This window comes from Quercus lobata, chromosome 8 (genome assembly GCF_001633185.2).
Source record: "Quercus lobata isolate SW786 chromosome 8, ValleyOak3.0 Primary Assembly, whole genome shotgun sequence".
In the NCBI taxonomy this organism is placed as follows: Eukaryota; Viridiplantae; Streptophyta; class Magnoliopsida; order Fagales; family Fagaceae; genus Quercus; species Quercus lobata.
In genome coordinates, this window is record NC_044911.1 from 17204132 (window position 1) to 17276220 (window position 72089).

At 35.2% G+C, this 72089-nt stretch overlaps 4 protein-coding genes across 4 annotated transcripts; 1 reads left to right on the top strand and 3 right to left on the bottom strand.

Moving 5' to 3' along the window:
- Nucleotides 1-2970: 2970 nt before the first annotated feature.
- Nucleotides 2971-24943, top strand: LOC115955789 (ubiquitin carboxyl-terminal hydrolase 14). Its single transcript, XM_031074127.1, has 20 exons — nucleotides 2971-3229; nucleotides 4163-4334; nucleotides 4688-4800; nucleotides 4897-5233; nucleotides 8641-8735; nucleotides 9144-9277; nucleotides 9352-9408; nucleotides 9530-9607; nucleotides 10031-10085; nucleotides 10174-10212; nucleotides 10639-10719; nucleotides 14181-14379; nucleotides 14461-14518; nucleotides 14592-14714; nucleotides 15121-15209; nucleotides 15305-15394; nucleotides 22651-22821; nucleotides 22969-23099; nucleotides 23219-23351; nucleotides 24419-24943. Exons 1-20 carry the CDS (start codon nucleotides 3122-3124, stop codon nucleotides 24595-24597), a joined length of 2442 nt encoding a protein of 813 aa, XP_030929987.1. The 5' UTR covers nucleotides 2971-3121; the 3' UTR covers nucleotides 24598-24943.
- A 12690-nt stretch (nucleotides 24944-37633) lies between these two features.
- On the bottom strand, nucleotides 37634-47346 carry LOC115955790 (uncharacterized aarF domain-containing protein kinase 2-like). The gene is made up of 5 exons (XM_031074128.1): nucleotides 47034-47346; nucleotides 44625-45963; nucleotides 43789-44058; nucleotides 43195-43347; nucleotides 37634-38033 (listed from the first exon to the last, which is right to left on the bottom strand). Exons 1-5 carry the CDS (start codon nucleotides 47039-47041, stop codon nucleotides 37914-37916), a joined length of 1890 nt encoding a protein of 629 aa, XP_030929988.1. The 5' UTR covers nucleotides 47042-47346; the 3' UTR covers nucleotides 37634-37913.
- An 8831-nt stretch (nucleotides 47347-56177) lies between these two features.
- On the bottom strand, nucleotides 56178-57386 carry LOC115956513. The gene is made up of 2 exons (XM_031074866.1): nucleotides 56997-57386; nucleotides 56178-56912 (listed from the first exon to the last, which is right to left on the bottom strand). The coding sequence occupies exons 1-2, from the start codon at nucleotides 57384-57386 to the stop codon at nucleotides 56178-56180; spliced, it is 1125 nt and encodes a 374-aa protein (XP_030930726.1).
- A 5128-nt stretch (nucleotides 57387-62514) lies between these two features.
- Nucleotides 62515-64430, bottom strand: LOC115957440 (transcription factor MYB41-like). Its single transcript, XM_031075677.1, has 3 exons — nucleotides 64166-64430; nucleotides 63850-63979; nucleotides 62515-63478 (listed from the first exon to the last, which is right to left on the bottom strand). Exons 1-3 carry the CDS (start codon nucleotides 64296-64298, stop codon nucleotides 62617-62619), a joined length of 1125 nt encoding a protein of 374 aa, XP_030931537.1. The 5' UTR covers nucleotides 64299-64430; the 3' UTR covers nucleotides 62515-62616.
- Nucleotides 64431-72089: the final 7659 nt, after the last annotated feature.

The following is a 72089-nucleotide window of genomic DNA, read 5'->3' on the forward strand; positions in this document are numbered from 1 at the left end:
GGTGAAGGAGACATTAAGTTCAATGTGTTTTTAGCCAAATCTATTAAAAAAATCACTTTCATTAATTCAACTAATCTACTATTCACAAACAATTATATCAGTCTCAATACTCTATCACTATTTATTTCAAATATTATTTTATCTCTTCCCAAATATCTTTCTTTTCTCACCCCATCCTTCTCGAGTTTCACATTTTCTCTCTACCCACCAATTCACCACCACTAGAGATCCATAAACACCCAACATAGCCACATTAAAACCAAAACAACCCAATTATATCTAACATCAAACCCAACCACCTAATCATGGTGAAGTTGATCCACCATCAAAACCCAACAGATATGACCTTAGATTTTGGACCTTATGGTGATTTCAAAGAGAGAGGTCACCACCTAAATAGCAACCCACTGTCTTCCACCCAAATTGCGACCTACCGTACTTCTCCTTATCATCACCGTTGTGTACCACCTATTGCAACTTAACCATCATCCTTTGCCTAAATGCCTTGAGTCAATACGTCCATGGTTTACTAATAATATCATCATCATTAAAAAATAATAATACTAAATGTCATGGACCATAATTTTGTTTTGGGACAGTATATCATCACCATAAATACTAAATGCACACGTGAAATTTTGAAGAATAAATATAATGTGCTTTCCCATATGAATCTGATATGTGAAGAAGAAAAAAAAAAAAAAAACCCACTTTAAAATGGGTTGAGTTCGAATGAGGTATAAGTTGACCTGACCTAACCTGACCTAGAGTTTCATACAAGTCCACACATTTGTTTACTTTAGGTACGTCTTGGGTTGGGTTGAGTTATCGGGTCCGATTCCAATTTTGCCAAGTCAACACATTTTTAGTCTTCTTTTAAGTTTTAACAAGCACAATTACTTCTTCTTTTTTCAATTTACCCTACTCACTTTTAAATGCATCAGACATTCGATTTTTTTTTTCTCAATTCTATTGAAGAATTATTTCCTTAGGACACATTTGGTACATTATAATGATGATTATAATGTAATAGTAATATTTTTCTCATTTCCATTTTATTTCTCATCCTGGTTTTAAAAATCGGAATGGTTAAAAAATTGGAAAAGAGACCAGTTCTTGGTGTTTTCCAATTTTGACTAATTTTCTCAGATTTAACTGGACTTGATTCATGGTTGAACCGACTGATTCGGTTTTTAAAACATTGCTCTCCACCTTCATTGCCACACACATGCTACAACTCACATTATTTTAATTATTTTGTTGTTTTCTTTTCTATTAATTTTATTATTTTACAAACTCCAAAATAGAGTGCAGATTGTTGATTTTCATGTTTTGAAAATGGTTCACTATTACCCTGAAATCAATTAAAAAGTAGAGCACAATACAAGTAACTCTCACACTCAAATGTATATGAGATTTGAGGAACCGAATGGAACATGAGGAAGCGCAATTAAATGTAATATCAACCATTAAAGCTCTGTAACAAAGAATATCAAAACATATTCTTTTATTAAACAAAAAGTCCCTAAAGACAAAGAGAAAGTCATATGGGCGAAGCCTTATAAATTATAATGAGGTTGTGAAGTTAAATGTTGATACTGCCTTGTTGAAAGACTCAATATATAGATGCTACTCACATTCAAGAAAAACAAATTCCATGATTATTTTAAGTAACATCTACCTCATCATTCATATTATTATTATTATTATTATTATTATTTTTAATGAATTATCCACCCAACACAACCTCACATACTGACAATTGCAAGTTCACCCTACTATTTTAGGAGTGAAGAGATGAAAAAAAAAAGGAACAAATTTTTTTTTACTAACCGTTAAGGTTTACAACTTTGTTTGGTTGTGTTGAGATGAGATTTGTTTTGTTAATAACAAATAAACAATGGGGCTGGCAGCAACATTGAGGAGAAAAAGCAAAAGACAAGACACGTAGCTTGAGAATGAGAATAAAGAGAAAACTGTATGGTCGACATCTGTACCATTTAAAGAGAATGGATCATCGTCCATTGGATTAAATACAAGCCTTTGGACAATTGAAGGGATCAATTATTATTTTATTTGTGAAGAAGCCTTGCCTGAAATATTGTAAAGGATTCTGGTAGAAGGGGATGTAAAAATCTGTGTGAATGCTTTATATGAGAATCCAGATAATGAGCCGTGGAACATAAACGCCCTTTGTAACAAAGAAAATTGCTTAGTCACTATTTTGATAATTGTTTTTAATTTTTTTTTTTGATAATTGTTTTTTAAATTTGGGTCAAAAAGGAAGCAAACTCGGTGGTCCACGCTCACCAAAATTTTTCCTTTTGTTGTAATAGTTCTTCTCTCCCTCCTTCTGTGAAAGAGGCTTGGTTGAGAGATGTTCTTGCTTTTTATGTTTAATGAAATATTTCCATATAGTAAAAAAAAAAAAAATTTTTTTTTAAGGGGAAAAAAAACACCTTGTCATTGAAGAGAACCATACAAATCATTCAAATTATGCATAATTTGAAACAAACTCTTGTCTTGTATGAATAAAAATCAAAGTTCTCTCTCACACACCATGTATATATGATTTCTAAAAAGAAAGTAAAAGAGTAATTCCCAACTTTTTAAAACTTTAAAAAATTGCCACCTGAAAAATAAGATAATGGGTTAAGTTAAAAATAGAAAATACTTAATAAGAAAGTGAGTTAAAATGGTAGGTCAATGCGTCAATTGGAATGACATAATTTGTGGTGTATCATGTATATGAGTGCGTCGCTGTCCATCTCCTTTAATGATACCATGTTCACATAGGATTTTTCTTATGTTTGTTTTACAAAAAAAAAAGACAAATCAAATTATAACACATTATCCACACAAAAAAAAAAAAAGAAAACTACAAAACATATTAATTTAAGAACCAATTAAATTTTGTTTGCATTTTTGGTAGCTATTTTGCTTTCAATTTTTACTTAAAAAGACAGCGCAAAGAAAACGTGCCAACTCCAGTCCCTTTTACAAAGACAATTGCAGTGGCCTTACGGCAGAACACATATTCTCTCCTCTCTCTCTCTAAAACCCCTTTCTCTCTCTTTTCTCTCTCTGTTCAAAACCCATTTGATTTTCTTTGCAGACAAACATGTCAGACCCGATGGACTTAATCCGATCCAATCTCTCCCGGGTTCGGATCCCGGAGCCCACCAATCGCATCTACAAGCAAGAATGCTGCCTCTCTTTCGACACTCCGGTAATCTTTTCTCTTCCCTTAGTTTTCCGTTTGGTTCCCGAGAAAAAAAAAAAGACAAAGAGGAAAGTGTAGTCCGAGAAAGAAAGCTTATCTTTCTGGCTTTATGTTATAGTTTCGTTTCATTTCTGTTCATGTTTTCGTTTTCCCTAAGTTTTACTGCACTGAAGCTCATGTGTTTGTTGAAATGTCTTTTCGATGATTTTTCTCTTTTCATTTCCGTTGGTTGCTGAGAAAATGAAAGCGTAGTCGGAAAAGAAAGCTTATCCTTTTGCACCATTCAAATTTCTTCTTTGAATTTTCTTGGATCACCTTTTTTCTGATTTTGAGGAAATATACAAACTAAAATTCGGAATACTTTTTTTTTTTTGCCAAACAAACTTTGCATTCTCTCCTGTCCAACTTGTTTGTTTGTTTGGTTGTTGTTGTTGTTGTTTTTTTTTTTTTTTCCTGTTGTCATTGTTGGATTCTGGGAAATTATATGAAAATAAAATTTATACAAATTATCAAAGCTTTGTTAAGGTACTTTGTGTTTCTAAAAAATGAGGACATTATAAATATGTAAATAAAGAAATGAATTTTGAAATTGTGTGTGTGTGTGTGTGTGTGTTTTTTTTTTTTTATTTTTTTTTATAATTTCTTTTTGTGGTTTCTGTTATTTAGTTATTTTTTTGGGGTCAGAAACTGATAAGGGTTCGTATACATTTTAAAAATCTGATTTTGGAGGTTTTATGTTTTAATGGCGTATTTGATGATTGTACTAATTTCAATTATATTGAAGAGCATGTGTAATTTAGAAAATCTAAGTTTCGGGGATTTTTTTTTTATTCGGTTTCTTTTCTCCTGTTTGTTGCAACTAAAGTGGATGATTGTACTAATTTCAATTATATTGATTTTGACATTCATGCATGCATTGTGGTGTTGTTTTGATGTCAGAGATCAGAAGGTGGGTTGTTTATCGACATGAATACATTTCTAGCTTTTGGAAAGGACTGCGTGGCTTGGAACTATGAGAAGACTGGGAATAAAGTTTACTTGCATATAAAGCAAACAAAAAAAGTGGTTGCTGAAGATAGGCCTTTGAAGAAACCAACACTTTTGGGTATAGGTACTTGATTCGTGATGACCCTCCTCTCCTTCCCCTGCAACCCCACACCCACACGAACCCCCCCCCCCCCCAAAACAAAAAAAAAAGAAAAAAGGAAAAAGAAAAATTAGTGAGATTAAGGGAAAACAATTTAGAATGAATGTACTTTCAATAATCAGTTGATCTCTCTACTAGCCACAGAGAAACTTTTATTGGTCCCTTTTAGCCAAAAATTTGTTATTGTAGTTTATGGAGGGATGTTCTGGCTCTTCTCTTACAAATGCTGAATCTTGTTATAACAAGTACTAATAATTTTCTGTGCTATAGTGGAGATATGTTTTATTAATATTTATGGTATATGATTTCATTTGCAGGTATTGATGGGGGATTTGACAACAGTGAACTTGAATATGAAGAAACTTACACTATAGTTATATTGCCTGACCATGTTACTCTTCCATTTCCTTCGGTGGAGTTGCCGGAGAAGGTGCCTGTTACTCCCCAAACCCCCTAATTATTTGGTAAAAAGATTTCCATTTTAAACAGCATTTGATTTATTTACCAGTACTGTAAAATACTGCAGGTCAGGTTGGCCGTCGATGCTATTTTGATGGCTGAGGGTGCTGAGCGGAAAGAGCAAGTTGCAGCTTGGATAGCCGATAAGAAACAAACAAGTGCATATGCAATGGATTTGCAACAGATTGAAAATGGTGTTATTGTCCCTCCATCTGGGTGGAAATGTATTAAGTGTGATAAAACGGACAATCTTTGGCTAAATCTTACTGATGGCATGATCCTTTGTGGGAGGAAAAATTGGGATGGAACTGGTGGCAACAACCATGCTATTGATCACTACAATGAGACACACTACCCTCTTGCTGTAAAGCTTGGGACCATTACAGCTGATCTGGAAGCAGCAGGTAATGTCCCCCTGGCATCATTAATGGGAATGGTTTTTAATATTTTTTTTCCTTTCTGTAATTTTCTCTCATGAAGCAAAATGTCACTAGTTTGAATCTCCCTTTCCCCTTCCCCTTGGGGCCAAAACTTACTTATCAAAAGAAGATTTGTTCAGTCACATTTTTATTACTGTTATGACTGATATAGGAGCAGCAGATAGTGGTATGGCGAAATGAACATAATATGTGATTCTGTATACTTATGATCTTAACAATCTCATGCATTTTGCATTTACATACTCAACATCATATGTGAAAGGGTTCACTCTCTCTCTCAGGCTAAGGACAGAGAAAATATTCATTCTTTGTTCCTGGTAAGTTGTTAGTTCTGAGGTGCTGTCCATGTGGTCATCATTAGTGGCAAAGGTAGTCAAGTATGCTAGATGGTATTGTCAATTTGATTTTATCAGGGTACGATTACTTTTCTTGAATGTAATGAGTTGATTGCTCATTAATGATTTTTTTGACCATGATGTTGAATATGTATTTGTTTTCTTTTTTCCTCTTTTGTCTTTTGGCTGGAAAGATTAAATTCGCTTACCAAAAAATGGGCTAGATTCAAATTGAATACCTACCCTAATTTATCCCTTACTCTCGTCTCCACCCTAAAACTACTCATCCAATCAAGATTCAGAACAGCAGGGTTGGCAATTTAGTTGGCTAAAAAGTTAAAAAGGAAAAAAAAAAAAAAAGAACTTAGTTTGAAGCTATTGATTGGAAAAAAAAAAAACTATATCTATATTCTTCAGAAAAGTTCGTTCATCTTTCAAAATGCTGATGGTTTTCTCAAGTACTTGTGATTACTAATAATATGCAAACACCATAGATGCTCCTTCATGGGCTCTTAAAAATTATTCTATCGGGAAAGAAGAGATATTTAAGCAAATGCCATTTGATTATTATTATTATTCATTTATTTTTGACATGTCAAATGCCATTTGCTTATGCTTTTAAATCAATCAATGTTGTTCTTAACTTCTTATTGTGAAGTGTAGATATTCTAATAAATGTTTGATCATCCGAAAGGGTTTGGTTGCATTTAAATTAGCAAGTTCTTTTGTTTCTTTCTTCCTCTTTTATTTCTGTTCAACCTCCCTCCCTTTTTTCCCTTCCACAAAACTTGATCTTTGAGAAGCAGAAATTTAATGCAAGAAACAACAATTAGCTTCTTGTATACAGGTTTCACACTCCAAGTCATTTAATGTTTTCTTTATATGATGTATATGGCTGTTTTATTTAAATTATCAGAAAAGGGAGAGAGAGTGCCAATTTCAGAATATTGAAGGTTATATACTTATAGAACTGATGAAATTAAGCAAGAGTCAGAGAGTGTGACCTTGTCCAGTCTCTGAAGACTTTGGATGGGACTGAATGAAATGTGGGAATTATGAATATGCTGAGTTCTCTGGGATTACTTATGTGGGAATAAGGATGAGGAGATGTGGAACTTTGATCTTTCTCCATAATTAAAGATGCTTGTGTGGATTTTGTGGTGGTGTAAATCAGGGGCAGCTTGATACATTTGGGGGCCTAAGGCAAAAAATGAAATTGAATCCTTTTATATATTTAAATATGATTTAAAAAAAATTAAATATTATTTAAACTCTATTATCTTGTTTTAGATACAAAATTATTACTAATTAACATGAACCATGTAGAATTTTTATTTTATTTTATTTTTTATATAGAAAGTTTATAGACACAAAAAATTTAACTAAGTTTTTCACACCTGTTGATGTGATAGAATGGTAGTGGTAAGTAAAAGAGTGATGTTAGTGGTGGACCTAGGTGAGAACTAGTAAAAATTTGCCAACTCAACTATTGTGAAAAATGTTGTGAATTTTTTTTTTTTTTTTTTGATAAGTGCTACATTCACTATAGAACTAATTGCTGAAATTATTTTTTCGCCATCAATAACAGCTTGTAAGAACCTGCTACTTAGGATTTGTTGTAGAAGTATTGTGAAAATTTTTGTGAAAGTAGCATTTTTATCTCTTTTTTTTTTTTTTTTAATTTTCATTTGATAAAAAAATATTATTTTATTTAATGGCTAATATTCGGGCTTAATTAAATTAAAATTTGGGGCCTTTTTTATACTTGGGGCCTTAGGCGATTGTGTCAATTGCATTTAGTGTTAAGTTGGCACTGGTGTAAATTTAGGGAAACAAAAGATGATTTTCATGATAGCATACATGTGCTAGGCTAAAAAGTGTTAAGTCGGCACTGGTGTAAATTTAGGGAAACAAAAGATGATTTTCATGATAGCATACATGTGCTAGGCTAAAAAAGGACTGCATCTATTTGGGATGTCAGATCAAACTTCTGCGGTAATATATGGACAACTGTATTGTTTTTGGAAGAATAGTTTGATTGGGCATAACAGGGGGTCAGGAGTGGGGTTTGATACAGTTGCAAAGGTAGGGAAGATTTTGGATTACACTTGGTGTAGTTATGAGTCACCACTTTCATAGGAGTAGGGATGCATTAATTTGGCCCAAGTATTTGATTAGTGTAGGAGCAAGAGTGATGGAAGGTTTTTGGTGCATAAGCTATTGGGAAGACATGATTTGATGTTCTATAGCATTGTATATGCTGTATTGATCTTAAGACTTTGAAGTAAAATGGAATTCTCCCTTTCTGAGCTTCTGCATAATATTCGGGTTGAGGTAGTATGATGGTTTAGGGATTTTCTGTTTGGATGAGGTATTGTTGTAATTTTTTTGGTTCATCTGTGGCCAAGTAGTAGTTGAAGACTTCACTGTTATGTAGACTCCAGTGGATTTAGTGACATGTTAGAGGGCTTCATGTAAGATTTTGGTGCTTGATAATCTTTTTAGTGGATGCAGGCTATAATTAATTTAGACATTGTTGATTTCAGATTGGACATTGTCCTTATTTGATGCGGTGTTTAGCTACTAGAGAATCAAGGATTTGATTCCGTGGCTTGATGTTCATGAAAGCTGTACCCTCTGAGAGTTGGGTCTGAGTTTTAAGCAGAGTGGAGTCAAAAGAATATGAAATGCTAAATAATACTGTTGCAAGAATATTAGTTTCCAGTTGAGCTGTTCTTCTTTTATATGTGGGGATTCTTTTGAATTTTTATGAACATTGTTTGTTGACCTTTTCTATATAAGTTGGTTTCTGTTCTTTACATCACAAAATATGCTATTAAATGTTACTAACCTAGCATATTCATGATTTAAAAAATGTTCTGATTGGCTTTGAAAAGTTCTTTCACAACCTGAACTGATCCAGGCAAACCTGCCATGGCAGTATAATCGTCAATCTGATAGTAAGTATTTTTCTGAGGATTCATTCTTAAATGTATTGGGTGCTAATGATGTGTAACACTTATTGTGGCAGCTCAGATGTTTTCTCTTATCCGGAGGATGAAAGTGTTCTGGACCCGCTATTAGCACAGCATCTGGCACATTTTGGCATTGATTTTTCATCATTACAGAAGGTTCTTTTTTTTTTTTTTTTAAAGAAAATTTTTATGGCTCTTAGTATCCAATAACACAGCATTTCTGATCTCAACATGTGTCAGATTTAGTGTTCAGTAATATAATGTGGTGTAATAATTGGGTTGGGGTTTTGGTTGGCAAGGACAAGATTAGTTCCTTCTTGTGCCTTTGATAATTCAAATTTACTTGGATCTCATCCCTCTTATATTATCTAGAGGATTCTTTTAATGTGTTTATTAAATTATTTATATTTATAGTATAGCCAGACTTCAATTGACTTACTACAACTATGCAGGTTTTTAGTCATTGACTCATTTTTCTACAAATGGGGTTGGGATATTTACCTCCAGTATATTTTGTATTATTACATTAATTTAAAGTTTGATATTTTCACTTTCTTATTTCAGACTGAAATGACAACTGCTGAGAGAGAACTTGACCAGAATACGAACTTTGATTGGAACCGTATCCAAGAAAGTGGACAGGATGTGGAACCAATTTGTGGACCAGGTTATACTGGACTTGTCAATCTTGGAAACAGGTAATGTTGATCCTCATTCAGGGCTGCTTGGGAATTTTTTTCTTATTTAATATTTTCTTATTTCATTCTTGCAGCTGCTATTTGGCAGCAACCATGCAAGTTGTGTTTTCAACACATTCCTTCTATTCACGGTGAGTATAATTTTTTCTCTTACACCCCCCTACCCCCTGGGGCATGAATTTTAATCACCCTTTAAAATTTCTGAAATTGATTACACTTATTTCTTTATTTTTGGTGCAATTATATTATCAGATACCATAGAAACCAAAGTTTGAAAGTGGCTTTTGAGATGGCTCCTGCTGATCCAACTGTAGACCTCAATATGCAGTTGTAAGTAACTAGTACGTCAGTGTTGTTAGTTCTTTTTGTGCAATCTGTTATCTGATTTATTTCCATCATGTTGCTAATCATAAGTCATTATAGCTGTCATCCTGGTGATAATTGGGTCTCCATTTCTGTGTGTGCATGGAACACATTCATTTTTTATGTGTTTATCATTCAAACATGTCTATAAATATGTTTTGGGAAAATTTTAGGTACAGTACCTTTTCTCCAATTAAATTCAAACACATAGCTGCATTGAATTCAATTGGAGAACCTAATGTACTGCATAAGGTGCTATACCTAAGTTTTACTCGTTGTTTTCTGTGTTATACTTCTGTGGGCAGTTATTCTGTTCTTCCCCTTTCTCCATCCCCCTCCTTTTATGTTGCAGATTTGCATATTTTCTAATGCTTTCTTGTTCAATGGCAGGACTAAGTTGGCCCATGGTTTGCTATCTGGAAAATACTCTATTCCAGATCTGGAGGTTTGTTAACTCTAACAGAATGAGCTCCTTTAGACTATAGTTTCTAGCTCTGCTACTCTTTGGTTTACATTTCTTATTTGTTATCCAGAAAGATGATAATGCAAATGCTACCTCAACTGCAAGAGCTGTAAGCTTTCTGGCTCATTTTGCCTGCATTCCGAGTCTCTGTTTTGTGCTTGGAAATGGTTAAATTATACAATGGTATTATTGTTGGATAGTATGACGAAATTCCTTAACCTTGAAATTTTCAAACAGGCTTTGAATTTTTAAGAACTTATCAATGTTTGTCTGTTCTTTCTCAAACTTTGATGCCCATATTTAAAAATTTTATTTATTGTTTCAACCTTCTTGTTTTTTTCGTGCCGTATTGTTTAGTTCTCCACTCTTTTTCCGTTTTAATGAGACTTGTATTCATATATCAATATTCTTTTTTTGATTTTTTTTTTTTTTTATATTATGGTTTCACTTTTTTTATTTTATTTAATTTCTTTTATAGATTGTCCTTTGACCTGTACTATATCTGTTTCCTTTTACCTTCTTCTATAAATATTAGAAACAGCAAGGGATACCCCCTCGAATGTTCAAAGCAGTTATTGCCGCCAGCCATCCTGAGTTCTCTACAATGAGACAACAGGTATATTTTCCTTCTTTTCGCTTAATTAGCATAAGAATATAGTATGACGGAGAGATGTAAGGTGCTATTTTCATCCTTAATATATTTGAACTGTTCTTTTTCTTACATTTTTGTTTTGACTTTTTGGTACACCAAAAATAATTTTCTAGCTCTAGCTCTAGCTCATACAAAAGAGAATTATGTCGATTAGCATAAAGACATTTAGGAATTGAAAGGTCAATCAAATGAAATTTGGATTTATGCTTTCTTGCATGCCATTTGTTGTATTTTTCATAATCACATGGCCTTGTAACGTGGAAGATGGTCATTAACAAACATTTGGAGTTTAGACATATAGAAAGATTGAGTATAGCCATTAGAGTGGATGGTACCATATTAGTGATTTGGTGGCTGTAAAGTAGGAATTAGATGGGTAGATACTTTTGTATGGATAACATAATAATATATTAAGGGCACGTTTGATTTGTTGTATTCGACACAATAATGTAATAGCTATTCAATTGTTTGGTTGTGTTTTCTTTAAAAGGAATAACTTTTCCTTATGAATGACTATTCTTTAAAATAAGGAGTAACCATTCCTTATTAAAATCACCGTACTCTCTATTCCTCAACTAATGAAATAACTTTTAAAGCTAAAATTCCTAGAAACCCCCTCTGGTCTGGTTGTTGCTTTCCAGGAAAAAAGGTGTCGAATCTCTCTCTCCACTGTTTTCTGCTATGTTAGACCCAAAATTAATAGTCTTTCCCCCTATTTTTTTTTGGCTAGATCTTCAGGTTCTCTCTCGCTCTCTCTACGAGCATTCTCATCTGTGTCTGCCCTTTAGACCCATGGATGGTGTGATCCATGTAATATGGTTTTGAAGGCCAAGCTTTGAGATGATTCGGATGATAACATGAAAGCATATAAATCCATGGTCTATTTCTTTTTTGATAAAAAAAAAAAGATAAGCAAAAAAGATGAGGATTATATCTACGTTTCATGACTCTTTTGGCTATATTTTTTCTTATTATATCTGATTTTATTTATAGAGTTATTACTTTTGAATAAGGGCATAAATATTTATTATAAAACTGTTCAATCTGTATATCATAAGATGTTAATTAACATGTAAATATAATTTTATAAATAAGGGCATTTTAAATTTTTTGATTTAAATATGATTTGATTCCACTGTCTTATCATTTTCTGTTCCTATGTTATCACCAAACAAATGAACAGTAATACTTATTCCATTCTAGCTTCTCGTATTACTTGTAATAGTGATTCTTATGCCCATGTAAATGATGTAATCGCCATAACAGTACACCAAACGTGCCCTAAGTAGCCGTTTGTTTAAGCTTAAAGCTGGCATATTAGGTACAGCTTTTTAAAGGGCACATTTTTTTCCTCCTTATATAGGTACAGCTTGTTCAAACCTCACTTATTAAAACAGACCCTGCTTTAAATAAGCCACAAAATTTAAGCCACACCAAATGGACACTTGAATGTCCTTAAAGCAATAAATGGCACATGTTTTAAGATATCCTGGGAGACGAGTATGTTCATGTTTCCTTGCAAAATCTTTTACAATACAAATCTACTTTTTTTTTTGATAGGTGCAAATCTACTTACCCTTGCCGGAGTATGAAGCTGACAGATCAATTTAAGTTATGCAATGGAGTGCTTGTATTGCATCTTTAACTTTCTTTTACCTGCCATGGGCAAATGAATTGAGCCATGGTACCAAAGAAAAGTTGATGTAGGGTAGGACAAATTTGAGAATTTCTCTGTGTGCTTGTGCTAGGTTAAGGTCTAGGGAAATTTGTGGATCTAGGGTTTAGAACTTTTAGAAAGTGCGGTTAGGGTTCAAAATTGGCTAGGGCTTGATGAGTTTGTTATGGCTATTTGATAGAGAAAGTAAGTTTGGTTTTAGGGTTCCAATAGGTAAGAGGAAGTACTTGATTTGGGGTTGTACCTTGTAAGAAGAAGGAAAATAGAGTTTTATAGTTTTCAGGGGTTTAATGAGCACACTTGTGAATAATAGCACAAAAAAAGAAGGGAAAGTTACACTTTACCTCCCTAAACTAAACCCTTGTTTACACTTACCCCCTTGAACTACAAGAATGCACGATTACCCCCTTAAACTAATGCCCGTGTAACACTTTGCACCATACCGTCTATTTGGTAGTTAAGTTGGATGGAAGAACAAGTCACACGTCTCAGGTGACATTTTTTGTCCAACTTAATTGCCAAATAGATAGTAGGGTGCAAAGTATTACACGAGTATTAGTTTTGGGGAGCGATCTTGCATTCGAGGTAAGTGTAAATGAGGGTATAGTTTAGGGGGTAAAGTGTAATTTCTTTATATTTTTAAATTTTATTTATTGTAAGTTACACGCAATTATCCATTTATTTTGAAATGAGAAGATTAGATTTTATTGTAAGTTACACAACACTGAAAACTATCACAATAAATACGTGGGTATTAATTTGGGTAAAGTGTAATAGATTTTATTGTAAGATTAGATTTTCCACAACACTGAAAACTGAACAACAATACTTAAACACTGTTAAAAAACGGGCACTTAATGTTTCCTAATAGAACTAGAACTCCTACTTTAACTTGTAAACTGAACCCTAATTGAATTGAACCAAAGCCAACACATAAATACCCATAAATAAGATAACGTTAATGAAATAAAACCCAAGGCCCACAACCAACAATTACAATATTACAAAAAATACCCTTGACTCAAGGATAAGCAAATAAAACATAAATTAAAATACTAACAACCTAGTATCAAAAACAACACTAATTGTTTTGTTTTTCTGTTCTCTTTAACCACGCTATGGTTGTGCTATCAAAAGTACATACGAAACATTTTTTCCCCCTTGAAAGAATCTGAAGGCAAGTAGTTCAGAGCTTTGCAGTTGGCAGTTTTGGAAATTTTAGGCCTTAACAGTTAAAGAGTAGATTTTAATTCCTCCAATTAACTAATTTTCAGATGGTCTGAATTATTAATTATTCCATATGGCAAACAAAGTAGATGTTGCAAACTAATCTGATTATAGTGCATTCTTTATGAGCTCAAACTCAATTGGAGAAACGTCTCCAAGAACAGGTTTATGAGTTAAGTATATTACACAACCTTGCCTTTTGTTATGATGCTACACTGCTTGCAGTCATTCAGTGTGCAATATGTCTGAGTGCTAAGTTTCAATGTGGCAACTAGGTGACTGCTTATTTTTTAGTTGTTGTGGTCTTGTGCATTACCTATCCGTGACCCAATGTTAGGCAGTATAAGTTAGTTAGTTGATTGCCTATCTTCTGCTACCTGCCTCAGGCTTAGTACTAGGTTACAGGTGGTTTTCCTAACCGAGGTCAACTCTCTTTACTGGGAGACATTAGTTTACCCCTTACAATGTTATTGTTATTGTAGTAGTTAATATTTTATCTGAATACTTGTTACATTATGTCTAGGATGCCCTGGAATTCTTCCTACATTTTCTTGACCAAGTTGAACGAGCTAATGCGGGCAAACCTGAATTGGATCCTGCAAAGAGTTTCAAGTTTGGTGTTGAAGATCGAATCTTATGTTCATCTGGAAAAGTTACTTACAATAGTAGGCTTGACTACATTCTTTCTTTAAATATCCCACTGCATGAGGCAACTAATAAACGTAAATTCCTTTAATCATTACTCATTCAGATCACCCTTTCTGAAAATTATATCCTAATGATTTTATTGTTTGAGAATTCAGAAGAACTAGAAGAATTTCACAAATTCAAAGCAGAAAAAATTTCAGAAGGGAAGGAAGTGTAAGTTCACACGTGTTCAGCATCCTGTTTTTGCCCCTTTAGACTTCTTGCTTAGAATATCTAGTTCCTGCAGATCCAGTGATGAAATTGTACGTCCACGGGTGCCATTAGAAGCATGCCTTGCAAACTTTTCTGCTCCAGAGGAGATACATGACTTTTACAGCACTGCTTTGAAGGCTAAGACAACAGCAATCAAGTGAGCTTTGTTATCTTTTGCTGGTTTCAATTTTTCTTATTCTGAAAATATGTTATTTTTGGGTGCCATTCTCTCTCACCTTTCTTAAGATAATTTTGAGGAGATGAGGGGAGAATGAGGCTCATAAGTGTTGCTACTCGCTGTAGAAAGTGTGTATTATATAAAAAAAGTCAAGTGGGCTAGGTTTTCTTGCTTGCCCACATGGGCAAGTTGGAAGGTGACTTGTTATCTATGTCATGGTCTTTTTAGGAAATAGTAGCCACTCTTGATTTTTTATGGTGTTAAGGAAGTGTTGTTAATAATAACCATATCCTGAGTATTAAAAGCTGGTTGATGCCATTAGATTGCTCAGAGTTTTATTTATATCTGGTTGTTGCTGTTCATTCCCCTCATTTTTATCCTGCAGGACTACAGGCCTAACTTCATTCCCTGATTACCTGGTGTTGCACATGCGTAAATTTGTCATGGAAGCAGGCTGGGTACCAAAAAAGCTTGGTATCTTTCTGTTCCCTACTTTTCTTACGCAAGCTTTTTGGTTTTCTTAAAGCTTTCTAAACTAATATTATTGTTAATGCAATCCGTCCATTCAGATGTCTATATAGATGTTCCTGACATCATAGATATTAGTCACATACGCAGCAATGGTCTTCAACCTGGGGAGGAGCTATTACCAGAGGGTGGTATGAGATTTTTCTGGCATTTCCAAGTTTCTTTTAAATTTTGTCACTAAAATTATTTATTTATTTAAATTATACCTACATGTTTAAATTTGTTCATATGTATCCTCTCTACTTCATACTTATGTTTGTTCTGACACACACACTCACACTCACACAATGTCATGGCCTCTGCATATTTATGTATTTTTGTGAAACAAGCATTTATTTTATTGTTTCTGATGGGGGAGACGCAAGAAAATTATTACTTAGTATTATTTATGTTTGCAAGTGAATTGTATTTTTATGTTTTAGGTCCTAGTAGTTTATTAGGCTATTAGTATTTTAATTTGGAAGCAAGGATATTTTTGTAATAAGGCAATTAGGGTTTCCTAGCCAATTAGAATTAGGGTTTAGCAATCCTTTATAAGCAATCTATTGTACTGCTTGAGGGATAGTTGATATTTTGATGAATGAAAAAATGGCCGTTTGGTCTCTTTTGGTCTGGTGTTAATTCCAGGTCTATCCTAGGTGTTGACTCTAAGCAAGGCCTAGGTGCTGACTCCTAGGTCATATTCCTTTATTTTATTGTTGTTTCAGTTTTGTTCTGGTTGTCCTGCGTCAGTTTTGGCATCAGAGCAAACACCGATCTGTTGAAGCATTACTGCAGGAAAGAGCCAAAAAATATCACCCAAAAAAAAAAAAAAAAAAATCCCATTACGGTCGTGTTTTCCACCACTAGAAAGTTGTCTTTGTCATTTTTCTACTTAGTACCAAAAAGCTGTCCTATAGTTGTGTAACCGAACAGAAAGCCAAATATTCAAGCCAACCAGAAACCTCCATCCTAAACCCACAATCAAGTCCCCAAATTCCTGCAACTACATAGACAGAAAGAAAGAGAGATAAGAGCCCATTGCTGCCGTCGCACCACACCACCACCAAAAAAACACCCAGAGTCAGATCTAGTCAAATTCTTTCATGAAGTTTGCTTCGCACACCACCACCATCCCTTTCTAGATGTTGCGCCAACATCACCCTCACTTTCTCAGTGCTACTGCTGCTGACGCAATTCCAACAACTGCCTCATAAGGTAATCGTAACCAAGCTTTTTGTTTAAAAAAACCCAGCGCATTTGTCTCTTAAAATTCTACCTGACCCATTAGCCACTCAAACACAAATTTACCCCCCAAATAAAGAACCCAACACAGCCCATTATAAATTTAGCTCAATCCAATAGACCAGCACCCAAGCCCGATCCTTTTAACAAGCCCCAAGCCCAGCTTATACAACACCGGTGTTCTTTTAAAAGTAGAAGACCCGGCCTCTACACACAAAAAAAAAAAAAAAAAAAATCAGAACATCAGTTTCAACTTTCAATCTCTGTGTTTTGTGCCCCTAAGTCTGAGCTTAAAAAAAAAATGACTTCCTTTCATAGTGAACTTGAGAAGTGGCTTAAGGAGGCTGGGAATAGACTCCTTAGCCCTCCTTCCTCCATTGATGACCTCCTTACTCTTCTTGATGAAGTTGAAAATTTGTTAGCATACGTGGAGCAAGTACCATCGAAATTAGTGCGAGGTGCACTTTTTCCCTCAATAAAGGCTCTGATCAATAATAAACTTTTGAGACATTCTGAAATGGATGTGAAGGTATCAATTGTATCTTGCATTATTGAGATCACAAGAATAACAGCACTAGATGCCCCTATATAAGGATGAGCAAATGAAGGAAATATTTCAGTTGATTGTAGCATTTGAAAATATGGCTCATGTGTCTACTCCCTCTTATAAGGTGACTTCAATTCTTGATACCATTGCAAAGGTCAAGTTATGGTTGGTGATGTTGGATCTTGAGTGTGATGAATTGGTTGTTGAGATGTTTCAAAGTTTCTTGAAAAAATTTCCTTGGATCTTCTCAGTTCACTTTTTGCTATTGTAAGAAAGGCAAATCAGAATGTTTCACCTATTTCGTGGACATTGGGGGAGCAAATAATCACTAGGATTAATGCCCAGCTAGAAAAGATAATGGCACCCACTCAAAAATTACCCAGCAAGCTTGAGGGTGCACATGATGTGAAAGTTGAAGTTGTTGAACGTGCTTCTAATCAACCCTCCACGGTCCTTGAAGATCTACATCTTGGTGAAGTCGAAGAGGTTAAAACCATAGTGCCTCCTATGGTTCATAAGGTTCAAGATGAGATTATGCTAATTCCCCACATTGATTTTATAATTCCAAATGAGTCTGATGTGGTGGAATTCAAGGTTTTTCTTTTCCTTGTGCTCCCTAAGGTGATTCCAGACGTGAAGCAAGTGTTACTTGTAAGCAGCTTAATCCTTCAATGTTTTAAAACTCGAGGTTGAGTTTTCTCCAGCTAAAGGAGAATGATGCGGGAGACGCAAGAAAATTATTATTTAATATTATTTATGTTTGCAAGTCAATTGTATTTTTATGTTTTAGGTCCTAGTAGTTTATTAGGCTATTAGTATTAAGCTGACCATCTTTTTTTTTTTTTGATAGGTAATAGAAAGTTTTATTAAAAAAAAGTACATCTTGTTCGCGATGATGAACAAACTATACTTAAAACAATTACAAACAAATCAAAAAGAAATGAGCTGATTGAAGGAAATAAAAAATGGAAACACATTGCGTAAAACCCCAAATATGAGACCACTCAAACAAAGTCCCAATTAGCAAAGACTTCAAAAGATCAACAGATCTCTCAACATCCTCAAAATTGCAGGAATTTCGTTCCCTCCAAATTAGCCACATCAAACAGGCTGGTACCATATTCCAAGTAGTAGAAGGGTGTACCCCCAAATGATTCTTCCATGCAAAAAGAATAGAAGCAACCGTCCTTGGCATCACCCACTAAATTCCAAACATCAAAAAGACTTCCCTCCATAAGGCATGAGAGAACTTACAATACAACAAAAGATGATCCACCGTTTCTCCATTGCAACGGCTCAGGCTGCACCTTTTAACCAGGGGCAGATTCCTTTTTACAAGGTTATCAATTGTGAGAATACTATCCCGAGCTGATGTCCATAAAAAGAAAGACACTCTTTTCGGTACCTTGACACTCCAAATACACTTCCCAGGGAAAAGAATGGTAGGAGGGTCAGATAAGGAGTTATAGAAAGAGCGCACATCAAAAACACCATTCGGGGTTAACTTCCAAAGCAATTTATCAACCCCCTCATCCCTTAGCATTTTGGAATAAATATGCTTGAAAAAAGTAAACACTCTTTCCAACTCCCAATCATGAAAAGCATGGTGGAATTGTATATTTCAGCTCCTACTACCACCTTCAGGTGCAATAGTAACCAACTCAGAAATCTGGGCTTCTTTATCCACAGCACAAGAGAAAAGATCAGGGTAAAGATCCTTTAAGGGAATGTGCCCAGTCCAAAGATCATACCAGAATCAAATATGAAAACCCTCTCCCACCACATGTCCAAAGAAACTCTACACCTTTCCTAATACTCTTCCACATTCCACACCCATGAGACCCTCTACCAACTCTAGTGCGCTAGCCCCCACTAGTCTCTCTATACTTGGTAGCTATAACCTGACGCCATAAATGATTGGTTTCACTCCCGAAACGTCGTAACCATTTTCCAAGCAGGTCTTAGTTAAACAACCCAATCCTTCGAATTCCCAATCCTGGATTTTATTTGTGAAGGAGGGGGACAATAATACTCACTTCTTTCATCGGGTTGCAAACTCCCATAGAAGAACTAATCATATTCGGGGTATAGAGGTGGATGGAGTTCTTTATGAGGATGAAAAAGAGGTGCGGTTTAGGGTGGTCAATTTTTATCAGAGGTTGTACACTGAGTCAGTTTCTTGGTGCCCTTCTATGGATGGTTTAGAGTTTGCTAGAATTGAGGAGGATGAGCGGCTTGAATTAGAGAGGGATTTTCCTAAGGAGGAAGTGGTAAAGGTTCTTCATGAGATAGAGGGTGATAAAGCCCCAGGTCTTGACGGTTTCACTATGGCTTTTTTTCAAAAATGCTGGTGTGTAGTGGAAATAGATGTCTTGGCATTCTTTGATCATTACCATAGGAGCTCAGAGTTTGAATGGTCTCTGAATGCTTCTTTCTTATCTTTGATTCCCAAAAAAAATAATGCGGTAAATATCAAAGATTTTAGGCCTATTAGCCTAGTGGGCAGTGTGTATAAGTTGTTGTCTAAGGTTTTAGCTAACAGATTGAGGCGGGTGCTGGATAAACTTATTTCGGAGTCATAGAATTCTTTTATTGGTGGCAGATAGATTTTGGATTCAGTGCTTATTGCTAACGAATGTTTAGACAATGGACTGAAATGTCGTACTCTGGGGGTGGTGTGTAAGCTAGACATTGAGAAAGCATACGATCATATGAATTGGGACACCTTGTTTTATCTGTTGGAGAGGATGGGCTTTGGGGATAGATGGAGGAGATGGCTAAAGACTTGTGTTTCTACCGTTCGCTTCTCAGTTCTAGTTAATGGATCTTCTGTTGGTTTCTTTGGTAGCTCTAGAGGTCTCAGACAAGGCGATCCTTTGTCTCCCCTTCTCTTTTTGTTGATCATGGAGGTTTTAAGTCGTATCCTGAAGAAAACTGAGGAAGGGGTTTCATTCAAGGTTTTCATGTGGGTCCTGTTAATTCTACTGGTATCTGGGTTTCTCACCTCCTATTTGCTGATGATATCATTCTTTTCTGTGATGTCTCTAGAGAGCAGATTCTTTCTATTAGGCTGGTTTTGACTTGTTTCCAAGTTTTTACTGGTCTAAAGGTGAATGTGGGGAAAAGTGAAATTGTCCTTATTGGGGAGGTGCGTAACATTCAGTTTTTGGCTAATATCCTTTAGTGCAGGGTAGGCAGTTTGCCTATGATTTACTTGGGTATGCCATTGGGTACTTTGTACAAAACAACCTCTATTTGGAATCCGATCCTTGAGAGGATGGAAAAGAAGCTTTTAGACTGGAAGCGGCTTTATTTGTCAAATGGTGGTAGACTCACCTTGCTGAAGAGTACCCTTTCAAGCCTTCCGACGTATTACCTTTCCCTTTTTACCATCCCTAAAGCTGTGGCGTATAGATTGGAATGCATCCAAAGGAACTTTTTGTGGGGTTCATCAGTTGAGTGTTTCAAATATTCTTTGGTGGCTTGGGAAAAGGTTTGCTTACCGCGTGAGTTGGGTGGTTTAGGAATTTGGAAGTTGGTGCCTTTTAATCAGGCCCTATTAGGGAAATGGCTTTGGAGGTATGGCCATGAAACCTCGCATCTGTGGCAAAGGGTTATTGCCATGAAATATGGGGAAAGAAAAAGGGGTTGGTGCACTAGAGCTTGTAGTAGGGCTCATGGTAGTGGGTTATGGCGGAGTATTAGTGAAGGGTGGGAAACTTTTACTAAGCATTTCTCTTTTGTGGCAGGGGATGGTTCTTGTATTCTTTTTTGGCATGATAAGTGGATTGGTGATGTTCCTCTCAAAATTCTTTATCCTCAGTTATTTTTGTGTAGAGCTAATAAGGAGGCTTGTATTTCTGAGGTGTTAAGCCCTCCTGTGGGTGATAATGACAGAGTGTGGAGTTTAAGTTTTTATAGGGACTTCAATGATTGGGAGTTGGGGGCTTCCTACTCCTTTCTTCATTTGATCCAAACCCGAATTTTTAGGGAAGGAGAGTGTGACAAACTTTGTTGGGATCTTAATGGTAGTGGGAAGTTTGATACTCGGTCCTTTTATCATAAGATTCGAAATGCAGCTCATTCCACTTTCCCTTGGAAGGGAATTTGGAAAGTTAAGGTTCCTAAAAGGGTGGCTTTTTTTATGTGGATAGCAACCCATGGTCAGATTCTAACTTTGGATAACCTTATGCTTCGTGGTTGCCCTTTGGCGAATCGTTGTTGTTTGTGCTATTGCAATGCAGAATCTATGGATCGCCTGTTACTTTTTTGTCCGATAGCTCATTCTTTGTGGATGTGTATGCTTCGGTTTTTTGGGATGGAATGGGTCATGCAAGATTCAGTTGTGGACTTATTAGTTTGCTGGTATCATTGGCTTGGGAAGCGTAGCTTTGATATTTGGGATATGGTTCCAGGATGTTTAATGTGGACTATTTGGACTGATCGGAATTGACGGTCTTTTGAGGATGAGGGGAAAACTGTGGTTTAGTTATTAGAGTATTGCCAGCGGACCCTCTTCGATTGGTCTCGTTGTTGGGGTTATTCGGATTGTTCTACCCTTTTGGATTTTCTTTCATCTATTAGTATAGATTAGGGGCTGCTTCTGTCTTTTTATTTCTTTTTTCCTTTGTTCACCATCGTGAACTTTTTGTGCTTTTCTTGCTATTCTTTTATTAATAATATTCTCTTCTTACTTATCAAAAAAAAAAAACTTGCCTTTACCGGCCAACGCACCTTACTCCAAGCAACTAGTGGATATTTGAAAGCTTCCTCAGAACTGCCCCACAGGAAATTTCTCTGGATCCTTTCTAATCTAGCTGCCACAGTTTGAGGAATAGTAAACAAGTATAAGAAACAGGTTGGAAGGGTTTAAAATTAACTTTTCAGTAAAGTTAATCTTCCCCCTTTTGACAAATATAAACATTTCCAACCAGATAGCTCTTCTCCATTTTTTCTATCATTTGTCATTCATATCACATTGTCTATAAAATACAAACCTAACACCTAATGGTCATGAATTCGCTTTGCTCCTTTACTCATTATTGACCAATCCTTGATTTTGAGGGAAATGGATGAGTGCTTGGTGCAGGACAATTAAGAGAAAATAAAAGAAACAAGAAAATTAAAAGATAAACCTAAGAATTAGCACTTAGGGTTGCTTGGAATCAGCACCAAGCAAAACTTAGGCATCAGCATCTAAGGTGTTCGGAATCAACACCCAACTATTGGAAAATCCCCAATCTGAATTTCTTCATTAATCAATCATCTATTCTAAAATACAAATAAACCAGGAGCTTATATAGAGCTAGATCTTCCAGGAAATAATGAGATAAAAGATAAGAACTAAGAAAAACTAATCCTAATTGAGCTCAAATACTAATCCATATCAAAATAAAAGTCTACAATTATCCAATTTCCTATAAGATAATCTCAAAAATCTGAAAATATAAAATCTAAAATAATTTTGGTTTTGTTCCTGCATCAGTGTTGTTAGAGATTTGTATTCCATTTGGGGCTTTTTTTTTGGGTGTGCTTTGACTTGCTTGCACTGACAATTTGTATTAGGTATTATTCTTGGCTTTTATTTTTAATTATTTATTTATAATGAATTAACAGTTCCTGGGGATGAGGTAGAATCAAATAAGCCCTTGCCAAATGAAGATATTGTTTCCCAGCTTGTCTCAATGGGATTCAACCATCATCATTGTGAGAAAGCTGCAATAAGGACCTCAAATGCTGGCGTGGAAGAGGCAATGAATTGGTTACTTTCACACATGGAAGATCCAGGTATTTCAAATGTCAATCTTAAAAAGAAGGATAGGGAAACATGCACTGTTATTTCACATGATCCAGCTTTGGAGAATTGTGACATTAATTGTTTTAGTCATATTATACTGCAGTAAATGATATTGAAGTGCTTTTTTACTTTTCCAGATATTGATGTTCCAATTTCCCAAGAGGCACAAGGTGCTGACACTTTGTCAAGTGTTGACCAATCAAAAGTTGACACTTTAATTTCATTTGGTTTTCAAGAAGAAATTGCTAGGAAAGCACTGAAGGCCTCGGTGAGTATTTTGTCACTTTCTTTCTCTCTCAGAGAAAAGGCTGAGTACATCTGACTACTAGGTTTCAAATACTGAATTTTTTGTATCTGATTTTGGGGTTGCATCCAAACTTTTTTTAGGGTGGTGACATTGAGAAAGCAACAGATTGGATTTTTAGCAATCCTGAAGCTTCTGTTTCATCTGATATGGATGCTACCACATCAAACACTACACCTACTCCTATCGATGCTGGGCTTCCTGATGGAGGAGGAAGTGAGTTCCTAGTACTTCATAAGTTTATTGTTTCTAAAAGTTGTTCCAGCCTAGAAGGCATGGATACTTCAAACTAGCAGCTGTGTCGTTATTGGACATGGAACCAATATGGTTACTCAGCTGGATGCTTTTATAATTTTTTAACTTTTGTCTTGCACTCTTACTCACTCTCTCTATCAAAGTAATTGCTTTTTAATTGGTTTTATTACTTAGGCATATTTTATGCCTTCTAGCATTAGTCGTTTATCTTTTGAATTAAAAATTAACCTTATATGTTCTTAATTAAAATATGCCTTGCATATCTTATCTTAAATTTTCAAGAATTGATTTATCACCGTGTCCATATGGTGTTGTACAAGTATCTTGTTCCTGTATCCGTATTTGTGCTTTCCATTACTGGCTCATTGGACTTTTTCTGTGGTACAAGGTGCAGCATGTTTTTGTGGTTGCTTTTACTTCCTTGCTATGAGAGAATTTTCTTCTTACTGTAGACTATTGTTGCATTCCTATTAGCTGCTTCCTTTTTCAAAGTTTAATGTGGTACAGGCGTACAGCATAGTGTGAACTTAATCTGAATAAGTAGTGTAGTAGTGCGTTTTTTAATTAAAATAATCAGCTTATTTGGTTTATCTTGGTTTCTATCTTGATATGTATCTGCTAACCATAGGGTCTAGGCTGTTATGTACTGTATAATAAGGCTTATGATTATTGCTTTTCAATTTGCTTAGATTTAATTGTATTTGCTGCATGTTTGCTCATAGGTTTGGTTTTGATAAATTATTTCAAAACATATCCAAATAAAAGCAACACGTAAGTAGACTTGATTGAAATTACAGCTGTTATTGTGGTTGATCGTCAGTAACCAGACATTTTCCTTGATTGCAGTACAGATTCCAATTAATTATATATCTGCTTGTTAATTGTTAGTGACTGTTAAGACTTATTTTTCCTTTTTCCCTTTTTCCTATTTTGGCCTGGCTACTGTTAAAACAATGATTCATAAATATGACTATTCTTGTACTTCTGCAACGTGTATTGATTAAATTGTTGTGACTTGCCTTTTGCAGGATACAGACTGATAGGAATAGTAAGCCACATTGGAACCTCGACTCAATGTGGTCACTATGTCGCTCACATCTTTAAAGATGGTAGATGGGTTATTTTCAATGATGACAAGGTCGGGGCATCCGTTAATCCTCCCAAAGACATGGGATATTTATATTTCTTTGAAAGGCTTAACAGTTAAGAGACAGAGGAAGGATAGGAAACACCAAATCGGCATAACATAGGTACCATGTGATCTCAATCTTAGCAAACAGCAAACCCTGTTCTTGTTTGTAGGTGGCCTAGAGCTGTGTATTTTGAGGATATACTGGATTATTTTTTAAAATATTTTGATGTTCCATTTTAGTTGTTTTGGCTAAAGAAAATTTGAACTAATGATCTGCATGTTTTGTCAATATATTTGTTGTTGTAGTAGCGTAGAGTACTAGTAATTGATCAAGAATTAGTTCTCTCACATGGGAGTTTGGATGCTATTGGCAGCCATTAGTGCAGTTATCAAATCTATTTGGTTTGGCACTGTTGAACTATTTGCTTCTTTAGTTACTTAAGACTGCTTGTTTACAACATTTTCTCAACAAATTCAAAGTGGAAGATTATTATTGGCTGTTACAGATGAACAAAAAAGTAATTTAAATTATGGATTTAAATTAGAACCAATAAAAACTTAATACCTAAGATTTGTTGTGAAAACGTTGTGGATGTAACACCTCTCTCTCTCTCTCTCTCTTTATATATATAATATGATTTTTTTAAAGCAAAAAATGTTCCACTACAACTCACTTAGGTAGAGACTAATGACGAGAAAGATTTTCCTAAATTCGTTATCTGAGTTGTCTTATATAACTATTTTGTTTTAATTAGTGATAAACTTATAGTTCTATTGTCCCTCGCTTATTTTTAGCTTTTGATATTGGTCGTATATGTATGAAGCTATGAAGGTTTCTTATTGTTCAATCCTTGAGTTGCGTTTTGCTTGTTTAGCTATTCAAATTGAGTTGCCAGGTCAAAAGGATAAAAATATTTTTTTTTCTTTTTTTCAATAAGTAGCTGAAGAAGTAACTTTTGCAGAATCAGAATAAAGGAAAAAAAAAATATAATCTTGATTTAATTTCTATTTTTTATTAAGAACAAATAAAAACTAAATTTGTGGGCTTTTTTGTGAGCTCTGCTCTGGCGTGAGCCCCTCTCTACCACTTTTTGTGGGCCTTTTGCCGTCCTTTGTGGCAGTTTTAACTTTTTCATTTGCTAGTCTTGAGTTGGTTCAACGTGTTTGTATCTCCTCTGCCAACTTAACCGTTTCATTTGCAAGTCTCGAGTTGGTTCTATGTGGTTGTATCTCCTCCGTTGGTTGGCAGTTTGGGCCCCCCTCAAATGCCCCTAGGATTCCTTGGGGTTTGGGTTAAAAGGGAGTATTTGGTGGAGATGTTGGGGTGAGTTGGATAGTTGGAGAGAGAGAGAAGGTGAGGGAGGAGAGAGCAAAGTGAGAGAGAAGTTGCCTCAGAGAGTGTGTATAAGATTAAAAAAATAATAATAAATAAATAAATAAAAACAGAAATTCAAATGAATGTGCTCTGATATTCTCTTTGTAGATATTAGTGTATCAAGTAGCAACATGTATTCTTTGCTACAGTAATAGACGGGCAGATGCAGTGGGTCTTGAGATTTGTTTGCTAAAGGGTAATTTTGCATTACCCAATAGTAGGGGTGGCAAATAGGTGGGTTTGGGATGGACATAATTGGGTTGGGTATATAAAACCTATTTACCCATTAAAACCCATTTAACTAATTGCTTCTAATCTAAATCCAACCCAACTCAATTATTATGGATAAACCCCAACCCACTCAATTACCCAATTATCAAAATTACCAAAATGCCACTAAAGTGAAAATGACTAAAGTACTCTAAAATATTCAAAAAAAGACTAAAATGCCCCTAAATTTAAAATTACCAAAATACTCCCAAAACCCAAAAAATGACTAAAATACCCTAGAAACCTAAAAAAGACCGAAATACCCCTTGAAACCCAAAAAATGACCAAAATACCCCTTGAAACTCAAAATTTACCAAAATATCCTGAAACCTAAAAATGACCAAAATACCCTCAAAACATAAAAAATGACCAAAATACTCTCGAAACCCAAAAAATTACCAAAATACCCTCGAAATCAAAAAATTACCAAAATACCCCCGAAACCCAAAAAATGACCAACATACCCCCGAAACCTAAAAATTACCAAAATATCTCCGAAACCTAAAAAATGACCAAAATACACTCGAAACCCAAAAAATTACCAAAATACCCCGAAACCCAAAAAATGACCAAAATACCCCCAAAACCTTAAAATGACCAAAATACCCCTAAAAACTAAAAAATGACAAAAATACCCCTAAAACTTAAAAATTACCAAAATAATCACGAAACCTATAAAATGACCAAAATACCCCCCAAAACCTAAAAAAATGACCAAAATATCCCTGAAACCTAAAAATTACCAAAATGATCACAAAACCTACAAAATGACCAAATACCCCCAGGAATCGAAAAAATGACCAAAATACTCCTGAAATCTAAAAATTACCAAAATATTCCCAAAACCCATAAAATGACCAAAATACGCTTGAAACCAAAAAATTACTAAAATACCCCCCGAAACATAAAAAAAATGACCAAAATACCCATAAAACCCAAAAAATGACAAAAATACCCCCGAAATCTAAAAATGACCAAAATATCCCAAAAATCTAAAAAATTACCAAAATAATCTTGAAGCCTAAAAATTAACCAAAATAACACCGAAACCTAAAAATGACCAAAATACCCTCGAAATCTTAAAAATGGCCAAAATAACCCCAAAACCTAAAAATTGACCAAAATAACCTAGAAACCAAAAAATGATCAAAATACCCTCGAAACCTAAAAACTGATCGAAATACCCTCAAAACCCAAAAAATGATCGAAATACCCTCGAAACCCAAAAATTAACTGCAATACCCATTGAAACCTAAAAAATGTCCAAAGTACCCCTGAAACCTAAATATGACCAAAATAATTCCTAAACCTTAAAATGACCAAAATACCCAAAAACCTATAAAATGACAAAAATGCCCCTTAAACCTAAAAATTTACCCAAATCCCTCCTAAAACTAAAAAATGACCAAAATACTCCCTAAACATAAAAAATGACCAAAATATCCCCTAAACCTAAAAATGACTAAGATAACTCAGAAACCTAAAGAATGATTGAAATATCCCCAAAACCTAAAAAGTTATTAAATGACCTCCAAAACCTAGAAAATTACAAAAAATGGCCCCAAAATATAAAAGTTAACGAAACACCCCTAAAACCTAAAAAAATAGTGACATTCCCTCAAAACCTACAAAATGATTGAAATACTCTTAGAACCTTTAATTTAACGAAAATACCCTCGAAACATCCAAAATACCCCAAACCCATACTTTGGTAATTTTAGAGGCTTGGGGTGTATTTTTTTCATCTTATAGGATTAGTGGTATGTTGGTCATTTTAGATATTTTGAGGGGTATTTTGGTCGCTTTATAGGTTTAGAGGTATTTTGGTCATTTTACGGGTTTCAGGGTATTTTTAGTAATTTTAGAGGTTTCAGGTTGTTTGTGGCCATTTTAGAGGTTTTGGGTTTATTTGGGTCATTTCAAAGGTTTAGGGGTATTTTCGTTACTTTATAGGTTTGAGGGTATTTTGGTCATTTTTTAGGTTTCATGGGTATTCTGGTAATTTTTTAGGTTTAGGTGGTATTTTGGTCATTTTATAGTTTTAGGGGGGTATTTTGGTCATTTTTAGGTTTCTAGATTATTTTGATCAATTTTAGGCTTCGGGGTTATTTTGGCCATTTTTCAGGTTTTGAGGGTATTTTTGTCATTTTTTAGGTTTCGGGGGTATTTTGGTCTTTTTTTAATTTTATATTTTGGGGTTATTTTGGTCATTTTTTAGGCTTTGGGGTTTTTTTGACCATTTTTTAGGTTTCAGAAGGATTTTGGTAATTTTTAGGTTTTAGGGGTATTTTGTTCATTTTTTTGGATTTTAGGGGTATTTTGGTAATTTTTAGGTTTTGGGGGGTATTTTGGTAACTTTTTGGGTGTTAGGGGTATTTTGGTCATTTTGTAGGTTTTGGGGTTATTTTGGTAATTTTCAGGTTTTGGGGGTGTTTTGGTAATTTTTAGGTTTCGAGGGTATTTTGGTCGTTTTTTGGGGTTCAAGGGTATTTTGGTCATTTTATGGGTTTTGGGGAGTATTTCGGTAATTTTTAGGTTTTGGGGGTATTTTGGTAATTTTTAGGTTTTGGGGGGTATTTTGGTCATTTTTTGGGTTTTAGGGGTATTTTGGTCATTTTGTAGGTTTTGGGGTTATTTTGGTAATTTTTAGGTTTTGGGGGTATTTTGGTCATTTTTAGGTTTCGAGGGTATTTTGGTCATTTTTTGGGGTTCAAGGGTATTTTGGTCATTTTATGGGTTTTGGGGAGTATTTTGGTAATTTTTAGGTTTTGGGGGTATTTTGGTAATTTTCAGGTTTTGGGGGGTATTTTGGTCATTTTTTGGGTTTCGGGGGTATTTTGGTCATTTTGTAGGTTTTGGGGTTATTTTGGTAATTTTTAGATTTTTGGGGTATTTTGGTTATTTTTTAGGTTTAAGGGGTATTTTGGTCATTTTTAGGTTGAGGGGGTATTTTGGTAATTTTAGTGGTTTTGGGGCATTTTAGAGTTGGGTGATTTGTAGAAATGATAGTTGGATCATAATTGGGTTAATACCCATTTAACCCAATTAATAATTGGGTGGGTTTGGGTCTCATTTAAGTGGGTGGGTTTGGATGAGCAAATGAGTTTTGGTTGATTTTGCCACCCCTACCCAATAGGGATGCTCTTACACGCCATCTTTTTACTGTCCTTTTACCACCTTACTAATTGTGATATTTCCCCATTTTATTTTTAATTAACATTTTGTTAATTAAAAATTATCAATTAAATTTTTTAATGCTTTTAGAGTATTTACATCAACTTCTTCAAATTTTTAGTTAAACTAATCCAAAAAACCTCTACTTTTTCTAGTTTAGCTATCTATATATTTTATGTACACACATCAAACTCAATAATTTGTTTCTTACTTCATTTAAATATTTATTTTTTTCTCTCTCCTCTTATAGCATGTACTAGGATGGAAATATACCACCATCACCACAACACCATATAGATCAAATCCACGACACAACTATGTACAACACCACCACAATACCACCATCAGAAACCCAACAAAACTCACATTAAAAACCCCATCACAATCACAAAACCCACATAAGAAAACTCCATAAGAAAACTTAATAAACCCAAACCCAACCACCATACTCCCTATGGCACCACCACAACACCACCATAAGAAACCCAACAAAACCCACATAAAAAAACCCCATCACAATCACAAAAACCCACATAAAAATTCCCATAAAAACCAGACAAACCCAAACCCAACCACCACGGCACCACCATGACACCACCATTAGAAACCCAACAAAACCCACATCAAAAACCCCACATCACCTGAGTCTCCATTTGATGCTAGAAGCCCCAACACCGATGCTCTTTGATCTTAGACCACCACTGATAGCTGTAACCTAGCGGATCTACTTTGATCTATTTTGATATATGAGTTGCTATGAGAGGGAGAGCACAGAAGACTAGGAGAGAGAGAGAGAGAGAGAGAGAGAGAGAGAGAGAGAGGTATATCAATTGGCAATTCAGCCTGATGATAAAAAATTATTATTATGGCATGGACGCCATTAGTTAATTCTCTTGATTCTATATTTAAAAAAAAAAAATTATTATTTTAGCAATTGGGCTGAAAATATTGATATAATATTTTTCTTTTGACAAGTAAGAAACGTTTCTACTAAGAAAACTACTTTATAAAGAAGCACAAGTATTGATATAATATTGCCTAAAACATTGAAACTCAATAGTGCTAATGTTTGTTTTCAGCCTTGCCCTAGTAAGAATGGGGTGTTGTGTTTATTTGGAAACAACTTATTTAACTTTTTGCTGAATTTGTTTTTGTTGAAAGTGTGATAAAGTATACTTGTACTTTGAAAAATTTGAGAATTAGGTTGATTGGAAAGGAAAATGGTATGAAAATCACTTGCCAAACGATGACTGTGTACCTGACATGGGAAAAAGGCAGCTCGTGAATTTGCTTTTTTTTGGTGCTATATCTTTGCCGTATTGCTGGCATGTTAATTCCTTCTACGCCTTGAGGATGTATACTATGCATCGGATGCAGGGGTCCACTTCCATGTGAGAGGGAGGAAACATGCATATGATGCATGATATATTTTCTCCTATGCCCCATCAGGTTGAGTCCTATTTTCAATGCCATTTTGTGTGTGTGTAAATTTTAGTATGGGAGAGTGGGTAAAAACTTAAAATATAATTGGAAAGCCTTGTACAAAACTATTATATTTATAGTGTAGAATAAGTAAAATTTATATATTAGAAATTTGGATTTGATTGTTTGAATATGGAGAGTATTTTGGGAGAATAGCTATGTAGTATTCTCTCTTTTCACATAATAGTGAATTTCATTAATTAAATTTATAGTAAAATTTTTCATTTATGTGAGAAGATGGTGTATTAAGTCGTACTATAAGGCTACCTAATAAATTCATTGAATTATGATTCTCTAAAGTTTTAAAAATTTATCAATCCATTATAAAATAAGTGGATTGGATTTTATCTGTTCCTTCGTATTGGTTCTTCAATTCCTTACCCGTCTTTCAACTTTCATGGTGAAGTATCATTTATGTATTTGAATCACTATAAAAATAATACATTCCATTGAATTAGTGGCAGAGCTAAAAACTTATATTGGGGTCCAAATTAAAAAGTATTAATATTTTTTTCTTTTTCTTTTTTACGTACTGCATACAATATGCTATATGTAGTTGAATAAAAAAAATTATAAACATAATTCAAGATTCAAATGAAGTGTGTCATTTAATTGTTTCATTTTCAGCTAGTACAATATTACAAACTGTCCTACACACGTGTGATCAAACCCAATCTTACTGTAATTGTAAGGAGGTCAGCCAAACCATGGAATGGGATAAAGTAAAGGTAATCTAGGTTAAAAAAACATGAATCTTAAACGTCCAACTTGGCCACGAAGGTTTTAACTTCCAATGCAATTATACCATTATGCCTATCCTCCCAGGCCACAGCTAGCACCTTATCAAGTTGTGAGGTGTGACAACAAGCATGGTTCATTTTGTGCCACATTTAATAGCATCTTCGTCCCCTTTCTAAGCAATGATACTATAGCATTTCAAACCTTTTATGTATTTGGATTAGTTTTTATTTATTTATTTACTTTTGAAAAAATTTGCTAAAAATAGGTAGAAGTACAATTGTACCAAGAAAAAAAAAATGAGGTTAAAAAAAATGAAAAAAGTTATTTCGAATGTTGATAAATCTCGGTTTTTTTTTTTTTTTTTTTTTGGGGGGGGGGGGGGTGAAATCAAATATATATGTTGACAGGAAGTGCATGACATGATCACAATACTGTTGTTCACTAATCAATCTTTTATCCCACGGAAGAAAAAAACAAAGATCGATAAAAACTAAACAAAGGGGAAGACCTAAACAAAGCCATCCTGTCCTCAATTTGCTTGTTACACCTTCTTCAAGCAAATTAAGTGTTGATGATAACAATTTTAAGAACGAACAACTATGAACAAGTAGAAAATATCGTGCAAAGGGTAGGAGCTTGTGGTCAATCAAAGTGCTTCAGAATTGCACATGGGATGGCATAAGATCCTAAATCGAAGATAGGCAAATGGAGTGTCCACAATTTGCTTGTTACACCGTCTTCAAGAAAATGGAGTGTTGATAACAATTTAAAGAAAGAAGAATAACCTTGAACAAGTAGAAAATATCAAGCAAATGGTAGGTTCGGATGGAGCTTTTGGTCAATCAAAGTGCCTCAAAATTGCCCATGGGGATGACATAAAATCCTAAATTGCAGACAAGCAACAATACCTTTCATAAAATTTGGGAGAAATTACATTTTACCACTCTAAACTATACCTCATATTATACTTTATACCCTAAACTTTTTGAATGCACATTTTGTACCTTAAACTATGACCTTGTTACATTTTGCACTCCAATGTTAAGTTTATTGTTAACTTGGACAAAAATTCAAACGTTAGGATATAAAGTATAATCAGGAGTATAGTTTAAGATGATAAAATGTATTTTTTCCTTTGTTTTTAAGGAATTGAGAAGAGGGACAATTAGGTCGTATCACGTGGTGCCATATTTTTTCATCCAAGATAACAGTAAACTTAATATTAGGGTGCAAAGTGTAATAAGGGTCATGATTTAGGGTACAAAACATGCTTTCAAAAAGTTTAATGTGCAAAGCGTAATTAAGAGTATAATTCAGGGTGGTAAAGTGCGATTTTTCCTAAAATTTGAGGTAAGGGATGACAAGAATATTTTCCTATGGCATGATTGGTGGCATCCAATGGTCACTCTATCATAGGTTTAATTGTCTCAAATTCTTACACTCTCCTATATGTGTGAGCCTAAACTCCTCCTTAATAAGTGAGGTCGAACACATGAGATTTTTACATTTTAAATGAAAGGTATAGTTGAGACAAGAATCGAATTCAGAGTCTTTTGTTTTGATATAATGTTAAATTACCAATTGTTCTAAAGGTTTAAACTATTAGGAAATAGTGAATTTAATCATTTATATATAATATAAAAGCGAAACATTTGATTTTTCGTTGACCATTCCTTATTGCACCATGTGGCTACATAAATTACAACTATGTTTACATTTAAAAACACTGAAACATTTTGCCTCTTCGACCATTGGTGTTCAGTTGTGTCTCTCTTGGGCAAAGTTATAGAATTAAAAAAATAAATAAATAAATAAAAAACCAACAAATAGGCCAAATCAATTATTTTTTAGCCTCACCTTCACACACAAGTTCACCAAAAATTTACTTTATCTAAAAAAAAAAAAAAACAGTTTAACTACAAAATTTGTTGTAGACTAAGACTATAACTTTACTCAATATCTTTTTATTAGAGGTGAAATTTGATAAATCTATCATAAGATTACATTTTCTTCTTATATCCTCCATGCTTGCAAAATTTGTAGAACATTAAAGATTAATAGTTATGTCATCAATAAATTATTTAAATTGCAAGTTTTTATAGTTTTAAATTATGCATAAAATATAATCTTATAAATTTTAAAGTAAACTAGCCTTTGAGCACGCACTCACGCGCGTGCTCAAAGGCTCTTCTTTTTTTTTGGGTTAGGGTTAATTTAGAGTATCCATTATAATTTCGGATCACTACATTTTCCAATTACAAAAAAAACCTAGGGATGTGATAAAAAATTATTTCACCACACATAATACTCATCACACCCCTAGGTTTTTTTTGTTATTAAAAAATGTAGTGATTCAAAATTATAATGGACGCTCTAAATTAACTCTTACCCAAAAAAAAAAAAAAAAAAAAAAGGAGAGCCTCAGAGGCTAGTTATTTATAACCAATAAATCTTTCATCCAAGTAAGTTAATTTTTGTTAACTATAAATATCAATTGGAATGATATCACCAATATTATGCCGTAATGCACATTGAAAAACATAAAAGTAAAAGTTTGGGTTGATTTCCAACCAAATACTGTGAGCAAATCAGATATGTAAAGCATTATCTTTCATACACTTAAATTTACTACAAAAATCAAGTGAAAATGTAATGATCTAATGGACCAATCGGAAGCAAGAGCAACTAAGTTAGTTTTTTTCATACCTTTGTATAATGCCATCAATGAACAAAAGCAACAATTAAACGCGAAAAGTTGTAACTTTTTAATTTTTCTAAGTTCTAACCACAAAATACAAATATAATCCCAAAGATATTGAGAGTGAGAAATTTATCTTGTACATGAACGAAAAAGTAAAAGAAAGAGTGTGTGAGAGAGAAAGAAAGAGATGTGATACTGGTTGCAAATTGCTGTCTTCGATCACAGCCTTTCCACTAAACCAAATGAAATTCATCATTGAAAACAACTGAAAGAGAATCAAATAAACACCAACTTCATATCAGAGGAGAAAGGGAATAATTATTTACTTATTTTTTTTGAAAGTTATCAACCTGGATTGGAGATGTAAGCCCCATAAGTATATTTGCAAGCGGTTCTTTGTAGAGAAAGAGAAATAGCTGTCCATATAAAACAAAAAAGAAATAGATCAATGTGTGTGGGGCTGGTGACTTTTTTATGGGATAAATCTTCAATTTGCGGAAGTTATCCTTGAGTAGTTTTGGTTAATTTTAAATTTTAAATTTCAATTAAGAATGGCAAGACATGCGATGATAATGGGGTGAAAAAAAAAAGAAAAAGATAAATGGATTAGTGGGAGAGAAGAGAGGAAACGTGCGTTTATTTAACTTGTTTTTCTAATTTTGTTTTAAAGAAAAAAAAAGGGTACAGTTGTTTAGAATAAGTGGATTAGTGGGAGTGTTCCTATTTTGTAAGAAATATTTTTTTTCAAATTTACCTAAAATTTAGGAGTTTTTGAATTAATAATTTTACATGTCTAACCCTATTATTTAAGATTTACAAATAGGTAAATTTGAGGGTATTTTAGGTATTAAAATTGAGAAATCCAAACAGGAGAAGTCCCTTAAATAGTAGTATAGATATATAAAACCTTCTCTTCAATTATTTTCCGTTCTGTTATGCCCCCTTTCCCTACTCAATTCCTTCTTCTGCATCATCATTCCGAAATGTCCCCACCACCACCTTTTTTTCCATTCCCAACAGTCCGCCAATTATGGCATTTACAAGTTTCTGGTATTAGTTCTGTTCGGCAGGCCACAGAAACGGCAGTTGGGACAGATGAAGTTTTGGGGGTGAGACGGCTTCGTGGGGAGATGATATGGCATTTTCGCTTAGTGGGTATTGGCCAGAATCATTGGGGCATTAGGAGACAATACGGTGTGTTGGGTTTTGCCTTTTATTTTGTTATTCCTTGCTTTGCTTTGCTTTATTTATTTATTTTTATATATTTATTTTTTCAATCAGTTTTATTTTTCTAGCTTTTTTTTTGCTTTGCTTTTGGATATGGATCCACATTAGAGAGATAGATTGTTGAGGATGATTACAATTGCTCTGTATTAGAGAGATAGATTGTTGAGGATGATTACAATTGCTCTGTATTTATTCTGAAATTAAGTTTGTCTCATAATTTTAATTATGAATATGCATTGGTTGAGAAAGCATATGGACATGATGGGGACCTGTTTTGGCAGATATCACCATATCCTTTATGTTTCTTATATCACACTGATTGTATTGGCAAAAATCAATAATAGTTAGGTGTTAGGTTTCATCAATTTCATCTTGAGTTTGACCTTAAGTAGATGTGAGTATGTGTCATATGCAAAAAATCATCTCATTAAGATGAAATGGTGCAATCTTTCGTCAATTCACAAGTAAAGCCACTTAACAAATTTTAAAGATTAAAAAATAATGCAGTCCTACAATTTTTTTTTTTTAAATAAAAAAAAGACCCTTCTATTGAACCTTCAGTTATACCCAAAAAAAAAAAAAAATCTACTCATCATTTTACCTACTTCACATATTGACCTTATTCAAAATCACTCAAAAATAGAGGTTAGCGACTCTTATGTGTTTCATTCACTTTGTTCTATGTTGTTTTAGATTTTATTTCATTTTAATTTTAGTAGATTCTGAAATTGACATGCAACATGTAGTATATTATTCATATCATCTCCTATTTAAAAGCATTTTATGCATTGAGTTCAAACAAAATGATATTTTCTTCAAAACTCATTATGTAGCTTTCTCCGTGCATGCATGGGTTAGCAACTAGTTTAACCAAAATTCAAACAATTAGATTTGGTCACCTGCTCGATCAGAGGACTTAGTAGTTATTCAGAGCCAGCTGCACCCCATCCACTTAGTTGAAGAGGATAAACCAATCCGGTGATCGAGCACTTAGTAGTTATTCAGAGTGAGTTGCACCCCATCCACTAAGCTGAAGAGGATAAACCAATCTGGTGTATAAGTGGCTCAGAGCTGTTTCCTATTACAGAGACCTAGGAAGCCATCAAAACAAAGCAACCTAAGGTTGAATAGTGGAATTTAGTTAGGTCTCTACAGAAATTCCTTGGCATGCCTTTATTTTGTGGCTGGCCTACAAAAATAGGCTGCCCACCGGATATATGCTACTACAATTGGGTTATAAGGTTGATGCACTGTTTATTTTTTGACAGTAAATTGAAAGCAAGAATTTTATTTTCTTTGAGTGTGGTTTCTCTGCCAAAATATGGAAAGTTCTTATGAATAAGTCCTTGATTAATAACCCTGAAATGGAATGGGACGGATTGGTGGTCTGGAGCTTGCAGAATTTGAGAGGAAAGGATATCAGTGATGTGAACTGCAGGCTGGTTTGGGGAGCAGCTGTATATAAAATATGGTGTCAAAGAAATGTGAGAATTTTTGGAGGCAAAATCCTAAATGGAGCCTAATAGAGGATGTTTTCTGGCAAATAAGGTCAAGAATTGTAAAAAGAGGAAAATTTAAGATCCCCCAAAGAATAGACTGATATGCTTGTACTGAGGATTCCCTCTGTGAGAAATTAAAGTCTGTGTCTTATATTTTGTTTTGGTATTGTTGAACTATTTTGCAGTGTCAAGTGCACAGAGTTGCTAGTAGTTTTGGGAGGTTGTGCTCTGTTAGTTGCTTTTTTTGGCTTTTCTTATATGTGTTGCAGATTTGTTCTGCTTTGGGCTGTATTTTGTTCTTTCGGTGAGTTGTAGTTTTGATTGATGTGTATCCTTCTTTTGTGATTTAATGAAAGTGATCTTATTCATTCCACAAAAAAAAAAAAAAAAAAAAAAAAAAAAAAAAAAAATCATGCAAATGGGGAAAACAAGATTAACTACTAAAGAAAGTGCAACTTTCAATAGTAACCACAACCATAACGAAAAGGTCAATCATCAGAACAATCTACTCATTTCAAGAAATTAAGAGCAGAAGTCATTGTAAACATTGAACTCGTAGCAAAATTCAGGATCATTCATGCATAAAAAACATTAAGTTAAAATTGCAGCTATATCAAAAGGGATAAGAATGTACAGTACCACTATATCTCAATTCCTTTTTTTCTTTTTTCTTTTTTTTCAAAAAATGATTATTCTTTTACAATGAGAGGCATAAGTTACTGCAACAAGTAAAAAGTTATAGTAAAAAAGAAAAAGGGGGAAAAAAAGAGAGCAAAACAACAAGCTCCTAGTGATATTACCAAAATTGGGAGATAATCAGTTATCTTCAGGACTTCAATCTGTACCTCTTTTTATTTTTTTATTCAATCAGTGCCAAACAAGAAATTAATATAAATATACAAGATAAACAGGTCGGCACCTTTTAGGGGGCCATGAGTCCTTCAATAGTGTAAACAAGAGAGTCCACCCAGTCAACTCGAAATAGTAATGTCTGCAATGTGTGCATCACATCATATTCTGGATCGAGCTTCCGCTGCCACCCCTAAAGGAAGGAGGTAGAAGAGCAACAAAAATTAAAAAATAATTAAAACCAAGTTTTCCTTAAACTGTCTACAGAAACATATATCATTCAAGGTCACAGCAATACTTATGTAAACCATTACAAATACTAAAAGAATAATATTTCAAATATGATGTTAGCCTATGGTATTTTCCTTGCCTCCAGGGCTGACATAAGAAGCATTGATACGTCAATGTGTTAATGACCAAAAAGAGAAAAACAAATAAAAAGAAAGAAAGAAAGAAGAAGGAAACTGGCACGGGGAGGTTAGGGATGTGTCACTGTAAAATTATTGAAGCAAATAAGTGCACAGCGAGGCATCTTAAGTTATGGGGCAACTTTTCCCCTTCCCCTTCCCTGGAACCACTGCCACCCACACCCCACCTCTCCCTGCGTCCGGAGGGAAAAAAAAAGAAGAGGAAGAAGAAGAAGAAGAAGAAGAAGAAAATGGATTGTTGGACCATGCCTGCAATCGCCTTCTCCAATTATGCTTAATTGATTCTTTTGCTTGATATCTAATGAACTTGCTGAGCACACAAATATTTAATTATAAAATGCCTGGATCAAATATTGATTACAGTTTGAAAGATTATTCAAAGGGAAACCCCTAAATGAAAGAAGGGAGAGCTATACAGCTACCATCTAAAGCTCAAAGTATCTACAAAATCCAAGAAATATGAAGCAGTACAGGGCCTTGCAGCTTGATACACTCATAAAGAGAGCCCAAGAATTCAGACTTCATCTAGATTACCAAGCCTTTCCTTCAAAGTTACGTGCATTCCTTTCTCTCCATATACTCCACATTAGACGATAGAATGGCCCCCCATATTTTAGGCTGCTATTCTTTTTTTTTTGGTTTGCCAAAGGTCTTCTTCCAACTAATTGGTAATTCAGACACTGACTTTGGCATTACCTAACTCACTCACAGTAGACAAAACAAAAATGTCTAGAACTCTGGCTGCCCCCTTTATGAAGAAAGGATGATCTATGGACTCTCTTGTCATATTTGTTCAAACAACACCCATCATATTCTTCTTGTTCAAATTATCCATTGTTAGAATTTTACCCTTCACTGTAATCCAAATGAAGAAAGCAACATGAGGTGAAGCTCTAACATGCCTAAGGGTTCTCCAAGGAAGAAATTTATCACTCCCTTCCTCAGCACTTTGTAGTGATTACTTACTCTAAAACCCTAGTTTCTAGAACTAGACCAAACCATCTTATCCTCTTGAACTTGTTGCACCTTAGCTGCATACATCTCCCAAAAAAAAAATCCATTTACTCTAACTACCACTCCTGAACAGCTCGAATAAATGAAGGGTTCCATTGAATAACTGATGCGGGAGATGCAAGAAAATTATTATTTAATATTATTTATGTTTGCAAGTCAATTTTATTTTTATGTTTTAGGTCGTAGTTTATTGGGCTATTAGTATTTTAATTTGGGAAGCAAGGTTATTTTTGTAATAAGGCAATTAAGGTTTCCTAGCCAATTAGAACTAGGGCTTAGCAATCCTTTATAAGCAACCTATTGTACTCCTTAAGGAGATAGTTGATATTTTGATGAATGAAAAAACAATGGCCGTTTGGTCCTTCTTTGGTCTAGTGCTGACTCCATGTCTACCCTAGGTGTTGACTCTTAGTGGTTTCCCCGCTTGGTGCTGACTCCAAGCAAGGCCTAGTGTTGACTCCTAGGTCATATCTTTTATTTTTCCGTTGTTTTAGTTTTGTTCTAGTTGTCCTGCGTCAATAACACCATTTGTGATCTCTAAATAATCCTCCATTGTCAACTCTTTGTTTCTTGCAATTTGGAATAGCTCTGAGGAGCTGTTCTTGAAGCTATCTAATAAAATATTACTCATCCCAAAAGTTTAAGCAGCTAGAAAGGAATGAATCTAATCATTTAACTATTATTCTAAAACCTCCCCTCACTTGCGAGCCCATAATAAGTGAAGCCCAACATGTGGGATTGTAACTTTCAAATGGGAGGTAGACTAGAAACAATTTGAACTTAGGACTACCTACTTTGATACCATGACAAATTACGATTTGTCCCCAAAACATAAAGTGTTAGGAAATAATGAGTTTAATAATACCATCCTTTCCACACCAACAATCATGCAAAAAGTGAATCCAAGAACCATTTCCCATCTTGAAACTGATAAAATTCTCAAATTTAACCCAGCCTTGGTGTATAAATTTCCATAAGCAAACACCATATGGACCCCTCACACTTTCCATGCACCACACAAAGAGATCCTCTATCTAATCTCTATCACTCCTTGCCAAAAAGCTTCCCTCTCCACCACAGAACACCACAACAATTTATCTAGAAGAGCTTGGTTGAAAATCACAACTTCATAACCCCCTAAAACTTCCAAGCTCTTGGGCTAGCAAGTATAATTTGTTAATGAGATGAAATATAATTCTTCCCCCATTCCGCCCCATAGCAAATCCCTTTGAATTTTTTCTCATTCTCCTTGCTATCCCCAACAAGAAGTGGAAAACTAGACATAAAATGAGTGGAAGGTTAGAAAGTGTACTCTTTAATAGGGTGAGTCATCCATCTTTGATAAATGGAATTTCTTCCAACTTGTTAATCTTTTTTCTATCCTCTCATTTATGCCACCCCAAAAAGATTTCGTCATAGAACTGAGTTTTTCTTAAAATGAGCTCCTATAACTAGATCAAACTCGGGAGGGAAAATTCTAAAACTGAGTACTAAAAGTCAAAAGATTAGGAAAAAAAAAAATCAAAGCTTAAATGTAGGTATGTGTGTGTGTGTGTGTGTGTATAACTTGTTTGATGGGTAAGTTACAAACACACCCAATGGGTCTTCAACCCATGACCTCACCCTCCCCTTAGAACATTTAATGTGCCAGTTGGGCTACAGCTCATTGGCTTTCTTATTAAATAAAGATCTAGTGTTTGCCAAAACTAATAGTCAAATGAATAATCCTTTTTCCCCCTATTGGTAAGTGACAATGCAACTGATAGTTGTTGAACCCACAACTTCACGTTCACCTGAATTCTTGGACAGACGCGTGGAAAGAAGGAAGAGGGGGGGGGGGGGGGGAGGGGGGTTCTTTGTGCTCTAGCTTACTGGCTATTTACAATAAAACGTTATGCACAATCACCACAATTTCAATGAAGATGTTAATAGAAAATTATCCCAAATCAGAATGTGGCACCTGAGAGAACCCATGGACTAAAGGGATAGGGAAGCATAGTAGAGTCAGCAAGCTCTCTCTGTTTTTAAAGAAACTTAGTTGACCTTAGCCTTTTTGTTGCTAAGAGACAATACAAAGCAACAATAATTGTTCCAGTGACACGCCAACTATGCTTTGAAAGTGGATTATAGGAATTATAGAAAAATTAAATGTAGTTGCTGTGTCACTATTCCTCCTAAGCCTTAACCTATTGGGAAAGGAAAAAGAACTATATAACAAAAGTGTTGTTATAGAGGATGACATTTTATGTTAGAAATAATAAATAGGTATGAATATAATAAAAGAAATAACAAAGTGATGTAGGACAAACTGGAGAATATGTATTTGTATACTTATGGAGAGTTAAGGTTTAGGAGGATTTGTGGATTTTTGGGTTTAAAAATCAAAACATTTTAGAAGAGTTAGGATTCAAGAATGAATATGAGTTCACTAAAAAAGGGAAAATTTGATTAGGGTTGAAAATAGGGAAACAAGAAACGGAAATAGAATTTATCCATGATTTCTAAAGAGTGTGCATGAATAGTCTGAGTGAGAGGCGTGTGTGAAGAGTACACATGTGAACAATATCTATGAACAGAACCCGTGAACAATACTGCACAAAAGAAAGAAAAGAGTGAAGAGAAAGTGGCAAAAGAACACTCAAGCCAACGTGCCTCAATCAATGTTGGAAAAAACGTTGAGAGCACTTAAGTGCATAGGTCTCTTGGAGTTTAGATGCAAAGGGCAAGTGTGCGCCTGATTGAAGTAAAACAAACAGTTTTCAAATATAATATCATACATATATGTGTGTTTGTGTAGCTATATGATAAAAAATAATAAGAACTCAAAATTTGCATATTTTACCTAGTAGGTAACTGCAATTGTATGATGTTTGTAAGTTCAAATTTTACCTAAGTTAATTCAATTCATAAAATTGTTATATAGTCAATTGAAAATAATTATCAATGGTCAATATCATAATGATCTAGTCATAGTAAGTTTAAACATAATACTTTGTATAATTATCTTGTGCCTTATCATGATGGTTATGATCAAATGATGTATATGGTTCAATCAACATATATCTAAAGTCAAAGACCAAAAAGCAAAAGAATTGTAAATCGTATCTTATGACATATAAATAAGAATTTTGTGTGCATAATACAACACCCTAAGGGTAGTAGTTGTGTGGTAAATCATTGATACATGTCATTTTTTTAAAGATCAAGCAATTAATTTTGATAATCCACATCTCTTTTAGCAAAAAAATAAAAAAGTGTGCCTAGGTGTGCTTTGTGCTTCTTCAAAAAGCTCCAAAAGAGTGTGCTTCATTAAATGATTTTTTGGCCTAGCGAAGTGTTGAGAGCTTGGGGCTTCGAGCGTTGAGCTTAAGAGCACACTTTTAACAACACTGGCCTCAATACTCAAAACACCCAATATTTTATTGATCATCTCTAAGTTGTTTGAGTATAATAACGTACTTATATTAGATCCTAAAACTAGGACCTCTACTTTGACTAGTAAACCAGAGTCTACACATAAAAGCCCTCAAACTACATAAGACTCCAATTATTAATAAAAGAAAACCCAAGGCCCACAACTATGCCCATACCCAACAATTGCAAAATTACTAAATACTTGACTCTAGAATAACCAAATAAAATATAAAAACCTAATTAACTACCATGGACACCTATTTTTGGGCTTCGCCTTAATTTTAGGCTTCCAAAGAGGATATTGCTTCTCTAACAATGATATGGGTTTGCCAAGATTGTGCCATCATGTAGCCACAGTTGAGTTAATTAATTTTAAGTGATACGAACAATTGATAGGCAGTTAGGCACGTTGGGTAACAGTAGATCTATCTGCAACTTTCAGAGGGCGAAAAAATGAGAGTGATACAGAAGGGGACACAGAAAGAAGACAGAAATTACCTCAAGAACCAAAGTGGTTACCATCACAGCACAAACATTGCCATCGACGTTCACTTTATGACGCCTGACTTGCTCAAGCAATTGCTGCATGCAGTCACCGGGATGAAGAAGATGTCCAAGGGACTCCCAATGTTTGAAAGATTTTTCCACTTCCTGTTAAACAAGAGGAATTACTTAAAAATTTGACTGAAATTATAAAAACTTTAAAACTATGCTGCATTCAGATTATATGAATGCAAATTTATGAGATAACTTGAAAATGACAACATGAATATTTTGATTAATGATATGATAATTTTTTGCAATATTCTTATATTGACCGGATTAGTCTTCCTTTTTTTTTTTTTATAAATTTTTAATGATTGGTAAGTTTCACTCTCACCCAATGGGTCTTGAACTCCAACCTCACCCTCCACCTAGCAATTAAAGGGGAGGATGTGCCACTTGAACTAGAGCTAATTGGCAACCAGATTAGGCAAATGTATAATTTCTTTCTCTAAAAGCAGTCAAAAACTGTAAATATAAGCTTGCAAATTTTTAATAATAAGAACTACAAGCTACCTCTACACAAAAGCTTTATAGCAGATGCATTACCTCAATGAACGCCCTTGGATTTGGGCAGTTTTGCTGTTTAGATAATCTTAGTGTGCACTCTGCAGCAGTTCGACCATCTCGAAGGGCAACAGCCTTAAAGAATTCCAGTAGATTCACTTGATATTTCTTAGAAAGTTCAGCAGTCATTCCTACATCAAGGAGAATGACATGAGGCTTCGATCTAAAGATCCGCTTATGTTGTGGTTTGCTATGTGCCACTCGGACTAGTATATTTCCAGGATGCATGTCTGCATGAACAAAATTGTCTACCTGGAGTAAAAAACAATTTCTCAGCTAATGTACTCAACAATTTCTCAGCTAATGTACTCAAGTGTTTCACTTATGGAGAATCTAATTTCATAAAGACTAAACTAATAACTGGAATTTTGAATTACATATCAAGACAATAATAATATTGCTGGGCAAAGCAATCAATAAAACCCTATTTTACAAGCTTCTTGAGATCTTGTGTTACCCTCAAACCACTTCAGGGTTACACCAAAAGCACTCTACAGCTCTTATGAGCACAGAATTATAGTTATCTAGGTGTCCCATATTTGATATGACACCTGAGTTGAGAGATTTTAGCGACTAATATTTGAGAAATTTGCCTTTACATGGTCAATTTCTTTTGATCATTCACTCTCACAATTATTCGTATCATCTGTATTTTATCACCCTAGATTCTAGGGTGACTCAAGGAGGAGATATTATTCAACTTTAACTTTCCAGGACAAATGAAGAATACAACACAAATATATTTAGAACCAAAAGTTGCCATAAGAAGACATATGAAAGAAAAGAAGAAAAACAGTTGAAAAGAGAATATAAGATACCAAAAGCATCTTTAAAAGTGTATGGGTTCCGATGTGAGCAAGGGCACTTTTAATTTGATCATTTCCTTTAAGCCCTTCAACATAATGCAGAACACTTTCACCTTGTTCATAAGTTTCAACTAGTACAGATGGGTGCACCAGGGGATATAGAGGCCTTGGGAATGAGACGTCCTTCCATTTTCGGAAATTGTATATAAAACGATTCAAATGAGCAGCTTCCCTTGAAAGATCAACCTGCGACATCATGAACACAGCAAATTGCTGTATGCTTTCATCCAATCTCAACCATTTCAGATTAGGAATGAAAATGGAGATTTTGGCCACAAAATTAATGATCATAAAATCCCTTCTAATTGCTTCTCCAACACCTGGATGTCGAACCTTAACAGCAACAACAACGGGCTTGATCGGTTGACCAGGATATCTATATTTCAGTGTTGCTTGATGAACTTGAGCAACACTTCCAGATGCCACAGGTTCCTGATCAAAATTTTCAAAGATTTCAGGCAGCTTTCGACCAAATGCCCTTTCAACGGTTTTTTTGGTGACTGAAAAACTATGTGCTGGTGCATTGCTATGCAGTCTTGCAAGTTCACTGCACAAATCTCGGGGGAAGAGATCTGGTCTTGTTGCAGCCCATTGACCCCATTTTATGAATGCTGGGCCTGCCTTTTCAAGTGTATGATGGACAACATGAAGCCATCTTTTCCGAAACTCAACACCAAGGGAGTCTGCAAAAGGAGCCATAGCTATGCAGGGTGAGAATAAAATTGCTAAATAGAGAGCTCTGAGAAACAAGATAAAGCCCTCCAGAACTGAATACACAAACAAGGTTAAATAAACATGTCCGTCTTGCGCGTGCGTATACAAAGTATCCCTTGTTGGCAAGTATTCTGCTTCTGCCCATGTTTGTTGTGTCCAAGCAAGCTCCCCGATTATGACAGCAATAACACCAGGGGCAAGAAGATTTGATCGAGTCAAAGCCAGGCTCACTGCACAGGCAATCCGATTTATTGGTGGTAAAGCTGGGCTACTGTGGGAACATATTTGAAAAAACCTTTTCCAAGCAATTTGCACATGGGGAGAAATTATCTTATTCACTAAAAGGCCATAGAAGCTTCTGAAACCTCTAAGGTGTAACAGGCTCTCTTTTGCTTTAAATAATGTAAAAGGAGAAGGTCCTCTAAAACAAAATTCAGACTTTGAGAAATTTCTGCATAGGGAGTAATGGGGCCCAAGTGTTTTATGTGCCCCACATCTATTTACTTCTAAGCAGCTAGTCTTCTGATTTGGAAGAAGGGAATGTGCAACCCTTCTAACATTTCCACCGGTCCAAAATCTGCACATTACAATTATGTATTTAGAATTCCATAACACACTAAGCTAATAAACAAATGGTATATAAGACAAGAGCACAAACCTGGAAACTAATGTGAAAAAATTATATAAATATTAAATTAGTGTTACTATGTAAGTTTTACCAATTTTCAGAGATCTTAATGTTTGAAGATGACCAAAATAGATTGAGCTATAGTCTATTAGTTTCTTAGAGACAAGAATGTCATAGTCTTTTGAAAATTTTTGATTAGGATCATTTCCTTTCGAGAGTTAATACATCTAGCTACATTACTGAAAATCCTACCTCACTACTACAGTTCACAAAGAAGCAATCCTTCATTGATAAACAAAATGCTGCGTCAGAATGTAAACAGAGGAGTTTACTTCAGAAGATGTATACAAAATATTCCATAAAACAACATACTAGTATCATTGTTAAAGCTAAATGCATCATTCAACATGTACAAATTTCTTTTCTTGATCACATTAATCATACCAGCTTCCTTTGGATAATAACACAGCTTACTAATATCACATTCATGTTACATGTCCCATTCAACACCGTGTTCACATCTCTCTGCTTTGGTCCGTTTGGATTGAGGGGGAGTAGAGTAGAGTTGACCGGAAATTAGACAGAAATTAGGCTAATTTCTGGCCAACTCTACTCTACTCCCCTTTGCTCCCCCTCCCTCCCCCCTCAATCCAAACAAACCATAATTTATAGGAACAAGAACTAAGTCAAAATTTTCTAAAAAAATATACACTTTTTATAGTTAAGAACCTTGAAAAAAAAAAAAAAAAAGAAGCATGGTAAATGATCGAAAATTTTGATTGGTTTTTAATCAAAAACCTATTTTCCTTGACTACTACTTCGTTACGCTCCGTTTGGTTGCCGATCAAATGAATGAACTAAATGAAAACTTAAAATGCTGAATTTTCAAATTTAAAAAACATTCCAAATGCGACAGATATTTTCATTATTTTATAGTTACTCTCAAGTCTACCAAACAGAACGGTAACAATAAGGTGAATTGAAAAGGAGATTAAGAGAGAGTTGAAGAAGCTACTGACCTGGCCATGGCGATTGGGGTTGGGGTTGGCGATCAGAATCGGTGGTGGAGAGCTCTGAAATACGCAGGTAGTGTAGTACACTCACTGGGACCGGACAGCATTTTTTAGCTGGCAACTTCATCGGGCGTCGGAGTATGACGTTAATCATCCATCGCCGCCGCTATTGGTGGCGATGACCATGGTTTTGTGGTGTGCGTGTTGGTCGTGTGAGAGATTGAGGCTACTATGGGAGTGTTGAGCTTCGGCCTAAATTGGGGGATCTGGCATAGAACTAATAGAAGTCAGTGATTGTTTCTTTACCTATAATTTGGGATAGCCTTTTAACTTTTTATTTTATTTTATTTCAGTTGGTCTGTAGGACTCAAAATAAGCTCAACAAAAGGAATGATAAAAATAAAAGAATAGCTAAAATTACACTTTCTTATTTATGGCTGCTTATTTATTTGTTAATCGTATATTTTAGAAAAGTTTTAATATTATTTTTATGAGAAAGGTAAAAAACTTTAAAAAAAATTAATCTTTTATATGTATAAAAAGTTTTAAAAAATATTAAACCGATATTTTTAGTGCATACATTAATATTTTTTTTCTTCTTATTTTAATAACACCCCAATTTGTAAGAATTGTATTTATTCTCTCCATTTAAATAGGAAGTTAAATGAGAAAAAAAGTGAGTGTAATTTCACAATTACCCTCATTGGCTACCAAAAAAGAAAAGCATAGTCTCTGTATAACTTAACTCTCAATTTAGATCCCAAGGGGTATGGTTATATAATTTTCTCAAATTGAGGCGCTCATTGAGCAAATTGATAATTTTTGGGGGATATTGTAAAATGGACAAGAATTTATGATAGAAAAGTGTAGTTGTCCTAATTAAAAATATGGCACGGTTTGTTTCCAAATATATATATATATATATATATATATATATATGGCATAGTTTGGCCAATCAAAATTTAGTTTAGTTTACAAATTTTCAATGGCTACATTTACAACTTAGAAAAATGATTTTAGAAAAAATGAAATTGATTTGTGCATTATTTATAAGATCATTCACATTAGAACTTTCACCAAATTAGCAAAAACAAAAACAAAATATAATAATAATAACAATAATATATTGAAGAGTTGTTTAGTTTTTTTTTTTTTTTTCTTTTTTTTTGGGGAAGGGTATCTATCCATTTTCCCCCCCTGTAAGGACTGAATTTCGACCCTCAACCCACTAGAGATAGATGATGGCCCAACGAGCCCAAAATAATATATTTGTTAAAGAGTGAATCTTATAGATAAGACTCAGCAAATCATGTATGGGTCACAACAGATTGGATTCGCGCAAGAAAGATAAGAAAACACAGTTTAAAGGGAATAACACTCCTCGTTCAAGTTTGAGGATGAAGTGTTCTTATATTTACTCCAGTTTATCTAAGTACAAGACATTCTACTCTTTTTCTCCTTTTTTCATTCCCTCCCCCCTTTTTCACGGGGGCCGTTTCTTTATATAGTTCTATTTTTTTAAATCCCAACCTTCCAGTTGTTGATTATGTAAGTGATCTTTTAGATGCTTGTCCCATAAAAAACCTCCTGGAAGCTTTGTGAGTAGCTGTGAGCTGAGATATCCTTACTTAGGGGTCATTTCCACATAAATGCGGCCAGTTGGATAGGTGCAGAACATTTAATGTGGTGGTAGTAACCTTCTTCTTAAATATTTCCTAGTTTACTGTGGACTCTTTTATTTGAAGCTTATCTTTAGAAGTATGGTACCCTCTTTCACGATATTCTCTAGGCAACCAGGCTCCAACCCCCCATAACGCTCCCCGAAGAAGTTTAGGTCCTTGAGAGACAACCTTTGTTCGTCATTACTTGTCCTTGTCCTTGTCCCATTGTCCTACACGCTTATCTTACTGTTCGACCATCCTTGGGCTACCCTACATCCTTGGGCATGGCCCATGGCCCAATACTCTTACTCGGCTCATTTATCCCCACAATAACCCCTTAAAACTCCACCTTTTTTCTCCTTTGAGGAAAATAGGGTTTTGATTTTGGTTTCCAAACCTCACATGCTCAGTGAATGTCTCCACGTGGTAACGTCTTTTCACCTGCTTTGTATGCACTCCTGACGCTTCAGCATCCGCAACACCCCATTAATTGCTTCACACGGCGCTCTATCCCCCACGTTCTACGATGAGATGAGAATCTTACGGTAGAAATCTTCCCTAGAAATTCGAGCGGGAACTTTCCCGCTCATCCTTTTTGAATCTTCAATCTTTCAAGAAGCAGTTCAAGGTGCTTCTTCCCTATTGTAAGTACCCTTTAGCTCGTACATTAACTTTTAGGATCTTTTTTCCTTGGCCTCCTATTCTCCTCCTTATTCTTCAACTATCCTTTTTTACTCCTTAGATGGGTAGGTTTGCTAACTTAGTAGATACTTTCGAGGGTATAGAGAATTTTAAGACTCGGTACAATATCCCTTCCGGGGTTTCCATATGGCATTGCCTTCTCGGTGAATGGCATGCTCTAAGATTTGAGGGAGATGTGGTGATCCCAATGATCGCTTTCATAGAGGGAGGGATGAGGATCCCATGGGGAGAGTGACTAGGGATTTCTTGATTGCCCATAGATTCTGCCCAGCCCAATGTTCCCCAAATCTATTTAGAATATTAGGTAGTGTGAACGCCTTTAACGAAAAAATGAGAGTAAATCTTACCCACCACGATGTCAACTAGGTATATAATTGCCAAAACCTTAAGAGTACAGGATATTACCTCAAAACTAGGGTCCCTAAAGTTAGGCTTATCTCGTGTCTCCCCAAATCTAACAAGGGCATGGACCAAGATTTTTTGATTATCTCGGGTGAGTGACATGATGGTCTTCATTGTTCAATATGAGAGGGACAGCCAGGTGGGGTATTTTAGGTTTAAGTACCTTGTTTTGACAGTGAGCACTTCAATTTCATAGTTTCTTGTTTCTCTTCTTATAATTCAGAAGCATTTTTCTTTTGATTTAACAAACCCTTTTTCTAACTATACCTTTGTTTGTTGGATTTTTGCAGACAAGAATTTCATCGCCCCTAATTTAAATTTCATTAACGAGCCCAACCTCACTAGGATACTTAAGTCTAAGATTTTTCTCCATACAGATGGACAGCTGTGCGCCGCTTACGTCATCCTAGGATACAAGCCGATATCATTCAGTTTTCAGTCCCCTAAGTACGTCATAAAGGCTAAGGATCCCTGGTTGCAACAAATCAACATCGTAGTACCCGGATTCCTTGCTAGCCCTCTACTTGAAGGTACTCACTAGGTTGAGTTGCCCACCCAATGCGTTACCGAGGAAAAAGCGACCTCCTCACACTTAACCCCCAAAGAAGAAACAGTTAGAGTAATTGAGGTTCTAAACTCTGAAGAGGATTTTGAGGTCTTTGATCAGCCATTCCTCACAGAGTCTCCTCGTGCCACCTTCTCCCATTTACCCTCTACTCAAGTAAGTAGCAGTCAAGAGCCATCCAACATTCTAGAAGCCATGGTGTTCTAACGGAAAAAGAACACTAGCCTCCTCGAGTTTTTGGAATCACACATTGGAGGGTCTACTCCTGAGGAGGCTGTCCAGCCTCGACCTTCTACTCCCCTCCCAACTCATACTTCTCCTTCAGAGCAATTAGAAAAGAAAAGAAAAAGGGAGAAGAAGGGAAAAGAGTCGTCCGATGAGGGTGAAATTGTCCCCAAGGACCTAGATTGTTTAAGGGGCGCAAAGAAGGAACACGCCAGAAGGCTCGGTCGCAGACATAGTTGTTAACCGCGGCGCCATGATTCCAATATGGAATCTTGCACTTGAGATGGATGGGGCTCCACTCCCCTTGGATTCCTTCATCAAGGATTTTTAGAAAGGGAAGGTGGGTTATGTGGCTGACGCTTTGGAGCAGCCCCTGCTCATTCCCTGAGACACGGCTGATCTGAGGACCTTGAAGAAGCACGAGGTGTTCCTAACCCTAAAGAGGGACTTGGCAATGGTATATCCTTTCATCTATTTTGTGCTCCTTTCATATATATATATATATATATATATTACATTTCTATTATATTTCTCATACCATTGTTGTCTTCCTAGCCATCCAAACAACCAATGTTGCTAAGGAATGGGTGGATTGGGCCCATGCCTAGTGCAAAGATGAGGAAGCTTTTCGCATATCTGCCATGAAGACTTTGGCTGTGGCCGAGAAAAGAATCAAAGAGCTTAATATGAAGCTGGTTGAGGCAAACAAAGAAAGGAAAAGTGCAAAAGCTGCTCTAGTTGGCACTGAAAAACAAGCCAAGGATATGTGTCAGCAGTTGCGTAAGGCTGAGGAGCAGCTAGTAGTTTCTAAGGAGCAAATAAAGGCTCAGAAAAAAGAGTTGGAAAAGAGTGAGGATGTTGCGACTTGGGCTGAGCAAAATGGCTACAATATCGGGGTTATAGAGATTGAAGAGGGCTCAGGTTATAGGAATCTTCTGAGGTTACTACCTTTAGGTATGGACTGAGGCATTGAATCTGGCTGGAGTGGGTGCTTCTTCAGATTTAAGGAAGACTGAAAACATCTTCTACCCTTCAGCCTTATGCCTAACAGCTCAGCCCAACTCTCAAGCGACTACTACTTCTAAAGTGCCTGGAACTGCTCCACCTACTAATGCTGGTGCCCTCGAAGCCACCTCGGAAACCTCTAAGGAGCTTGATAGGGAAAACACAAAGGGCAAGGAGAAAGAGGCAAATAAGGATAAAATGCCTGAATAATCTAAACCTCCACCAACAGCCAAAGAGACTTTCAAGGAGAAAGAGGTAGCCAAGAACAAAGTGCCTAAACCTTCTTCTTAGCCAGCAACCAAGGCCGACCCTCCTCTATTTGCTAGTAGCTAGGGCACTATTATTCCAGCTTGTACTTGTTTTTTATTATTATTTATTATTTTTTATTATTTTAAAGTATGTATCTCCTTTGCCTCACCAAGGCACAAATTAATGGAAAGTTTGAGTTTTCTTTATATGTCTCTTACCTATGTACAACCTGTATTCCTAACTATTTACTATCAAATATGGTCAAGTCTTCAACTATGAACCAGAATTGTAAGCTTTACAGACTAAAAATTAGCACAGAATTGCTCCCCACATTTACACACACCCAAGCAATTAGTAATCTAACAATCTAATGCACGAATAGTGTTAGTATACCTTAGGTGTAAAGTCCAATGAGCCATGCATAATCAGGGTTCTATTCAACACTTCAGACGAATAAAAGGGCTTTAATTTACCCAATGTATGTAGTCTGAGGAACCAAACATAACCGAGATTCTGTTTAACACTTAGAGAAATAAAAAGCATTAATTTACTCAAAGTATGTGGTCTGAGGAATTAGGCATAACCGAGGTTCTGTTTAACACTTAGAGAAATAAAAAACATTAATTTACCCAAGGTAAGTGGTCCGAGAAACCAAGTATGACCGATATTCTATTTAACACTTATAGAAATAAAAAGCATTAATTTACCCAAGGTATGTGGTCCGAGGAACCAAGCATGACTGAGATTCTGTTTAACACTTAAAGAAATAAAAAGCATTAACTTTCCCAAGGTATGTGGTTTAAGGAACTAGGCATGACCGAGATTCTGTTTAACACTTAGAGAAATAAAAAATATTAATTTACCTAAGGTATGTGGTTCGAGGAATCAGGCATGGTCAAGGTTCTATTTAACACTTAGAGAAATAAAAAAGCATTAATTTACCCAAGGTATATGATTTGAGGAATCAGGCATGACCAAAGTTCTGTTTAACACTTAGAGGAATAAAAAGCATTAAGGTAATAATGATCAAGATAAAAGACGGTGAGACTGCCTTCCATTAATAATAGTATCTTCGAAGGTTATTTACATTCCACAGATGTGGTACAACATTTTCATCTAAATCTTCCAAAAGATAAGCTCCTATCCTAACCATCGAAGTGAAGCTGTATGACCCTTCCAAGTTAGGTCCTAGTTTTCCCCAGGATGGGTTCTTTACAGTTCCCACTACTTTTCTCAATACCAAGTCCCCCGGTGCTAATGGTCTAACCTTTACACCCTTATCATATCCCTGCTTGAGTTTTTGCTGGTAGTGTGCCAACTGGACCATGACCATTTCTCTTCGTAAGTCGATTAGGTCCTAACTCCTCTCTAATAAGTGATCATTGTTATGGGGAGTGAACAAGCTTGTCCTTAACGTCGAAAATCCAGTCTCTAGAAGAATCACAGCCTTGGAGCCATATGTCATGGAGAATGGTGTTTCCTCAGTTGAACAACGAGGAGTTGTCTAATATGTCCATAGAACGTGTGGGAGCTTTTTGACCCATCTACCCTTTGCTTCATCCAACCTCTTCTTGAGCTCAATTACTATAGCCTTATTAACTACTTTAGCATGCCCATTCCTTTGTGGATAAGCTAGGGTTGAATATCTGATCCTAAAGCCAAACTCACAACAGTACCTTCTGAAGGCCTTACTGTCAAATTGAAGCCCATTGTCCGAGATAAGCGTGTGGGGAATCATAAATCGGGTAACAATATTAATCCAAACAAACTTCTTTGCATCAAAATCCCTGATGTTAGATAATGGTTCGGCCCTAAGCCATTTTGTGAAGTAGTTAGTTCCAACGAAAATCCACCTACAGTTTCCCACTGCTCTAGGAAATGGCTCTACAATGCCCAGACTCCATTGTGCAAATGGCCATGGACTAGACAAATGGTTCAATACACCCTCAGGCTAATGAATATTTGGAGCGAACTTTTGGCATTGATCATACTTTTTAACATATTCTTGTGCTTTTTTCTACATTCTTGGCCACTAGTAACCCTGAGTGAGAGCCTTATGTGACAACGATCTACCCCTTGTATGACTTCCACAGATTCCTTCATGCAATTCCTCTAGAAGTGGTTTTACCGCCTCGGGATGGACACAAAGTAAATATGGCCCTGAAAAAAAGTGTTTATACAACTTCTGTTCCTCGGACAACTAGAAACGAGGAGCTTTTCTTTGTATCTTCTCTGCCTTCTCGCCTTTGAGAGATAACACTCCTTCTTTCAAGAATAAAACTATGGGGTCCATTCAACTGGGACCAACCTTGATTTGGAATACTCCGACTTTCTTAACTTCTAGTTCGGTAGGCCTCACCAAATCTTCAACGAGGATAACTTGAGGAAGGTCTTGCCCAATAGAGGTTGCCAAAGTTGTCAAAGATTTTGCATGAGTATTCCTACTCCTCGAGACCTGTTGTATGGAGAAAGACTCAAAGCTGGACTGTAATTGCCAAGCTTTACCTAAATATCCTTGCATCTTGTGATCCTTGGCATCCAGCTCACCCTTAATTTTCCCGACGACTAACCTCGAGTCTGAAAAGACCTCAACAATTTTTCCACCCAGTTTCATTATTAGTGGCTGAAACAACCTCAGAGATTTTTCAATAGTAATCTCGTCTAGGGACACTATGATTACTTCCACTCCAGTTTCCCTCTGGTTTGTTGCCCCATCTACGTAAAGCTTCCAAGATGGATATCTATGGATAGAGATTGTTGAAATTTGTTCTCCCCCCAACTCTTGCTCCTCAGGTTCGATCATTGTTAGATACTCAATAAACTCTGCCACCAAGTCCGCAAGAACTTGTCCTTTAACAGCAATACGAGGCATGTACTTTATATCAAATGCTCCTAAAATCATCCCCCATTTGGTAATTCTTCCCGTGTAATCGGATTTCTGAAGTAATGATTGTAAAGGGAGTTGGGTCAGGACTACAACAATATGCGCCTAGAAATAATAAGGGAGCTTCCTCATTGCATGCACTATGGCCAAAATGGCTTTTTCCAATGGTAAACACAATAAACTGGTCTTTGCACTCCATTCTCCATCCTTACCAAAACTAAACTTACTACATGAGATGCCAATGCAACATAAGCAAATAGGACTTCTTCCTTTTCGGGTCTGGACAAAATAGGTGGTCGAGAAATGTATTCCTTCAATTGCTGGAAAGCTAGGGCATATTCTTCAATCCATTCAAACCCCTTCCACTTATGCAAAAGCTGGAAGAATGGTCTACATCTATCTGCTGACTGGGAGATAAATCTATTCAGGGCTATAGTCATTCCAGTCAAATTCTGTACCTCTTTGGGATTCCAAGGAGGTTATAGATTACTTATCGCCTTAATCTGATCAGGATTAACCTCTATTCCACGATAGGTGATCATGTAGCCCAAAATTTTCCAAAATTAACACCAAAAGAACATTTCGAAGCATTGAGACATAACTTATGTCTCCTTAGTACCTCAAATAAATTCCCGAGATCACTCAAATGCTCGGTCACCACTTTGCTCTTCACGACCATATCGTCAATGTAAATTTCAATATTCCTATCAAGTTGAGATTCAAACATTCTAGTCATCATCCGTTGGTAGGTAGACCCAGCATTCTTTAACCCAAAAGGCATTACTAGGTAATGATAATTCCCAGTGGGCGTTACGAAAGCAGTCTTCTCCTGGTCAGCCAAAACTAATGGTATTTGATGGTACCCCTAGAAGGCGTCCAAAAAACTCATCCGATGATGACCGACCATAGCATCTACCAATTAGTCTATAAGAGGAATCGAGAAAAGATCCTTGGGGCAAGCTTTATTCAAGTTCATAAAATCTATGCACACTCCCCACTTCCTTGACTTCTTCTTCACCACAACTATATTGGCCAACCATCCTTAAGTGCCTCTGCACATTTAACCTTCATCATTTCTTCCTTGACAGCCTCGGCATGTTCTTTAGAAGAGCGCCGATGTGGTTGCTTCTTCGAGACAACGGTCAGGTTGACGTTTAGGTGATGATAAATGAAATTCGGATCCATTTCGGGAGCTTCATAGGTACTCAAGCAAATACATCCACATTTCTTCTATGGAAAGTTAGCAATTCCTCCTTCTCCTGAGGAGGCAATTGGACTCCAACTTGGAAGTACCTCTCTACATTAGCATCGATGATAACCCTCTCTAAGTCTTCACACCTCGCCCTTTCATCCACAACGTCTGAGGATACTTGTACCTCCATTAATTGCTATAAGGGCCTTTCGGGGATGTCCAAGGGTTCACCCTCAGACTGATGTCTAATAGGAGCTACCAAGCATTACTTTGCCATGGCTTGGCTTCCAATCAACTCTTCAACATGGTCCCTAGAGGGATACTTCACCTTTAAATACAAAGTCGAGGAAACAACTCCTATAGTATGAAGCCACGGTCTTGCTAAGATAGGAGTATATGGTGAATAAGCATCCACCACAATGAAATCCACTTTCACCACTTCTGACCCCACTTGAACAGGTAGCTTGATCAGGCCTTTTGGGGTAACGGTTTTCCCGTCAAAGCCCACTAGAGGGGAGTTGTAGCTAACTAGATCCTTGGCCTTTAGATTAAGTCCTTTGTACAGGTCGAGATATATGATCTCTACGCCACTACCCTGATCGACCAAGACCCTCTTTACATCATACCCTCTTATACGAAAAGTAACCACTAAGGCGTCATCATGTGGTTGAATTGTTTCCACCTTATCATCATAAGAAAAACTCAAGGCTAGTCGGGTTTCGATTCTTCCTTGTTTAAACTTGGGGACCATGTCCTTGGTACATGGTTGTGCTATTGACATTACCCCAGGTGAACATGTCCCAATCCTACCCTGGGCTGCTAGGATAACACTGATGGTTCCCAAGGGCGGTCTCAAGGAAGATTCCCTCCTATACATCGACCCAATATGACTCCCTTGTCCAGGAGGCTGGTGTAAAAATTGCCCTAATTTCCTGATCTTGACCAGCTGATCAAGATAGTTACGCAAAGTTCTACAATCTTCTGTAGTATGTCTACGGTCCTGATGATATTGGCAATAAAGACCCTAATTTTGCCTCGTGGGGTCACCCCCCATTTTATTCGGCCACTTGAAGTATGGTTCAACCTTTATCTTCTCAAGAATTTGATGCACAGGCTCCTTAAATACTGTGATAACCACCTGGGCAGCAGGAAGCCCAGTACGTCCAGTAAAGTCTCTCCGGGGTCGGTTATTATTAGACCTAAAGTCTTTTCGGTCAGGGGGAGCCACTTTTGCCTTCCCCTTTCCTTGCGGCTGATCATCCTCAACCTGTTTATATTTATCAATTCGATCCATGAGCTGACGTATGCTTTGCACTAGTTTCTTTGTCAAGGATTTCCTTAATTCATGCTCAGTAGGAAGGTTGACCTTAAACATCCTTATTGCCACGTCTTCAAAATCTCCATCTATCTCATTAAATGTCTTCCAATACCTATCAAAGTAAGTTTTCAATGTCTCACCCTTTCTTATCACCATGGACAGCAGGAAATTTAGGGGATGAGGAACCTTACTACATGTAACAAACTAAGCCTTGAAAACCCTGGTGAGCTCTTGAAAAGAGCCAATTGAGCCTTCATCCAGCCCATCATACCATCTCATTGCGACAAGCCCTAAGTTAGAAGGAAATACTTTACACATTAAAGCTTCATTCCTTGAATGAACAGTTATCCTCTGATTGAAATAACTGACGTGCTCAATTGGATCAGTCCTCCCATTGTAAACGGTAAAAGTGGGCTGCGCAAATCGACGAGGAAGTTTGACCTTGTCAATCCTTCGCGTAAACGGTGATTTTGAAATTTGGTGCAAAGCCCTACTCATTGCATTATTCCCCAAGCTCCTGTGGGTCGGACTTTTACTCCTTTGCTTATGATAGCATTCCTCCTTGTAGGAAAAGGATTCATAGGGAGGGGTTCTTAATTGTGGCTTGTAACTGCTATCTTCCCCCGATTTAGATTTGGAGCTTGAAGGAGATGCCATTCTTTGTTTGCGACGTAATTTTCTGCACAGATGGTCTATCTCCAACTGGAGATTTCTAGTTTCTTCCCCGTGTGAGACATGACTCCCAATCCTGGAATGACTCCTACTAGTATGAGTCGTATGCACACTAACTTCATGATCTCTTCTCCATTCTAAGTTAAGAAAGCATTCTTGACATTGAGATCCCACAGATTCTTCTTGATTTGGTCCTGAACCTACCATGACTGAATGAGATTACAAGTGCTTTCCTGTTTCCCACAGACAGCGCCAATTGTAAGGATTGAATTTCGACCTTCAGACCACTAGAGATGGATGATGGCCCAACATGCCCAAAACAATATATTTGTTAGAGAGTGGATTTTACAGGTAAGACTCATCAAATTATGTATGGGCCACAATAGATTGGATTCATGCTAGAAAGTAAGAAAACACAGTTTAAAGGGAATAACACTCCTTAGTCAAGTCCGAGAATGAAGTGTTCTCATATTTACTCCAGTTTATCTAAGTACAAGATGTTTTACTCTTTTTTCTCCTTTTTTTATTCCCTTCTCCCTTTTTCACCGGGGGGGGGGGGCTTTCTTTATATAGTTCTATTCCTTTCAATCCCAACCTTCCTTTTGTTAATTATATAGGTGATCTTTTGGATGCTTGTCCCATCAGAAACCTCCTAGAAGTTTTGTGAGTAGCTGTGAGCTGAAATATCCTTGCTCATGGGTCATTTCCACATAAATGTGGCCAATTGGTTAGGTGCAAAACATTTAATGTGGTGATAACAGCCTTCTTCTCAGATAGTTCCTGATTTACTATGGACTCTTTTATCTGAAGCTTATCCTTAGAAGTATGGTATCCTCTTTCACAGTATTCTTTAGGCAACCGAGCTCCAACCCCCCACAATGCTCCCCGAGGAAGTTTGGGTCCTTGGGAGACAACCTTTGTTCGTCATTACTTGTCCTTATCCCATTGTCCCACATGCTTATCTTATTGTTCGAGCATCCTCGAGCTACCCTACATCCTCGGGCATGGCCCACGGTCCAATACTTCTACTCGGCTCATTTATCCCCACACCCCCATTTTCTTATTAGGAGGGTCATTACTCATTAGATTAATGTGATATGATTTAAAAAATAAATAAATAAAATTGGGTGACCAATGTGGCTCCACCACTAGCCCCAGTCCATTTCACTAATGTTTGCAGGTAAATTCAAAATTGTAGTTACTTGAGAAATGTTATGTCAACAACATTTTCATAACAAATTTTAAGTAGCAGGTTGTTATTCGTTTTATTTGTATCTTTTTCGAAAAATGATATAGACATAAACTATTTTACAAACTATTGACATGCTGAATGATTTTTAGTATGTAAAAAAGTGATATTAATAGTGGGCCTAGATGAGACCCAATAAAAATTTATCATATCAACAGTTTGTAAAAATATTATAAAATAATTATGAAAATGTTGGACGTAGTATCTCTCTTTTTTAGAAGCCAAGAAGTTGTGTTCTTTTAAGTCATCTGAGTGAGTTTAATTAACACTTACAAAACCATTTTAGCTGTAAATATTTATATACATATATATATATTTAAAATGGGAAGCCTGAAAATTTTATTAATTAACAGAAGCAGACAATACATCTTCAGCTACAATGGGCTCGATAAAACACGGAGTTTCTACAAGCCACCTTACATAGCTAGATAGACCGTAGGCTTGTTGGGCCAGAGCATGAACAAGTCTGTTTCCTTCTCGTCTTGACAAAGGAAAAGTTTACAGATCTAAAAAGCTCTGCATTTGGGCTCGAGTGCCTTTGAACAACATTTAAAATAGATGTTGGGGATAAAGCTATGCATTTTAGCTGTAATCCATGTTTCTGAATATCCCCAGCTTGGACCTTCCATACAATTATATATCACTTGTAACAGTGCTTAGTTTATCATGTTGTATGCATAAGACGTCAAATTCATGAGGGGTGGATGAGAAAAATTATTAGGTATTCCCGAAGTACCATAAATGCGTACTTCTTCCTCTCACATAAATGGTAGGTCCCACCATGAATTTAATTAGTGGGACCCACCATTCATGTGAAATGAGGGAGTACGCATTTATAGTATTCCAGGAGTACACAATAATTTCCCGTGGGTGAGAAATGCATGTACATATTATATTTGACAAATTAATCAGCATTTATGTTTGTTTATAATTCTTTTGTATTAAAATTTATAACATTCACTAAATATTTCTCTAATAATAGGCTTTTTTTTTATATATTTTTTTTATATGGAATTCTAAGTTTAGATATTTTAAATGTCAATTCTAGACTTAGTGATACATACAATAATTGCAATGATTACTAAGGAAATGACTTTAACCATACAAGTCTATATATATAAGGCAATTTTAATCTATAATATCCGCTCTGTGATGATAATATTTCTCATAAATTCTTGAATAAGTCTTTTTTTTTTTTTTTAATGAAGACTTGAAACAAAAATTTTTATACATACTACACTAATTTAAAATTAAAATTAATTAATAATTATTGATATAGATGAGAGGTGCACATAAAAAATATATACAAAAAATATGCAAATAATGTACGTACTATGGATTAGGACGCATAATAAGTTTTTGGTACCCTTAAAAATAAACTTTTTGTTTTTCTTTATGTGGGGCAGGGTTTGACATTCCAACTTGTGGTAGAGATAGAAAGGACATGGCACTGCATGAACCACACCCTAACAAACACGTGACACCTTGATAAAATGGCAACGCTTAAAATATAGATGTTAATTATTGATTTATATTTTACTATCGGTGTAAATTAATTTTATATTATAAATTAAATAAATGTGACCATGTGGTGCATATTTGCAAAAAGTGTATAATATTATACACTTTTTGCAAATGCCTACGACAGTGTACAATATTATATAAATTTATTTCGTCTACAATATTAAGATTTACGTAAATAAATAGTAATGTAAACTAAGAATTTTCTCAAAACAAAATTCCATTTTTCTACGGTTTTTAGATACACATATAATCAATTTTGACTTGGGCTCTCTCACTTTGGTCAGAATTAGGGAAGCAGCCCTCCCATGTGCAATTTGGAATTCACTGCTCACTCACCTAGGTTATGGACCTTCCTGATGACCGACGAGTGATGACCCAAACATAATAATTACCTAAATGTCCCTAGATACGTGCCAACTTCTTATAAGCTCCAATAGCTTTGGCTCCAATGTTTAAAAATTGAAAATATATATTTAAATACATGTACCAAACAGACCCTAATTAATGTCGTCGGGTTTCTATGGCCTATCAACGTTCGAACAATGATGATAGTTTACAGAAATTTGAATTTAGCAACAAAAAAAAAAAAAAAAAAATCATCCTTAGGACAATGAGTTTATTAATTTTATTTGACTATAGAGGATAAAACGTAGACGGAAGTTCAATATTTGTGTCATTTCTTTTTCAATGTTTTGATTTTTAATTGTTAGTTTCCTTCGAATCTTTCCCCTTCTGTACTCCTTGTTGAATTTTCTTGCTTCTTTTTCAATGCTTTAGGTTGCTTTGGTTCACTTTTTCTGTCATATATACCTAGTTAATTAGAACTCAATTTATTCTAATATTTCGAACTTTCTTTGTACTGTTGAATTATTCGAAGGTGATGAAATTATCCACACACTACCCTTCTATTATTTATCTTTCTCTTTTTAATTTTTTGTCTAGTTTAATAATTTTGAAAATTCAATTTTTATTGGTTAGTTTACATAGGCAGACCTAGATTCTGCACCTTACCTTTCAGCCTTTGGTTTCGCTTTACCCTTTGAGGTAGAGTATGTTTGCTGATAATTCGATTCTACTCAAATAATGATGAATGAAGTAACAATGTCATCTACAGGTTCCTACCTATTAAAAATCAACCAAGATATTCCAAGTTACCTGTGTGAAAACATGTGCAATCTATGTTCCTTTTCATCCTACTCAAACACAGTCCTTACCTGCATGTGCTTTGTACCATAGAATTTATTCATATATATATATAAATATAATAAGTCTAGAGGTACAACCAACTTCACAACTAAAGTAATAAGTTCTCAAACACAGTCCTTACCTGCATGTGCTTTGTACCATAGAATTTATTCATATATATATATAATAATTCTAGAGGTACAACCAACTTCACAACTAAAGTAATAAACTTTTAATAATGGATAATAAAATAATGTTAAACAATAGATTCATATGAGAATCAATAATAATCTGTTATCTCAATATGTGTGAAATTTAGAGTCTGTTTGGTATGTTAGTTTAAACTCACATTTTTACATTTTAAACAATATTACACATTTTTTCACTCACACATATTTTAAAAAATTACAAACAACATTACTCAAACTACTTTACCAAACACCCTCTTATTGTCTCAATGTGTAAAATTTGTTGTTAAAACTGAAAAGTGAAAACTTGCTGATAAGGAGGTTGGAAGGAGAGTTGCAACACCAAACATTAAATTATACCATAGAAGAAGCCAATAAATAAAAAAATGACGTTTACCAAACTCTAATGGCGGAGAAAGAATGCATGATTGATATCGTAGAAGTCACTCAGATGATACAATAAAAATTCCAAAACAAACGATCTAAACATTAGACACAGTTTAAAAATATCTGAAAACTTAAGCTAGCATGTTGCTGCACAGTACAGATTGAACGTAGCCCTGTAGGCTTACATATGCAGTACTCCACTGGCATTTAAGCTATTTGGCATATCATACAACAAAATATTGCTGCAGTAACTATCCCTTTCATCTTCAGTACTGCAGTTGGCATAGGTTGTAGTAGACGATGAATTCAAGGGAGTGGGACTCGTTGAAGGTGTCGATATAAGCGTACCAAAACTGAAATTTGGTATGCTCTCATCATTGTTGGACTGTAAAATTTGGTTTTCAAATTGAGGGTCAATAACGGGATCAAATTTTAGTAAGGAATAATCACTCACAGCAAAATCATTAGGATGCTCTCCGTTATTTTGCCACAATTTTGTTGGAGAATTCTGGTAGCTGAAATTGGTAAGATTTGGAGGGAGTTGTTCCATTTTGACTTGTGTGAACTGGGATTCACTTGAAAATGGAGTGCTCATCATGTTTGAAGTTGCACAAGGTTGAATTTCTTGGACAGGGCACTGCAGCTGGTTTGCTTGTGAGGAGGAGTTGATTGGGTTTAGCTGAACTGGTTGGGTGGACTGGAGCTGGTTTTGAACTAAGTTTTGGTCAAGCTGGTTTTGGTGAAGATACTGAGAAGTAATATTTTCTGTGTTTCTGCATTGAGAGGAAAAGAGAGCTGTGGCTAGACTTAGCATATTTGGATTTAAGATAGGTCCAATTCCTAGCAAACTGGGGAGATTAAGTTGAGATGAGTTGTAGAGAGATGAGTTCAGAACTGAAGTGAGTTCAAGAAGATCAAAGCGTGGGGTATGAGTTACTGGATCAATTCCCATTCTTAGTAGCCTCTTCCTGATGTGGGTGTTCCAATAGTTCTTGATCTCATTATCTGTTCTTCCTGGCAAGCGAGCAGCAATTGCAGACCACCTGAGGTAAGCACGAACATTAGGTAAAAGAAGAAGATAAGCAGAAAAAAACAAACTTTTTTTGCCAATGAAACTTAAAATATTCAGCACTTCTAGACTCTAGCTTTGAGTCAAAAATATTCCAAAACAAGAAGTCCATGAAGTAGGTAGCTAGTTACATTGATAGCATCTCTGTTGTACTTTTCTGGGTCACAATAAGAAAGGGATGAATATAATGAACAAGAAAAAACCGCACTTTTGCACAGTAAAGTTGTTTGAATTTCACTTTTTTTTAGGTACCGCTATTTAAAACAGTTTATTTTCAGAAGGCTGGAAAAAAAAAAAGCTTAACGAGCACAAATAATATAGGAGTAAGTAATTAAATGTACTCACTTATTTCCCAAAACACAGTGTAACTGTATTATGGTCTCTTCTTCTTCAAATGAAAACCTTCCTCTCTTGATATCAGGCCTCAAATAGTTTGTCCAGCGAAGCCGGCAACTCTTTCCACACCTTTTCAGACCTAATCAATTCAAGAGTAAAAAAAGAAAAAAAAGAAATTAAAGAGACAATTAATAAGTCAGTCATGAAAATCGATAGCAAAAAGAAGTTACAAACAGAAAGAAAGAGTCAAATTAACTAAAAATCAAAACTAACTTTTCATGTATGTTAAATTTAATAAAAATGGAGGATCAGTGTATATACACACCTGCATTTTTGGGAAGGATTCTCCATCTACCGTGCCCGTGCTTTTGAATATAATCAATGAGTTTCTGATCCTCCTCTGCAGTCCATGGACCTTTCTTTAATCCTTCTTTGTCACAGCAAGGAACCTTTCCCATTGTATCTTCACAGAAAACTTTGATGGATGCTTTGGTACAAGATCAGTGTGTTTGTGTGTATGTTTAAGACAGAGATAGAGAGAGATAAAGGAGATTATGAGCTCAATTTAAACAGAAAACAAGTGTATTGCTGTAGGGTATCAGTGATAACGTGTATATAAATAGTTGAGAAAGAAAGTAAGGTTATGAAGTCAATGGGATTCGGTACCGGCCTTTGTACACATTAAGAGACGTGTCTTTTTATGTGGAAAAATTACACACCGTCATATTTTCTCTCTCTGTGTACCGTAGAATGTAAAATCAAATTTTATCTCTCTAGTAATCAATGATATGATATCCGAATATAAATAACATTTAAAGCTAAGACTTTTTAATAATGTGATCAATATGGTACCATATTATATATATCAGGCCAATCACATATCTAAGTTGTAACACATCGTACATACATTGGCAGACACATAGTGTGTGTATTATTGGCAATCAGGCTGATTGGTTGTTGCAGAAATCAAGAGCCGGTTTGTTACCATTGTTTAAACAACAGTTTTCAGTATTTAAATAATATTACACATATTTTCACACTTTCTTTTATCTATATATATTTTTAAAAAATACAAACAACGTTATAAAAATAACTGCAAACGGGCTTCAAATAAAACCAGTAAAACAGCAGACTTTAGCTGCTCTGTCTAGTCTCCTGTACTAATACTACACAGTGTCACACCTCGTAAGAACTATCTGTCTCAATTTATTTATTTATTTTTTTAGATTAATGTCTGAATTTGTACAACAGTGGTTGACAACTGTGACATAATACAAATTGAAATCGATGAGGTGCCTGTTTAATTTACTGTTGGAATAAGATGGCCACAAACAGTGATTGGACACATTACCAAAAAAAAAAAAAAAAAAACAGTGATTGGACACGTATACGACGCTTCCGTAGACTTTGTAACAGGGAACTCTGGCGTCTGGCTCTGGCGTCCATGCTACGCATATGCATGGCTCCAAGCCTTTAAGCCGATCGAGTTACGTGCTCCATCTAGAGTCGTCTCGCTTGTCCTCTTCTTTGCTTTCTTTATTTATTATTAGTATTAGTTTTTAGACATTTCCTTTCCTTATTTGATCCGTACAGCGGGCAGCTAGGGATGAAAAAAAAAATATTGGTTATAATTTGAATATTTTAAATAGGATTGAGATTATGTGTAATAACAAGTGCACTTGATGCAATAATTATAAATGATAAAGACAATTTTCAACCTCAACCATTCATGATTGGATCATGTCAAAGGTATGAAATTTTTGTAAAGACTAACAAGGGGCACCAGTAGAGTTTTGAGCCTCAGGCACCCCCTTTCTCGATTCACTGTCATACCTGCCAACCATCAAGCCGCATATTTTTAAAGTCAACATAGTTCTGGGAAAGAAAAAAGACCAGAACAAGTGGTGACGAAATCATGAAAGTCATATTTGAGGCCTTTGAAAACATAAATGTTAAAGTTATGAGTAGAAAGAGACTTTGCCAACTACAGTAAGTTCATTAGCAAAGGATTTTACTTTATGTAGGAATTATGTTAGCCTTGTTTGAGAATTTCAAGTTGCTTATGGATTTGCACGTTTTGGGAATTGGAAGCAGAGGCAAGCAAGGATTCAATAAATTTTCTAAGAGGTAGTGAGACCAAAAACAAAGGGTCGAATATTATAAAGGAGAGAAGAAATTAGGAGGCTCATTAGGAATTGGTCTTGACGAGTCCAAGAGAAAGCAAGATTTGGAGTCACGATGTTATTAACACATATTGTAGGAGGACATGGTTGGAGCCATCGACAAATTCGATAAGCTCTGGACCTCCAAGATAAGGAATAAATTGTGTTTTTTAGTAGATGTAATTTTGTTGTTAAGGTAAGTGTGATGGATAAAACATAATGAACATTTGATAGAGAAGGAACATAAGCTAATAAGTGGGGAAGGATTAGATGGGTAAATAGTGGGAGAAGATGAAAGAAGATTTTGGAAGTCATGAGGGTTGGGTGACTCTAACACCAAATTAAAACATCAAGTATTTTAGATGAAATTGTTACTCGCACTGTTTAGCATCGTATGTATTATATTTATATAGTGGAGGATACAAGATAGAATTTGAAACATATTAAAACTACAATGATTCAAATGAAATTAAATACAACTTTTATCATATAGTATATAATATGATATAATTTGGACATGAGTTTATGTAATATATATTTTTATCAAGAATGTTTTGATAAAAATAATTAAATAATTGATTAATATATAATTTCAAAATTCTCATATAACATACCAAAAGACTTTTAGTTTTACATGACACAATTTCAACTCATTAAGTGATAAGACCAAAAGATTATTCATGTATACTTTTAGTAACATGACCTCTTAAATAGTCATGTGTTATACTTAAATAATTTAATAAATAATGTGATTTAATAACCTGTTTTGGAGGAAAATTCTTTCCATATAATCGAATAATATATGATGGGTTAATGTTTTTTTTGGGTAGAAGATGGGTTAAGAGCATCCACAGCAGATGTGGTATCTGTGCTAAATACTATAATATGACACATTTGGCACATCAAACATAAAAAACGGAGCTTTATCAGATGTGTTAAATGTGTCAAACTTTTGTAACATTGAACAGTAACGTTGCAAGTTTGGTCTCTCTTCTCACTTCTTTAATTGATTTTTTTTCTCTCCTCACAATCTGTCTCTCTCTCCCAACCGGTGTTCTTTCCTCTTCAGATCAGATTCCCAGCTCCTCCCTCAACCTCAAACGTCTTTCTCTCTCTTTGCACCTCAAATCAAACTCCAATTCCCAGTTCAAAACAAAACCCAAAAATGGAATCATCACAAACCAAACAGATCTTCATCCTGTTAGAGAAAGAACAAAGGAATCGGCGATGGAGGCGAGGTAGAGCTTGGTGCCAGGGACGGTAAAGCCATGAAGATCGGCGTGCGAGCACTAAGCAAGGTTTGTGAGGGAGAGGTCCGCCGCCGGAGTGTTCGTCATGATCATGCTTGTCGACGATGGTGAAACCCAGTTTTTATTCGGGTCGGGCCCATGGAGTTGGGGTTCGGATCGGATCGGATCGAATCAAATCGAATGGGTTTGGTTGCAATCTATTCAATCTGTGGGGGTTTTTTTTTTTTGGCTGCAATTTGGGTTGATTTGATATTGCCATATTGGTGAGTAATTGTAGTAGTTGGTTTGCAATAGAGGTGTTGTTGAGGCAGTGGATATTGGTGGCTGGTGGTTGTGCCGTTGATGTTGTTGCTGTTGTTGATGATAATGGGAGAGGAAATGATATATTATTTTAATGTGTAATAAATATTATTTTAATGTATAGAATTGAATGATAAAACATCTGATAAATGGGATGTTGTAAAATGATGTGGTAAAATAATAAAATAGGTTTTTGGTGTGCTAAAATGACATTTTTTATACCCCATCTGCTGTGGATGCTCTAATGTATGAAGAAGGTTATATATATATATATATATATATAGTAACAGGCAAAAATTAAATAATTAGCCTATCCTTTTGTTTTATTCTACCGTCAAAGGGAATCAATCAAATAAGCAGCTTGGCAGTGAACGGCTGCTTTTATATATCTTAAAGTGCTAAAATCAATGGTTACTACGGAATCCTTTGTTTTCTTTCGGTGTCCATTCCAAAACCCTAATTTTCAGTGGTCAAACAAAAATAAATATATTCAACTCAACTCGCTAGCTGCCACTACAGCTACAGCAAATGCATTGGCACTTCAAAACCTAACTGAACTTTAGTGTGTTTTCACTTATAGATTGATGCTGATTGTAAGGAACAGCCTAACCCAATGTGCACTATAGAGTTTGCTAGTCTATATTTTTGTCTTTCCATCTATACATATCAAAGCGAAAAGAACAGTAGTATGGGTTGTGTAGAAGAAAGAAGCTACACTGTAAGACAGAACTTATAGTCTCAGCTAGCTAGCTGTACAATTCATTAGGTTCCCATAAATATGGCACGCTAGCCAGCGTGAAGAAACCTTAATTCAACCTATGCATTGGATATATCATCTATATATATATATATGCTTTGTCATGAATTGTTCATCAGGTATTGGTTGTTCAAAAAGAAAAAAAATTAATTCATAGAAAGTGAAAGATCAATTTAACCATTCAAGGAGTAAGAAATTCCTAGCATGCAAATCGCTGATGAGATGGGATTGATTGGGACAGAAATATTTGACTGGTCTTACACTACTGCTAGTAATGTGGTCTTAGTGCACTCAATCATAGTGACCCTTGTTTTCCGAATTCCCCCAACCACTCAATGCTATACTTTAAATTCTTTATTTGTAGGAATGGGGCACAAAAGATACCTTGACACAACTATTAACCATGTGACTATTAAATACCATCTGACAATCAAAGTCAATTGGGCTTTTTATTCTTGTATTTTGACTATAGTTGTTGGTTGGTCATAAATTTTTATCCATTTACATTGATTTTATAAAGCTCTAGTTGATGCCCTCTTGAACTTGAAAATTAAGGAATAAGAACAGTAACCTTGTAATAATGCTTTAGGAAAGAACTTAATTTCCTGCAATATAATATGTAATGTCTTTTCCTTCATTTCCTGCATGGTTTCCTAGATCGAAACAGGGTCTGTAAGATTTTTTGCTCATCATATCACAAACATGATCTGTTATTTTAGTGAATTAGTTTCTGATGGCTCAAAGCCCAAAGAAGACTGTGAGAACCTCTTGGTCAAGTGCACAATTCTATCATGTTAGCTAGGTTTTTCTTTTATACGATTTAGTATGTATTGAAGCACCAATCATCTAGGTCCTATGACTTTATCCCATTCTTCTTCACAGGTCCCACTAGTTTTCCTTGTCACTGTTGCGGAGGATTTTTTGCTATTGGTACGTTCTCGTCAACAAAAGTTTGGGAGAAGTTTGAATCATTGCAATGAAATAGAAAGTGGTATTGTGGCCGTGATGGAGATAACACCTAAATAGGATGTAGATAACACCCAAATAATAACTTGAGTAAATATCTTTGACTCCTACCATCTCTTATATATTGAAAAATATCAAATGTGATTCTAGTGTGTTCATTTAGTATTAATAAAATGTAAATTAAAAAAAAAATACACAATAATTGTTTCTCAATATATTTTAAATCAATTATTTATCAAAATGGTACTCAATTTTTTTTTTAAACTAAAAAATAATCTATGATTTATACTATACTAAATTTCATAATAATAAATTTTCCTTACAATGTATAAAATTAAAGACTTTTATTTATTTATTTATAAAAGCACCTTCCATGGTTTGTTGTGAATTTTAGTTTTGATAATAGTGATGATGGAAAAAAATAATCTTTTCATGGATGTAGTAGAAACTAGAAGTGTATACAAGTAAAATTGTTTTATAAACATGTTGGTAGGTTGCTAATCTTCTAATTTTTATCAATCATTTGACAGAATTTAGGAAATAATTATGATACTAGAATTTCAAAGAAATAATAATATAAAATATATTAACAAAAAAAATGAGGAAGTATATATATACATAGAGACGGAACCAGACTTTAGACTTTGAGAGAGAGGGGGGGGCAGAAGAGGGAAGGGGGGGGGGGGACATAAGCTAAAAAAATTTCTTGACTTGTAACTAAATGAGATTTTCTTTTTAAAATTAATATTTCCAATAGTTTCTTTTGTTATTTATTTAATTAATTTTCAGATGTTTTATTAATTTCAAACCTTATAGCTCTACTGATTGAGAATTAAAAAGAATATCTTAACAAAAAGAAGATAAGAAAAGCTCATATATATATATATATATATATATAGAAAAAATTCTTAGGCTACTAAAAAGACTTACAAACTCAAGTATTGGGGATTTTGTTTGTTTGTGTGGAGTGGCCATCAACCAAAGTGATGGGCTTATTTTTATTTATTTATTTTGGTTGGATTCTAAGGGCCAATTTGTAAATTTTTGGGGAGAGGGGGGCATGAGTAATTATGTTGGACCTATATGTCAAAAAATTCAGAAAAATATATACTATTATGATTTTTTTTTTTTAAATTTGGGGGGCATATTGCCCTCCCCCCAGTCCATGAACAACTTTGTCCTATATATTATATAGACACACACACAAAATCAACCAACTATCTTACCGTGTTGGAGAGATAATATATTAGGAAGACTCCAAATGAATGATTAAAACCCTTAACTCTTATTATTTCCTGGCTTGTCCTCTTAAATTTTTACTAATTAGAAATTATTTTTGTTCTAAAGCATTTTAGCTTCACAAAACAACAAAAATGTATAATTTTTTTAAAAATACATATTTTATATATAAAAATATTTGTTTAAAATATTTATAAGAAAGGTAATTAGTTATGTGCTCTTCGACAAAATTTTTTTTTTCCTTTTGTCTTTTAAGAATAATTGGGTTCTTGGAAAACCAAACCTCAAATATTTATATAAGTGTATTTTTGTTAATAAATTTTAAGGGAGAAAAGAGGAGGTACTAGGGCATGGTTGCCAAAGGCGCCCTTCCTTTACCTAACTTAGGGCCTCTCTGTTTGCAATCGGTTGAAATATTCCATACCATTTGTTAAGATAAACATGGTGGAGTTAAAAGTTCATATATAAAAAAATTAATGAGAAGAATAATTATTCAGGTGCAAATATCATATTTCAATAAAATTTTGGCACAATTTATCTACTAAGTGTCCATTTTGGAATAATATATTTAGCTTTTTGTTGAAATTTTGTTGCTAAAAGTGTGCTAAAATGTACTTATATTTTGAAAAAGTGAGATTTTAAAAAACTGTACATAAAAACTAAAAAGTAAAAACTGGTTTATAATCTAGTCTCAAACACACACTAAATGAAAATTTAAATGAATAGTATATTATTCAATTCTGTTCCATTTCATATCATCAAAAAATTTATCCTTGAATTTACCTTGGCCTAAATCCCAATCCATTATGCTAAATTTTGGTCATTATGGTCATTTCAATTGGTACATGAACAAAATACTAACTTTTTTTTTCCTTCATCCTTTATTTTTTAATTTCCTTAGTAGAATATGAAACTGGAATTTGTTTGTTTGATTTGATATTATTGCTGTGAGAAATTAAAGAAATATGAGTTATTTATTTGATTCTTCTTTTTCTTTTTCTTGATTTGATATTTGAAATTTGAAATTTAATCCTATTCAACTCCACTCGTGATTCATCCTTAATTAATGAGACATTACAAACCTCCTTGTTATGTAGTGGTGATGTTAAGATATGTTTGACTTGGTTTGAAATTTTTTCTTCTTCTTCTTCTTCTTCTTCTTCTTCTTCTTCTTCTTCTTCTTCTTCTTTTTTTTGATGATGATGATGATGAAATGCGATGCTTCTTCTTCTTCTTCTTCTTCTTCTTCTTCTTCTTCTTCTTTTTTTTGATGATGATGATGATGAAATGCGATGCTTCTTCTTCTTCTTCTTCTTCTTCTTCTTCTTCTTCTTCTTCTTCTTCTTCTTCTTTTTTTTGATGATGATGATGATGAAATGCGATGCTTCTTCTTCTTCTTCTTTTTTTTGATGATGATGATGATGAAATGCGATGCATTAACAAATCAAAGAGTTACATCAATGTCATGACAGATCCTATTGACATACACACCATTCCTATCATCCTACAAAATATGCAAAACGTCCACAGGCGGACTAAAATAATTAACTAGCTCAAGCTCCTGCTCCACTCCCA

Bases quoted from the DNA above. Each gene is read 5' to 3' on its own strand.
- LOC115955789 (XM_031074127.1), top strand. From the start codon at position 3,122: ATGTCAGACCCGATGGACTTAATCCGATCCAATCTCTCCCGGGTTCGG. The intron at 9,608-10,030 runs GTAAGTAACTAG...GTTCAATGGCAG, and splicing joins GTAGACCTCAATATGCAGTT to GACTAAGTTGGCCCATGGTT. The intron at 15,395-22,650 runs GTATGAGATTTT...ATGAATTAACAG, and splicing joins GGAGCTATTACCAGAGGGTG to TTCCTGGGGATGAGGTAGAA.
- LOC115956513 (XM_031074866.1), bottom strand. From the start codon at position 57,386: ATGGTGATAAGAAAGGGTGAGACATTGAAAACTTACTTTGATAGGTAT. The intron at 56,913-56,996 runs GTTGAACCATAC...CAATATCATCAG, and splicing joins AAATTCTTGAGAAGATAAAG to GACCGTAGACATACTACAGA.
- LOC115957440 (XM_031075677.1), bottom strand. From the start codon at position 64,298: ATGGGAAAGGTTCCTTGCTGTGACAAAGAAGGATTAAAGAAAGGTCCA. The intron at 63,980-64,165 runs GTGTGTATATAC...TGAATTGATTAG, and splicing joins AATCCTTCCCAAAAATGCAG to GTCTGAAAAGGTGTGGAAAG. The intron at 63,479-63,849 runs GTGAGTACATTT...TGCTTACCTCAG, and splicing joins CACTGTGTTTTGGGAAATAA to GTGGTCTGCAATTGCTGCTC.
- LOC115955790 (XM_031074128.1), bottom strand. The intron at 44,059-44,624 runs GTATCTTATATT...TTTTTACTCCAG, and splicing joins CACTTTTAAAGATGCTTTTG to GTAGACAATTTTGTTCATGC. The intron at 43,348-43,788 runs GTAATGCATCTG...CTTGTTTAACAG, and splicing joins ATCCAAGGGCGTTCATTGAG to GAAGTGGAAAAATCTTTCAA.